Source organism: Salvia miltiorrhiza, chromosome 2 (genome assembly GCF_028751815.1).
Source record: "Salvia miltiorrhiza cultivar Shanhuang (shh) chromosome 2, IMPLAD_Smil_shh, whole genome shotgun sequence".
Classification (NCBI taxonomy): Eukaryota; Viridiplantae; Streptophyta; class Magnoliopsida; order Lamiales; family Lamiaceae; genus Salvia; species Salvia miltiorrhiza.
The window spans coordinates 64,752,100-64,821,096 of record NC_080388.1 but is presented as its reverse complement, the minus strand read 5'-3'; the positions used below and the strand labels follow the sequence as shown (position 1 = coordinate 64,821,096).

The 68,997-nt window shown below is 34.0% G+C and overlaps 3 protein-coding genes, 3 non-coding genes and 1 pseudogene across 8 annotated transcripts; 1 reads left to right on the top strand and 6 right to left on the bottom strand.

Annotated features, from left to right (window-relative positions):
• Positions 1–4,989: 4,989 nt before the first annotated feature.
• TRNAR-CCU (transfer RNA arginine (anticodon CCU)) lies at positions 4,990–5,062 on the bottom strand. The gene has a single exon. It is a non-coding gene; the product is annotated as a tRNA-Arg (tRNA).
• Positions 5,063–15,869: 10,807 nt separating this feature from the next.
• On the top strand, positions 15,870–17,669 carry LOC131012994 (tetrahydroberberine oxidase-like). Its single transcript, XM_057940993.1, has one exon. The coding sequence runs from the start codon at positions 15,930–15,932 to the stop codon at positions 17,523–17,525; it is 1,596 nt and encodes a 531-aa protein (XP_057796976.1). The 5' UTR covers positions 15,870–15,929; the 3' UTR covers positions 17,526–17,669.
• Positions 17,670–22,434: 4,765 nt separating this feature from the next.
• On the bottom strand, positions 22,435–24,769 carry LOC131012991 (sabinene synthase 1, chloroplastic-like). 2 transcript variants are annotated; one of them, XM_057940990.1, is made up of 7 exons: positions 24,575–24,769; positions 24,221–24,500; positions 23,743–24,130; positions 23,440–23,658; positions 23,231–23,369; positions 22,888–23,139; positions 22,435–22,818 (listed from the first exon to the last, which is right to left on the bottom strand). In XM_057940990.1, exons 1-7 carry the CDS (start codon positions 24,719–24,721, stop codon positions 22,552–22,554), a joined length of 1,692 nt encoding a protein of 563 aa, XP_057796973.1. In that variant the 5' UTR covers positions 24,722–24,769; the 3' UTR covers positions 22,435–22,551. The 2 variants fall into 2 exon arrangements, with proteins under 2 accessions (XP_057796973.1, XP_057796974.1); XM_057940991.1 differs by lacking the exon at positions 24,575–24,769 and having other exon boundaries at positions 24,208–24,340.
• A 13,108-nt stretch (positions 24,770–37,877) lies between these two features.
• On the bottom strand, positions 37,878–37,950 carry TRNAA-AGC (transfer RNA alanine (anticodon AGC)). Its single transcript has one exon. It is a non-coding gene; the product is annotated as a tRNA-Ala (tRNA).
• Positions 37,951–39,075: 1,125 nt separating this feature from the next.
• LOC131012992 (sabinene synthase 1, chloroplastic-like) lies at positions 39,076–41,568 on the bottom strand (annotated as a pseudogene).
• An 18,856-nt stretch (positions 41,569–60,424) lies between these two features.
• On the bottom strand, positions 60,425–60,497 carry TRNAA-AGC (transfer RNA alanine (anticodon AGC)). Its single transcript has one exon. It is a non-coding gene; the product is annotated as a tRNA-Ala (tRNA).
• Positions 60,498–61,771: 1,274 nt separating this feature from the next.
• Positions 61,772–67,302, bottom strand: LOC131012986 (uncharacterized). 2 transcript variants are annotated; one of them, XM_057940978.1, is made up of 12 exons: positions 66,937–67,302; positions 66,551–66,770; positions 66,252–66,452; positions 66,041–66,111; positions 65,615–65,777; positions 64,488–65,081; positions 63,653–64,033; positions 63,493–63,568; positions 63,343–63,406; positions 62,776–62,911; positions 62,231–62,344; positions 61,772–62,146 (listed from the first exon to the last, which is right to left on the bottom strand). In XM_057940978.1, exons 1-12 carry the CDS (start codon positions 67,242–67,244, stop codon positions 62,081–62,083), a joined length of 2,394 nt encoding a protein of 797 aa, XP_057796961.1. In that variant the 5' UTR covers positions 67,245–67,302; the 3' UTR covers positions 61,772–62,080. The 2 variants fall into 2 exon arrangements, with proteins under 2 accessions (XP_057796961.1, XP_057796960.1); XM_057940977.1 differs by lacking the exons at positions 61,772–62,146; positions 62,231–62,344 and having other exon boundaries at positions 62,388–62,911; positions 66,937–67,301.
• Between the last annotated feature and the right edge of the window lie 1,695 nt (positions 67,303–68,997).

Below are 68,997 nucleotides of genomic sequence, written 5' to 3'. Positions count from 1 at the left end.
TTTTAATAAAATTGGTGATTAGTGGAGAAAGAGTCACTATTATTTGAAATGAGTGGTTGAAATCTAACTAAAGCTGGTTTTTTTGTAAATAAGGGTATTGATAATGATAAAATATAAGGAAAAGTGGCGGAGCCATGTCTTAAAAGGGGAAGTGCCCCATGTTTTGTGGACACCAAATATAATAATTGAGCCTCATTTTTGGTGGACGGAGGGAGTATTCTTTTCGTCTCAGCAAATTGATCAACTTCTTTTCGACATGAGATTTAGAAGGTGTTTGGCTGAGCTTATAAGCTCTTTAAAATAATTTATAAGTTGTTTAAGAGCTTATTAGCTCATTCAAAGTGTTTGACAAAATAAGTTGTTAAAGAGCTTATAAGCTCTACAAACTTATAAGTTCCCCAAAAATAAGTTCTTGTATCCCAACTTATTTTCTTATCATCTTATAAGCAACACTCTTTTAACAAAAATAACTCAACTATAATTTTTTATTTTCATCATATATCATTCTAATTTTATTTTTTTTCAATTTTCTCTCTCTAATAAAGATTTTATTTCACTAACTAAAATTTCTCTCTCTAATTTATAAACTCAATTATCCAAACACTTTGACAACTTATAGGCTCTTATTAAACTACTCCCTCCGACCCACTCCAGTAGGCTCATTTTTCTTTTTGGGATGTCTCACTCCAATATGCTCATTTTCCTTTTTAGATAAAAAAGTTGTACTTAATTGGTGTGGAGCACACCACTTTACTACTATTTTTCTATTAAAAAGTAAGTTTTCTTAATATACGTGCCCAAAAGAAGTGAGCCTATTGGAGTGAGACGGAGGGAATACATCTTAGGAGGTGATTGGTATGGTGGAATGGAATGAGGGTGGGAAATGAATGACAAACCTTAGGTGATTTCTATGCTTGGTATGCACAAGGATATACCAAATGAATGGAATTGTGATTCTTTGTTTAATTCAATTTCTATAATGGGTAGCTAGAAATAAAGTTTAGGAATGAAATGAAATTATTTTATTTTATTAATTTTAATCCATGCATATGATTGTGTAATGTGTTGCATCAATTTTAATCCATATATTAGATTATTGCTTATATAAAGTTGATAATATTTAATTTTTTCTAAAAATATTTTTTATTAAAAAAAACATTTTATATTTTAAGTAATAATAATAATAATAATATACATGTCAAAACTTAAATTTAGAAGGATTAAGAATGAAATAGAATGACTAATACAATGGTATGTGGAAGGAATGGTGATTTGCATAAATGGAGGAATGATGATTCCTACTAAAAAAATATACCCAGCAAAAGAATGGAATGAAGGTAGGAATCACCATTCCATACTCTCCTCCATTCCATCATACCAATCACTTCCTTATAAGCTTTTGAAACATCTTATAAGCTCTTTAAAATAAATTTAGCCAAACATCCTTTAAATAAACTAGTGTTTTAAATGTGTTTGGTAATAAAATGAATAAGTAATTAGATGTTTTCTTCCCTATATTTATTCCATATAAAGAAATTGATCAACTTAGTTGGAACGGCCCAAAAAGAAATATTGATTAAATTAGTTGGGACGAAGAAAGTACTAAATTAGGGAATGAGCTAAAATGAAAACATAGATAATAAATAGTTGGGCGGGACGAGTATTATTGAAATAGTATCGACCCGAATCCAGAATTACAGTTCAAGATATTATTTAAATTTTGGAGTCCCAAAATCTTGAGGCATTGGGCCGTCGCCTAAACCCGCCGATGTTGAGGCCGACCCTGATTAAATTTTGAAAAGAAATATACTTCATTCGTCCACGATATTGTTTCCACTTTTATCATTTTGATCAGTCCACAATATCATTTTTACTTCTATTTATAGTAGTAGGGTCTACAAACTACACTTAAAATAATAGTGGAACTCAAATTACACTTACAATAATATTCACTACTATAACCTATTATCCACCACTTTTTTAAAATTTGTGTGCCGTTCACAAAGTGAAAATGATATCGTGAACGGAGAAAATATACACTTGCATGCACGTAGAAATATAGATAATAAAAGTGGGACGGGACTAGTACTATTGAAATAGTATCGGCTCGAACTCAGAACTGTAGTTAAAGATATTATTTAAATGGTAATTTTATCCATAGCCTTCATTTTACTCATTATAACCCATCATTCTAAATAATAGTAATATAATATAATTATAAATTTATTATTTTACCCTTATAATTCATAGCCTCAAATTGAATACTTAATAAAAGATTCATTTTATATTTCGTAGCTCCTTTATTGCTTTATTTATTGTATAACCGTGACAAGCTTTTTGGAAAACAAATTTGCAATGATGAAAATTATTTCGTAGCCCCATTTCCATTAACAAATCCATTTTCTTCTGCAAATCATCATCACCATTGCTAAACAGCCACTAAAAAACTAAAACAAGAGAGAAAGACAATGACAAGACAAAAATATATAATCATCAACAAATAAAAATGGACGTTCATCTGAATCTGAAGTCCACGTACCTACTACCTATTGTTTGAAAAACAAATTTTCTCACAAACAACATATTAGCTCTAGTCCGATCTGAAATCCACGTACGAATTCCATTTTCATTTTCCATTGATCGTTATGATGTGTGAAGAATCACGAAAATAATTTTCTGTCGTTCTCATAAAAATGCAAACATAGTATCCAACTATAAAATGCATTTTTTTTTTCAAGTTTCGGCTAGAGCCGATTGGAGGCTACAGAAAATAACTTCTGCAGCAGCAGAAAAGGCTGCGACCGCAATCTCTAATCCTCCCTTCAAACGGCATCATAACATACACAATGATCATCAAACATCTATCTATGTTCTACTCCCTCCGTCCACAATTTAATGCCCTACTTGCCTTTAAAAATTTGTCCACAATTTAATGCCCTATTGTGCTTTTTGTACACTTTTACTCTTCTTCTTTTCCTATATTTACTACCATTTGCCACTAATGGACCCACCTTAAAACATCTTTATCATTTTTATATTTTATATTTATTACACTTTATCACTAGTGGACTCACTCACAACACCTTTATCACTTTAGTCAACTTTATCATTAGGGCATTAAATCATGGACGGAGGGAGTAATATTTTTTCCTCATACTTGCCTTAATCATCTCGACAACAGGGCTAGATCTTGTAACGGACTATCAAATTTTGATCCTTCCTCAATTAAGAGTATGAGTCGTCGCAACAACGAGGGAGATATTTCATTTTCCATAAATTCTAAATTATTGGGGGCTATGAGTTATAAGGATAAAATAATAAATTTATTATTATTATTATTATTATTATTATTATTATTATTATTATTATTATTATTATTATTATTATTATAAGCTATAGTGAGTAAAATAGGGGTTATGAATAGAATCCTCCTTATTTAAATTTTGGACCCTAAAATCTTGGGGCTTTTTAGGCTGTCGCCTAGACCCACCCATAACATCAACCTTTCGCGAGGTCGCCGTCGATGAGTTATAAGGATAAAATAATAAATTTATTATTATTATTATTATTATAGGCTATAGTGAGTAAAATAGGAGCTATGAATAGAATCTCGTGGATGGACAAAAGAAGGGAAGTTACAGGTGACTCTCGACTCCGTCAGCTTCTCCACCTCGCCACACCGTTTGCCGCCATCATAACATCAACCTTTCGCGAGGTCCCCGCCGCCAGAACAACCACCTTGCCACCAGAGCTTCACCTTTCTCCGTCAATGGCTGCACCATTCGCTAGAGGTTCACCTTTCGTTCGCCATCAAAACCTCCACCGCCAACCGAATGTCGATGTACACCATCGGATGCTCTCGCCACCAGGAAATTTATTTTAACAACACTAGATCCATGGATCTGGACCCGTGGACCTGCAGATCTGATTGATCTAAATTTGGATCACAAATTTTCAGATTTGTCGGATGTGAGGCGGATCTAGATCTGGTAAAACAAAACGGATCTAAATTTGGTATTGATGAGATCCAGTCCAGATCCGACTCGTTGCCATCCCTAGCAGTGATTAACTGTTGAAACTACGAAAAGAAATTTATACTCACATGCACGTACGGATGGATTTATGAGGGCCTTTTGGTTTTTGTTGATTGATTGATTTTTTTATATACGAAAAGTATAAAAAACAAATATACACTCGTATGCACGTAAGAGGAATTTTGGGGGCCTTCTGTTTTCTTTTGAGTGGTCTACATTATCAGACATCTACATAAATGTGTTCGTGCGTGCGAAAATCACCAAAGAAATGCAAGAATGTTTTTGTATACTCCAATCAATTTTCTAACTGTCATTATTCACAACTACTATATTTTTGAAATGGCATTTACATCTTACTGAAGTTTATAGTTTTATGATGTAAAAAAAAAAAAAAAAAAACGGCATTTGAAGTCATCACAACTTGTAACATGATTTGATTTTTAAACAGAAAAATTAATTGAAAATTTCACAAGCACGATAATATAAACATAAATCACGCTTTGACATTTCACAAGTCATGCGAACTTCTGTTTGCAAACTGAGAGTGTATAAATTTCTTTTTGTAGTTCAAATTTCACTGCTTTCTCTCCCTCAAGTCCAAAATAAAAAACAACTTGTAACATGATTTGATTTTTAAACAGAAAAATTAATTGAAAATTTCACAAGCACGATAATATAAACATAAATCACGCTTTGATATTTCACAAGTCATGCGAACTTCTGTTTGCAAACTGAGAGTGTATAAATTTCTTTTTGTAGTTCAAATTTCACTGCTTTCTCTCCCTCAAGTCCAAAATAAAAAACATAAATCTCTACATTACTTCAAATAAACGCTTTGCGTGAGTGTATGAATTTCTTTTCGTAGTTCAAAGTTCAAACCCCACCAGCCACCGCTTCCCCTCCCTCAGTCCAAAAAAATAAAAAGCATAAGCCTCTACATATATCTTTAAATGAACGCGCCAGGTAGGGGTCGAACCTACGACTTTCTGCTTAGGAAACAGACGCTCTATCCACTGAGCTACAGGCGCTTCATGTTGAGATTATATATATAAAAATATATCTTAAATTCAAAAATCAACCTCCACTCTTCGGCTTCTGTTTTCAAAAAAATTGTTAGCTAGGTTTTGGTCTTCTTTTGTTCAAGTGATTTTATTTGCCTTCGTTTGATTTTCAAGAAATCTAGCTAATTTGGAAAACAATCTAATTCTTTATATTCAAATTTTCATCTTTTATTTGATTTTCCCAAAGATGAACTTTAAACAAGAAATGAAATTATGGCTAAAAGTAACATGAACTTTTGGTCATCATACAAACTAGTACTCCCTCCGTCCACGAAAAAGTGCCCCATTTGGGTGCTGGCACGGGTTTAAAGAAAGCTGAAAAAGATGGTGTAAAAGACTAAAAGGGTAGTGTTAATGTATTGTGGTTATTTTTACTAATCTTGCACTAACTATTTGACATTATTTTATTAGGTGAATTAAATGAAAGCATTTAAATGAGAAAACATTAAACAAAAGTGCCGATTCAATAAATAAATGAACTTGAAATTCAGAAAATAAATAAATAAATACATAAAAAAATGGAAAATAAATAAATTGGAAATAAAATTTTCAGAAAATAAATAAATTGAAAATTCGAAAATAAATAAATAAATAAACTGAAAATTGAGAAAATAAATAAATAAACTGGAAATAAATAAATAAATAAATAAGTAAATAAACTGGAAAATAAATAAACTGAAAATTCAAAAATAAATAAATAACTAAACTTGAAATTCAGAAAATAAATAAATAAAATGGAAATAAATAAATAAATAAACTGGAAATAAATTAACTGAAAATTCAGAAAATAAATAAATAAATAAATAAACTGGAAAATAAATAAACTGAAAATTCGAAAATAAATAAACTTGAAATTCAGAAAATAAATAAATAAATAAACTGAAAATTCAGAAAATAAATAAACTGGAAATAAATAAATAAATAAGTAAATAAACTGGAAAATAAATAAACTGGAAAGAAATAAATAAATAAGTAAATAAACTGGAAATAAATAAACTGGAAAATAAATAAACTGAAAATTCAAAAATAAATAAATAAATAAACTTGAAATTCAGAAAATAAATAAATAAATAAACTGAAAATTCAGAAAATAAATATATAAATAAGATGGAAAATAAATAAACTGGAAATAAATAAATAAATAAATAAACTGAAAATTCAGAAAATAAATAAATAAACTGGAAATAAATAAATAAACTGGAAACAAATAAACTAAAAATTCAAAAATAAATAAATAAATAAATAAACTTGAAATTCAGAAAATAAATAAATAAATAAACTGAAAATTCAGAAAATAAATATATAAATAAAATGGAAAATAAATAAACTGTAAATAAATAAATAAACTGAAAATTCAGAAAATAAATAAATAAACTGGAAATAAATAAACTAAAAATTCAAAAATAAATAAATAAATAAACTTGAAATTCAGAATATAAATAAATAAATAAAGTGAAAATTAAGAAAATAAATAAATAAATGGGATTGATTAGGCGTGGGGGAGTTGGTTTCGTAGTTTTAATTAGTGAGTTAATTGTGTGGGTTAATTGCATAGATTAAATTAAAGTGTGGATTTATTAATGACATAAGTTGTAAATAAATTGAAAAGTAAAGGGTATGAATGTACAAAAAGGTAAACAGGGCACTTTTTCGTGGACAAAAAAAAGGGGTAAGTAGGGCACTTTTTCGTGGACAGAGGGAGTATATCTTTTATCATCATACTTGAAAAGGATAATTGAGATTTCCAAGATTCATTTATACGGTCCAATCAATTCATACATCTCTATCATAACTCATAAGAGAAATTGCAAGTTTTATTTGAAACTAATCAATAATATCTTCAAGACAGGATCCCTACCCAGGGCCGGTCCTGAGGGTGGGCGGGCATGGGCGACGGCTCAGGGTCCCACAAATTTGAGGGCCCAAAATTTTTAATATATCCTATTAATTATAGATCTTATGTATACTAACAAAATAGTTCATCTATTGATTTTGGGCCCAACATAATTTATTGTCAAATTTATATTTATACTATATTAAAAAGAGAGTTTTCAATTTGAAATCAATTTCAAATTAATTTCAAAATTGAGTGATAATTTTGTAGTTATAATAAAATTGAAGGTTTATGTTTAAACTATATATATTTCTTTTTATTTTCATTTTTATTTTCTTTAACTTCTTATTTGTTGTTACATTTCTTTCCAAAATTGTGAAATTCAATTAATTATAAAATATTTAATTTGCATATCAAATTAAAGATCATGATAAGAGCTTTAATATGATACTATATTTTATGAAAATATTTGATTTAAAATGTAAAATTTATGCATGTTTAAATATTAAAGTTTTATAAATTTCTCTATCCTCTCTCATCTTTTTAAATAAATATATTTTTAATTCTTTTAAATTATGAGTATTTTATTTTTAATTTTTTTAACTTATTTTTTTATTTTTTATTTTTAATATCAAATTTTATAATTGTGAATTCTTTTTTATTTTTTTAAGATTCAATTCAAATATATTCAATTAAATTTAATTTTTTATTATATTTATAAGTATAATAATTAAATTAGTATTAATTTTACACAAATAGTAAAAACAAAAAATATTTTCAGTGCATTGCACGAGATGCAAATGCTAGTTGCATTTAAAAGTTAAAGTTCAATTTAAAATGCAAATGCTAGTTGCACCTCGCCGCCGGTAATATATTTAAGTATATAAATTAATTAATATTAACAATACCGGCGGCAGCGCCGTCGGTGATCACCGGAGGCATCCTTGCCACTTGTATTTCCACCGCTATTTTGAAAAACACGGTCGTCCCCTCCATTGTCGGTGGGCCGCCGGTAATTTTGGTCGCAAATTATACATTTTTTTGTAGTGGTAGTATGATATTATATTAGGGCCCCATTTTTTAATTTCGCCCAGGGCCTCAGTTTTGTAAGGACCGGCCCTGTCCCTACCAAAGATAACTTGCTCAAAAGAAATATTGTAATTGGCGCCGATAATTCATCATGCGTCTTTTGCTCAGGTTGCCCTGAAACAGCCCTTCACTTGATGCTTGAGTGACGAGTTGCCTCTCAAATTTGAAAATTGTTGTGTACATGGTTGGGTTGTGACCTAATCATTTCCCCAGATTTGTGCAACCATTTTGCCTACTTCACTTTAAAAGGACATGGCAAAATGGAGAAAAAGGTATTCAACTTAATTGGGCAAATGCACTGTTTGGAGGATTTGGAAGGCGAGAAACGAGTTTATTTTCAAGCAAGTTAATTCGGATATTAACAAGATAGTGGGTGGTGTGAAGATTAATTCTTGGAGGTGGCTTTGTGCAAACTTTTCGTGCTCCTTTTGCTACTCAGTTTCAGATTGGTGTCTCTACCCGAAAACTTGTTTCTCGTCTATTTTGTACTCCCTCCGTCCCACTCTAATAGGCTCGTTTTCCATTTTGAGTAAAAAATGTGTACTTAATTGGTATGGACCACACCACTTTTCTACCACTTTCTTACTAAAAAATAAGTTTTTTTTAAATCTTCGTGCCCAAAAGAAATGAGCCTATTGGAGTGGGACGGAGGGAGTAATTTTTAGTTTTTGCTTCGTGTAAGGGATGAGTACTCATTGTACTCTTTCATTTAAATAAAGATCTTCCAAAAAAAAAAAAAGGAATCTTGACTATTGAGCCTTTATTCGAACCTTTTCTTTTCCTGCCCTGTTACCATGGACTTTTGGAAAGAAATCCTATCATGGATTGGAGTTCAGACGGCACGGCAAAAGAGAATTTTATGGCCTTCTCCAGCCTTGGGGACAAGGCATGGTGTGGATTATTTGGAAAGCAAGGAATGACTGCATTTTAAACCAAGTTTGATGGAGCAAAGTTAAAAATTGGTCACCGAGATCAAGACAAGATTGTGGAGCTGGACAAGCAGGTATCTCAGCCTATGGATTTCAAATCTTGGCTGATTAAGCCAAAGGACATGGAGTGAGATTTTTTCGAAGTCTGGATGAGTTACTTGTTTTAATTGTTTCTTGTTCTGGAGTGCAGCTCCCTCTGTTTTTCCTTGTATTTCTTTTCTTGTGTTATTTCTTTGGTACCATGACTTTCTTTCTTTATTTTATAAGAAGTTCTCCTTTTCTGATCAAAAAAAAAAGTACTCCCTCCGTCCCACTAGATTTGGCACTTTTGAGTTGGGCACGGAGATTAAGAATAAAAGGTTAAGAGTGTAAAGTAGGTAGGGTCCACTTATTTTATGTGAGTAGAGAAAGTAGGGACCACATACTATTTTAGGAAAGTGTCAATTCTAGTGGGACAAACAAAAAAGGCAAGTGTGCCAAGTCTAGTGGGACGAAGGGAGTAGTATTTATTTATATATAAGTCGACTATATTAATTTGGGCGTGTCAGTTTATACGTGACATCGCTTTGCTGGGCATAATTTATCTTTGTTTCATTGATTTTAGTCAGATGATTTTTTGATTTAAGCTTAGAATTAGGAGTGAGCAAAACCCGGTTAAATCCGAAAAGTAGAATCGAATCTAACCGAAATACTAATTCGGTTCGATTAATTTGATTTTTAGTTCGGTTTTGGTTTTGAATTTAATTTTTTTTGATTTTTTGGTTCGGTTATGGTTTGTAACAAAAAATATTTGGTTAATCGAAATAATAATTAATTTAATAATTTATATATAGTATATAAAAATTAAAATGATAATTATTACTACTATTCAACAAAATATATATGGTTTGGTTTTGTGGATTTCAAATATTGAATATTGAATGTTAATTAGTTATTTAAAATTTAGAAAATATATTGCGTATTTATTTCGGTTATTTGGTTTTAATCGAAACCGAACCAAAATATTTCGGTTCGATTTTGTTCAATTTTAGGCATGTTCGATTCGGATTTGGTCATTAGTTATATAATTTGGTTTTAGTTCGATTTTTGCTATTCCATTCGGTTCGATTCAGTAATCAGATAACCGAATGCTCACCCCTACTTAGAATTAGTGTTGCTCGCCTGCTTCGCACGACTAAGGCTAACACTGTTTGTTTTGTTTTATAGATTTTTTGTTGAAAATTAATAAGGAGGATTTCAACAGTTGAGTATTTAATAAATAAATAAAATAAAAATAGAAAAGCTTTTTTCCATGAATCTTCCTTATAATAGACACAAATCTAATTCTACTATGTCGACATAGAAAAAGTACAAAAAAATATATGTGTAATATAAAACTTGTTAAGCTCTATTTCTTGCAAGTTCATTAATTAGTTTTCGATCTAGTCATGTTACTGTTGAAAAACCTTCATCACTTACAAAGTTACATTGGGAATCTCTCGATGGGCTTGAACCATTTAGTTTGCCTGTCGTGAAGCAATTTTGAGATTTCATTTAAGATGATAAGTTTTTTTTTTCTTTCTCCTTGATTTGGGGAAGAGGGAACGGTGAGGTTTTAATTCTAGACCTCACTGTTCACAGACAGAAGTTAGCACCGTTTGGTATTCCCTTTCAGATGATAAGTTTAAATATCACCAACTAACACGACACATACTTGGAAGGTATGTGAATTTCCTTTTAATTACCAAATATAGCATAGATGGTAAATCAAACAAAAAAAATAAAAAAAATCTATAACTTGTGCGAATAAGAAATGCAACAATAATTTATGTAGCAAATAAAAAATGCAAGAAAAACTCAGTTTCTGTAGCAAATAAAAAATACAAGAACTCAAGAAGAATGCCGATTCAATGAAAAGATAATGTCTTTGAATTATAGTAAATTGCATAAACATTGGGAATACATCAAGAGAATTCGAAGAGACAACTGAGGATATATCAGAAGAAAACAAAGAGAAAAATTGAAGAGGCAGAATGAGAATACGATAAATAGAATTGGAAGAGACATTGAAGAAGTTGAAGAGACATAGAGTTTAGGCGGGAAATTTTGGCTTCACAACTTTGTTATAGTATAATAGATAGATTTAGGATATTGTTAAGAATATTAAACATGTACAAAAAACCAATCGGTATCATCGTTATTGTTATAAAAAGGTTGCGTGATAAATGTTTTACAAAATTTGTATGCATGAGATTGTGTCGTAACGCAAGGTAATTATAGACTCAAGCTCCACCTAGTCCACGAGACTATATTAATTCTTTTTATCTCAGAAATTTGTTTAACTATAAGCAGACATGCAAAGAACACGTGTTTTTCAGCTGTCTTTGTAGAGGTTGGTTGGTGTTGAAATTTATGTTTGCGGATTGTTGTGTCTCACTTCTCAACACGACATCATGCCTTTTGATTTCGTTTATTTATTCTCATCCTCAATTTATTATTATTATTATTATTATTATTATTATTATTATTATTATTATTATTATTATTATTATTATTATTATTATTATTATTATTATTATTTTTATTTTTATTTATTTTTTTATCAAAAAAGGAAGATTTCATTCAAAAAAAAAAAAAAAAAAAACAAGGCACCAGAAGTGCCGAAAGGATTAAAGTACATCGGCGATCAGCCTACTCGACATCCAAGATGAGAAGCTAGAATCGACGTCACACAGTTTGAAAATCTTAATCCAACATCAAAGTCTAACCTTAACACCACGGATAAAATTATGGATATCCCACTGCTTTCCATCAAACCGACTTTCATTTCGGTTCTTCCAAATATAAAATTATTATTATTATTATTATTATTATTATTATTATTATTATTATTATTATTATTATTATTATTATTATTATTATTATTATTATTATTATTATTATTACTCCCTCCACCCGCAAAAAATATAAAATTTTGTTATTTTTAGTGTTCAATAAAAGTATGACACTTTCTATTGAATAATAAAATGTATGATTACATCGGGTGAGCATCGGGTGAACCATCAACATTTATATATGTTTAATTGGTTTTGTAATTAACATATTTGAATACATTTGTTTTGCCTAACCTTTAGCCTAATGCTAGTGGTGTCAATATCAAATTACATTTAAGAAAAAGGAAGCTATAGAATCTTTTGAAAAAAAATAAAAAATAAAAAATAAAATGTATGAGCTTTAATTGATCAGTCCCTTATTCACCCATCTCCACACTATGCTCTTACCACTTGCTAACTTTCTCACTGTTGATCTTTTGAAAAGAATCATATTTTGAATAAGTTCGATATTAATATGAACTATTTTCCTCGTTGGAGCATTTGGTTAATTTACCATTTTGCAAGAAAATAACTTTACCTTTTGCTTGTTGTCGCAGCTCCCCACAACTGATTGGTAGTTCTTCTCGTGACCTTGAATTTGGTAGTTGCCTCTTCAATCTTGTCCCTTTGGAATTTCCATTCTTCAAGTAAGCAAAAAAAAATAAAAATTGGACGATGTTATTTCTCTCATGTGTATTTAGATCTTTGCGCAAAAACAAAATTTGGACGATATTATTTCTCTCATGTAGTCATGTGTATTTAGATCTTTGCGCATCATATTTTGTGAGATGTTGGTAGTGTGAATTTGTAAGTTTTGTGCAATTTCAGTAAGATATTTGAGCTAATTGTTAAAATAGGACCGTAATATTTTCAGAAAGATGATTATATGTTACGAAATTTAAAAATGAGAACTATATATTACGAAATTTGAAAATGAGGACTATAGCTTCCAATTTTTACATTTACACTCCTATTTCAAATCGTGATGAAAGCTATAGTCCTTATTTTGATGTGTTAATATATGAGTATAAATGTAAAAAATGGAAGCTATAATCCTCATTTTAAAATTTCATAACACATTTTTTTTAAGGGAAACGAGAGACAAGTTTATTGATCACATGAACATGGAATGTGGAAATGACCCACCACAAGAAGGAGGTTCATTCCAAACATGAAGTGAAGAAAAATCTCTCGCAACTTTCGCCAAACCATGGGCGATAACATTTTGATCACGACGAACATGTCTAAGACGGAAACCCGGGAGAGTCGAGAACTCATCACGGCAGAAGTTAGCAAGAAGACCAAACTCGGAGATATTCCTACTGCTCGAAGCAATCGCATCACAAGCACGTTTACTATCTGATTCCACAACACTCCGCTCATAACCCAGCTGTTTGATCCAGGAAAGCACCTCTTTGATGCCCAAAACCTCACCCTCCTCCACACTGCATCTGCCCGGAACCTTGATGGAGACCCCAGAGAGAAAGTTTCCTCCATGGTCGCGGATAATAAACCCAATATATAGTTCTCTTTTCAAAAAATATTAAAAATATTGAAAATCATTTATATTTTATACACTTAAGAGTGTTTTTATTCTAGCCCTCCCCTATATACATATATATATGCATGGGACAGCTAAAATAAAAACACTTCTTAAAATATAAAATATAAACAATTTTTAGCCCTTCAATCATCAAGATCTACGGTTGATTCGTAACCCTGTTGGATGAATTCGTGGTCCTGAGTTCGAATCCCAAAGGTAGCAAAAATTTATTTTTCACAATTCGTAACCCTGTTGGATGAATTCAGACGTGTTCTACATAAAATTCGTATATTGAAAAACATTTTTATTTTTATTTTAAAAAGTGTTTTCACGGTAAAAACTACAAACCAGCAAAAATGTATGAATTTTATGTAGAATACATATGAATTTAGTGTATAAAGGTATGAATTGCGAAAAATAATTTATTTACTACCTATGAGATTCGAACTCCGGACCATAAATTCATCCAACAAGGTGATGAATCAACCATAGATCTTGATAATCTAAGGGCTGAAAATGATTCCTATTTTATACAATAAAATATGTTTTTCTTATAGCCCTCCCCTATATATATATATGAGAGGGCTAAAATAAGTACACTTCTTAAGATATAAAATAAGAATCATTTTCAATCCTTAGATCATCAACATCTACGGTTGATTCATCATCCTGTTGGATGAATTCATGGTCCTGGTTCAAATCTCAAAAGTAGCAAAAATTTATTTTTCGCAATTCATACCTTTATACAACGAATTCATACATGTTCTACATAAAATTCATATATTTTTCCTACTTCTTATTTCTTATTTTAAGATGTGCTCTTACGGTAGTCCTACCCTATATATCATTTACTCGTAAGCATAGTATCATTTGTCATGAATGAAGTATAGTATCATTTATTAAGATAAATAGTGTCATTTACATATATGAAAAGTGTCATTTAAATATAAATATAGTAGTATCATTTATTAATGTAAATAGTATCATTTATATATATTAAAAGTATCATTTAAATATAAAAATAGTAAATGACACTTACATTATTACCATGATAAATGATACTATATCGAAAGTGTCATTTACGCTTTCATTTACATATAAAAAAATGATACTCCTATTCATTTACTAAATCGAAATTGTCAATTACATATAAAAATAATTTACTAATGCAAATCGTGTCATTTACATATAAAAAAATATCATTTACTAAATTGAAAGTGTCATTTACATATTAGAATAATATTAGTTACATATATTAATAGTACTCCATCTATCTACAAAGAGTGTGTGGTGGAGTGGAGGACACATATTTTAATAAAAAAGTTGGAAGATGTGATTTTATTGTTAAATGGTAGTATGAGGCCCACGTAAAAATAAAGGGTGGATATTGTGTAAATATTGAGTGTGAGGTTTAAAGTATAAATGAGGTTTCCAAAAAAGAAAAATACATTAATCTTTGTGGATGGACGAAAATAGTAATAAACACACAATTTTTGTGGACGAATGGAGTATCATTTACCATAAATGAAGCATAATATCATTTGTGAACATTAAAAGTGTCATTTAGCTGAAAAGAGCTTGAAAAAAAATCGATGAATTATAAAAAAAATAGTGCTCGATCCGACAAAAGAGGCTTGGCCGGCAAGAAGGCCCAGAAGGCTATAAAAATAAAGGTGCATGAGGTAGGATTCGGAACTCTTGACCTCCGCCACAACAAATGGGATCCTCTGTCCCAAAATATAGTGTGTACCACGTGTACCACTCTTCATTTCTTTATATTTTTAAATTATTTTTTATTCAATTTTAATTTATTATGCTTTTATATAATATAAATATAATTAATAAGGGTTCACTTATCCATTTAGGGTTTATAATTATTTTTTTTATTTATTTGAATTAATAATAGATTATTTGGGTTCATTAATTCAAAGTTAGGGTATATAATTTTTTAAATTTTAATTTTTCAATGATAAATACTAATTAGAGTTTATAATATAATAATAATTTTTATTTTCATAAAAAATAATTTATAAAATAAAGAAATGAAGAGTGGTACACGTGGTACACACAATATTCTGAAACAGAGGATCCCATCTGCCGCCACAATGGGATAGTGCCCAATCAACTGGAACTAACAAGAACTAATCAATTGGTATTGCTTAAATATATAAGCTAACTAAAAGTGCTAAGGTGGAGCACACAATGCGTCAAGCGCACACAAGTTTTTGTGATAAATTATATTTAACCTTTTACTATATATAACCACAATAAATTTCCTAATTTTGTTAATCTAATTATGATTATAAATTATAATTATAATATAATTAATTTGAAATCCGTAGCTCTTCCAGTCAATCCTCCTGATTGCAACTGTAAATGAAAGCTGCAGCGATCTTATGGTTCATGTTGACGTATACGAAATCATTATTAATTTTTTCTCCAAGAATCGTGTACGAAATTGTGATTAACCCTTTGATAAACCTAATTCCTTCCAAAATTCTAGCACTATAAATATATATGCAAAACAATTAATAAAAATGAATCATCGACCCTCACTAAAAAGAAAAAAGAAAAAGAAAAAGAGAAAATGAAGACATCTGGGCTGCTCCTGAAAATCAGCCTAATTTGTTCATTATCATGCACAGTTGTTGTTACTCAGAGCGATGAGAAATTTGTCCAATGCCTCGAATCCCATCACAACTCATCATCAAACCCCATTTCCGAAGTCGTTTACACCCAAAAAAACTCGTCCTACACATCTACACTGCTTTTCTCCATACAAAACATACGTTTCGTGTCGCCTTGGATGCCCAAGCCAGCATTCATCGTCACCCCTTTCACCGAGTCTCACATCCAAGCCGCAGTTGTGTGCTCCAAGGCCCATGCGCTGCAGCTACGAGTTCGCTGCGGCGGCCACGACTACGAGGGTCTTTCCTACTCTTCCAACCTCCCATTTGTAATAATCGACTTGAAAAACCTCACTTCCATAGATATCGATGCACAAAATAGGGTTGCATGGGTCGGGGGAGGTGTCCTTTTAGGCAATCTTTCTTACGAAATCGCGAAAGTCAGTCCGAATTTCGCCTTCCCCAACGGGCTCTGCCCCACCGTTGGGGTGGGCGGCCACTTCAGCGGCGGAGGCTACGGCACCCTGCTGAGAAAGTACGGCCTCGCAGCTGATAACGTGGTGGATGCGAGAATAGTCAATGCTCGCGGACAAGTTCTTGATAGAAAATCAATGGGCGAAGATCTGTTCTGGGCTATTAGAGGCGGAGGCGGCGCGAGCTTTGGCATCATCACGGCGTGGAAAATCACGCTCGTCCAAGTTCCTGACGCCGTCACCGTTTTCACTGTGAACAGAAGTTTGGAACAGAGGGCAATCGACCTCGTTCATCGATGGCAGTACGTTGCTCCCAAATTCGATCGTGATTTGTTTGTTAGGATCGTTGTATCACGAGGAGGAGGGAGTGAAACGACGGTGCAGGCTGCGTTTAACTCGGTTTTTCTTGGGAAGATAGATAGGGCGGTGGAGCTGATGAAGGAGGGTTTCCCTGAGCTGGGATTGAGGAAGGAAGACTGCACAGAGATGAGCTGGATCGAAGCGGTCCTCTACTTCTCGGATCTTCCAGAAGGATCTGTTCTGGAAGATCTGACGAGGAGAAACCCTAATCCGAGGACTTTTTACAAGGCAAAATCGGATTATGTGGAGACTCCCATTCCCAGACGCGCCTTACAAGGGCTGCTGGAGTTTTTCTATGAGGAGGAAGCTGAGGCTGCGCAGCTCATTCTCGCGCCTTATGGCGGGAAAATGGCTGAGATTTCGGCGTCCGAAATTGCGTTTCCTCATAGGGGTGGAAACATATATGAAATTCAACATTTGGTGTATTGGGATGAAGAGGGAAATTATGAGAGTGGGAGATACATTGATTGGGTTAGAAGAGTTTATGAATATGTGACACCCTTTGTTTCAAGGAACCCTAGAGCTGCTTATTTGAATTATAGGGATCTGGATTTGGGAGTCAACAACATTAAAGGTGACACAAGCTATGGCGAAGCTAGTGTTTGGGGGATTAGCTATTTTAAGAATAATTTCAAGAGGTTAGTTCGAGTGAAGTCCATGGTTGATCCGGATAATTTTTTTAGACATCAGCAGAGTATTCCAATAATTGGAACTAATATATAGTGTTTGTTTGTTTGTTTTTTCTTTTAAGGGAAAATATAGTAGTTTGGTAATAGTCAATTAATTACGAAATTGGCTTGCATGCTTGGTGACAATAATACTGTAATAATTTAATAGTATACTTACCAAGAAATAATTTGATCGACAGTACGTAATAGTATATATATATATATACTCTAATTAGATTTTTTTTATGTTGGTGACAAGATCTTCGAATACACATTTTCATAATAGTAATAATTTCATATCTATTTTTGGACTATACACATTACTTATAAATATCTCATTTACTAGTATTATTTTTCACATTTTCACCATTTCTAATACACTCAACGACGTTTTCTCCATTTCCAATACACTCAATAAATCTTTTTCTTAAAATTCCTGTCACTTCTTTTTATGAAGTTTTTTCGTGGATGGAGAAAGTATTGAAATGTAGATGATCAAATATTTGCAATCTAAGAATATATATCACTGCGACTTCCCCTTCTCTTCCTCTACAAATAAATTTTTAAAAAAAGATTTTGTTTTGAGCCCCAATCCTTCTGACACTTAGGAGGTGATTGGTATGATGAAATGGAAGTAGGAATGAAATTAAGATGGAAATGGAATGATAAATTTCTATGCTTGGTATGTATAAGGAATACCAAATGAATGGAATGATGATTATTTGTTCGATTCAATTCTTATGCTTCATAGCTAGAAATAAAGTTTATAAATGAAATGGAATTACTTTATTTTACTAATTTACCTTTTACATCACTTTGAAAGTATAAAAATTATAAAGAAACAATAGGGCCGGATGGCCCTATTGGTGATTGAAACTTAAATTTTGTCCACAAAATTTAAAATATCAATATTTGGCCATCTTTTATGTGCTCTACCTAATCTACCCTTTAACCCAATAGATCCAACAACTTCCTTTGACCCGGATCCAGATTTAGGGATTAACCCATGCCTTGTCTACCCCCCAGACCACCGACCCCACCCACCCCCCCACCAAGCCAATTTTTTTTTTTTTTTACTTCCCCTGCTTGTCTACCCCCCAGACCCCCGACCCCACCCACCACCCACCCCCAAGCCAATTTTTTTTTTTTACTTCCCCTGCCTTGTCTACCCCCAGACCCCAGACCCCCGACCCCACCCACCCCCCACCACCCACCCCCAAGCCAATTTTTTTTTTTTTTTTACTTCCCCTGCCTTGTCTACCCCCCAGACCCCCGACCCCACCCACCACCCACCCCCAAGCCAATTTTTTTTTTTTACTTCCCCTACCTTGTCTACCCCCAGACCCCCGACCCCACCCACCCCCCACCACCCACCCCCAAGCCAAATTTTTTTTTTTTACTTCCCCCCTGCCTTGTCTACCCCCCCAGACCCCCGACCCCACCCACCCACCCACCCACCCCAAGCCAATAAATTTTTTTTTTTACTCCCACTGCCCTGCCTACCCCCTGACCCCCGACCCCTACCCCCCCCACCCCCCACCCACCCCCAAGCCAAAAGGAACTTTTTAAACACTTCCCCTAGGGTTTAGATATTCCATTTAGGGTTTAGATTATTCATTTAGGGTTTAGATGTTCCATTTAGGGTTTAGATTATCCATTTAGGGTTTAAATGTTCCATTTAGGGTTTAGATGATGCTGTTGTTTCTATATTTGTTCTGCATGTTTGGCACTTATGGCACTAATAGTGCCATAAGTGCTAAAAAGACCATTTTATTTTATTTTATTTTGGATTTTCGTTGGCACTTATGGCACTATTAGTGCCATAAAATAAAATAATAAAGTAAAATTTTTTGGCTTGGGGGTGGGTGGGGTGGGTGGGGTCTGGGGGTAGACAGGGCAGGGGGAGTAAAAAAAAAAATTCGTTGGCACTTATGGCACTAATAGTGCCTAACCCGACCCGCGTGCCTGATCCTACCCGGCACGCAACCCGCGCTCCTGACCCTACCCAATCCGCCCAATTAAGGGCAAAAACGTCCCAAAGCTATAAAAATGGCCAAAATTTATGTTTTTTCAATGAGTGGCCATAATTTGTGTTTTATGATTCATTTTGGCTATTCCAAAATTTTACTCAATTATAAATATAATTGAGTAGATAAAAATTTTAAGTTTTATTTTTAAAAATATGTATATTTATTCAAAAAAGTACTTTATGTATTTTGAATAATAATAATAATAATAATAATAATAATATGTGTTTCATACAAATATACATGTCAAAACTTAGAATGATTAAGAATGTAATGGAATGGCTAATATCATGATTGGTGGAAGGAATGGTGATTCCCATGGATGTAGGAATGACAATTCCTACAAAGAAAATATACCAAACAAATGAATGAATTAAGTTAGGAATCACCATTCCATTCCCACCTCCATTCCATCATACCAATCACCTCCTTAATTCCTTGGCGCGGTGCGTAAATGATCTAATAATTTTTCAATTAAGCTCAAGCTCAAATCGACTGTTTAAAATTATAAAATCTTTTATAATTGGTGGTCTACATTAATTAAGAAGGCAATTGACGAAGTTGTCGTTTAACTTCGCGTAAATAAATTCGTCATGTGATCACACCTACTTTAATTAGCGGCAAGTTCATGGTCTAATTCACAGGGAACTGATTGTAATTCCTTTGACCATGATGTCATTATAAAAAGGTAGAATTTTGCTATCTGCTATGACTAGGGCTGGTAAACCGGTCGGTTCGGTTTTAACCGAACCGATTTACCGGTTAACCGAAACCGATTAAGGGCCATTTCCCTAACCGATAACCGAACCGATTATTGGACCGGTTAACCGATTAACCGGGCCGGTTAACCGGACCGGTTAATCGGTTAACCGATCAAACCGATTAATCCACGATTTCTCAATTTGTCCGAATTTAACCAGTTAATTCGGTTAATCGGTTAACCGGTTAATCGAATTAACCGATTTTTATTTTAAAAAAAAATCAAATTTGTGGAATGTGTTCAATAGGATTTGAACTCTTAACCTTTGAAAGAAAGAATAAGGTCTTATCCACTGCACCAACTCATAACTTATAATAATTTAGAACAAAATTTTTGTTATAGATACTTGAAATATTAATGTATTATTTAAATTAAAATATTAAAATATAAATTAATTAATTTAATGTAAAATAAACCGGTTAATCGGTTTAACCGGTTAACCGACCGGTTAAACCGATTAACCGATTAGTGATGAACACACTAACCGATAACCGAACCGAACCGGTAAAAACCGATTATCGGTTAACCGAAAACCGGTTTTTTCGGTTCGGTTACGGTGAAAACCGATTAACCGGAACCGTTTTACCACCCCTAGCTATGACTACTCTTGTAAATAAAATATTAAAAAAATTGAACTAAAATAAAAAATACTTCCTCCGTCCCCAAAATAAGTTCCTCTTTGGGGACGGCACGAATTTTAAGGAAAAGTGGTAAAGTGTATTGATAGTGGAGAAAAATATGTCATAATTAGTATTGGGAGTGGTGAAAAAGTGTTATAATTAGTATTGGGAGTGATGAAAAAGTGAAAAGTAAGAATAAATAAAGTATTATTAAGGGGTTTTTGCAAATAAAATCATGAACAATTTCAAATTTGTAATTTTAACGTGACTTTTGAAGTGTGGCGAATTAAATCATAACCTTTTCAATTTTTGCAATTCCGTCTCCTCATTTTTTTCCGGCCATCGGAGTGATGAGTTGGAGCTTATGTGGATATTTTTTTTCCGCGTAATTAATTTCTAACTAAGATTAAATTGCTGACTAAGATTAAAACAAAATCAAAACCTAATTCTTTTATTTTACTTTTTTCGTCTTTTATAAAAATATATTTGATGTGTATCTTAAGTTAAAGATTATGACAAGATCTTCAATTTGATTTAAAATTCAATAAGTATGAATTTGAAATAAATAATTTATTATAATTTAAATTTTAAAGTGATTATTTTTCTCTCTCCTATCTCTTTTACAATATTCTTTTTTTTTCTCTTTCTCCTTATTTTGTTATAATATAATTTCTATTTGTATCTCTTTCTCCTACAAAATTTATATATCTTCTCTTATCTTTTGATTAAAAAAATATAATATTTATTTATTGAATTATTTTATCAAAGCATACATAAAAATATTTAAATTAAAAATATTAATTAAAAAATATAATGCACAATTATCAACAAATATCGAGACAATATTATAAAAGTATTTATTAATTTTAATTTTAATAGAAAATAATAATCAATAACAAAAAAAATTCGGTAAATTTAATTATTATTATACAATACTCATTGAACTTAATATTATACTCCTACTCATTAAGTTGATAAAATTATTACTATACACTATTTAAAATCAAATACTAATATTTTAATTAATATATTTTTTGTTATTAATTAATTTGATTCATAAATAATAGTATTTTTACATAATTTCAAATTTTAAAAATAAATAAATATATCGTGGCCGTGCATCGCACGGGAGGGCGTACTAGTTTAAGGAAAATGGGGGATACTGAAATAAGTTCGACGAAAAAGAAGAAAAATAAAAGAATTAGGTTTTGATTTTATTTTAATCTTAGTCAGAAATTAATTACGTGGAAAAAAAATAATCCACATAAGCTCCAACTCATCACTCCGGTGGCCGAAAAAAATTGAGGGGACGAAATTGCAAAAATTGAAAAGGTTATGATTTAATTCGCCACACTTCAAAAGTCGCGTTAAAATTGCAAATTCAAAATTGTTCGTGATTTTATTTGCAAAAACCCCTATTATTAATGGTGGGGTAGTTGTCCAAAAATGGAAAGAAAGAAAAATGAACTTATTTGGGAGACGTCCCAAAAATGAAAAAGATGAACTTATTTCAGGGACGGAGGGAGTAATTCGATTAAAAAACAAAGAAATTCTAAATTGGACTTGAATCACTCGTGCTCATTGGAGAAGTCAAATTTCTGCCACATGGCATCTCAACCATGGTACAAGAATTAAATATTTAGGGATAGTGGATCGTAATTCAAATTTATTTATTTAGACGTATGGCTCGAACAGCAGGCCTTGCACTCCGTTACCATCTCCCTCCAGATATATAAACAGCCCTGCTCTTCCACTATTAACTGCTGCCTCAACCAAATCAGCTGTAAACGGACAATCGGCGACTGTCGTGGCCGTGTTCAACTCCTTCCACGCATCCCTTATCAAAAACCACACGTGTTCTTTTGCCTCTTTCTCTGAAGCATTTGTGTCCTTCATGTAACACTGGATTGCTTTCGGCACGTCGCCCCTCTTCAGCTCAGACTAGGTTTAAGAAAGAAAATACAAATTATATACTTGTTATCAATTAAAGTTGTTAATTAGGTACCTTACCTGAGTAGTCCCAAGATCATTAGCAAGCCTTAAAATCATTCCTGACAAGTTAAGTATGTTATGGTATTCGTACAAGCTCTCAATGACCGTTTTGTCAGTTTTCGAGTTTGCTAATGTGAAATAAAGTTGGGATATTATTGTAGGAGACGATACTGAAACTTTGGCGTTGTTCAGATATTCTTCCAAGCTTGGTGTGTATCCACTATAGTACCATTGTGCCTCCTTCAAAAATCCTTCAACCAAACTTAACCACTGCCAATAATTTATAAATATATAGGAACAATTTCAATTTCTTTCAATAAGTGATTAGCAACAATTAATGTAGAGGAGGAAATGAAGTTACCGATCTCTGTAAATATGGGATACTGATGAAATGTCGATCTTTCAGAACATCGTAAGCCAACTTAGAAACGGAGTTGTAAAGTGCCAAATAACAAACTTGCATGTAATAAGGAAGTTGGCTTATTGATTCAGTATCCCATCTGAAATTTAATGTTAATCAAATCTTTGAATGGATTCAGCTGATGATTACATATATACGTATTTACTAACCTTCGAATGGTATCAGTAAATAGTTGGAGTTCATCTAATGTACCATACACATCATAAATATCATCAATAACTATTACCATGGTAATCATAATGGCGGCCATTTTTCTGTGATATCCATATTCATGAGGCTCAAACAGTGCAACGGCCCAAATGTAACATTCTACGATTCTATCTCTCACGAATGGGAGTTTTTCAGCCAGGCATGAATCACTCCACCACCTATGTATAACAAAGAAAAAAAAGCAGTTAGATCAAGATGCAAAACATATTATTTAACTAATTCTATTTTTGAGAGTTTCATACTTTGAGACATCTTTCAGTTCTTGTTGATATGTTGCTTGCTTAATATTGAAGTCGAGTTTGGCGAGCTCCAGAATAAGTGGATTCATGTCTGGCCTTCTCTTGTAAGCATCTAAGAACCATCTTGCCTCTAGTCCTTGAACCCTCCAGTGAAGAGGAAGATCCAAAGAGTGGCGAATCCAAGATAACAGATCTTCGTCAATTTCATCACCACCTTCCTCAAGTTTCTTTTGCAAGCATTTTGTGGAAAATATTCTTGCTAGCTCTAATATATCTTCACCTTCTCTTAAAAGGAAAGATGCTTCATAAAGTTGTAACATTGCTTTCGTATCTTGACCAAGGCTTGCCTTGAAATCATTACCCTTCTTGTTCTTGAAACAATCAAACATTTCTGTTATTAAGATAAGAAAATTGAATTTAATTAGATTTAATACTTGAAAAATAAAATGTTAAAAGCATAATCCATACCAAGTTTGAGCACCTGTGGAAACATTAAAACGATGTTGTCTGAGGATTCTGAATCCAAGAGCTGTGAAATACAAATTCCTTTCATCTGCTGCTTCATTATTATTGTGGAAACATTTGTGCTCATTATATAGAGAACCTAACATATGCATAATCTCATCTTGAAAAAAATAAGACAGTCCCAGATATTTCAAGTCATGAATCAACTCCAATTGTTGAAGAGGTTCCATTTTTTCCTTTAGCAACATCTTCACTTGCTCAATCAGCTCTGCTTGCCTATTCATATGCTTCTTCTCCTATATATTGCATAAGCAAGGAATGAATATTATTTAGTTATGTGTGAAGTATATATAGCAACAAAGAATGATACCTTAGAAGGTGTGTTGAGAGACTGAATGTAGATGCAATCCCATAGAGAAGGCTTATAGTTTCCAGAGCGTCGAATTTGGTTAGCTTCTGGTTGTGAGGGTGGAGCAGCAGGTGCAGTGCAAGAGACAAACACGTTAAGAGTAGACATTTTTATGATCAGTTATAGTATTATTTTTTATTGGTTTGTGTTTACTAGTTTTGATATATATATAGGTTTCAAACTTTGATGTGTTTTTATGGGCTCGATGTTATTAGGTTGTAAATACTAAATAGGTACATACCGCTTCCACCATATTTTTCCATGTGGCTTAAAGAAAGAAAAGAAAATTTACATCTTTGCATAGGAGTCATTAAATGCATACAATATGTCATTAATTAAGTGGATCAAACCGGCCAGTGCATTGCATTTGTATAGGAATTATCATCCACACATTGCATTTTTAGTTTACATACATTTTAGGGTAATATCATGAAAACTCCTGAACTATATCCACTTTATTAAAAATACCTTAAAATTTTCGAAATGTTCTCTAAACCCTCAAACTATCAGGTTTTTATCAAATATATCCTGCATCTATTTTTCGGTCACTAGAAACGTGATGTGGCTCGCCAAATGCCACAATATAATTTATATTCTATTTTTTAATAAATGACATGGCAAAAATGACTTCGTTTCGTACCATATTGTATCGTGTTTATCCTCAATTCTAGGTTATTGGAGTAAATTTCAAACACGATAGAAGTGAATTTTAAATTTCAGAGTGAATTTTTTTAGATGATATAGTACGAAACGACGTCGTTTTTCCATTGCATTTAAAAGAAATGGAATATAAATTATGTTGTGGCATCCGGAGAGCCACATCACGTTTTTGGTAACCGAAAAATAGATGCGGGATATATTTGATAAAAACCTGATAGTTTAAGAGTTTAGAGAACATTTTGAAAATTTCAGGATATTTTTTATAAAGCGGATATACTTTAGGGGTTTTCATGATATTTACCCTACATTTTACGACTATAGCTAGGGTGATAAGTTGTGACTAACATGCATTTTTTTAAATTGAATGAAATATCGGCCATATATAAAAGAATAAAACAAAAAACCTAGAACCCTTGAAAGTACAATAAAGCAGACTAAGTGTCGAGTCTCATTAAAGTCTATCTATAGGGAAAATTCAGAGGGAAAACCCCTAAATATATAGGAAAAATAGTGCTCGTCCAAAAAAGTATCCACAACAAAGGAAAGAGAAACAAAACAGGCGGCAGAGCGGATTGATAGGCGGCTTCGGGAGTTCCGGCTTAACCATCAGCCCCAAGCCGATGCATTTTTTGAAATTGATAACATATTTATGATTAATTTACATTAGTTGTATAAATTACATTAACTAATTAAAACTAATTAATTTCTAACAGTGGTAATAATTATTAAACTAACTAATTCATACTATAATTATAATCAATAATGTTTCCATAAATTCGCGTGACTTTCCATATTGAATAAATAAAAATAAAATAGAAAGATATTAACTGTGATTCTGTGAATTGTTTGCAAATTTTCATATTTATTAGAGACAAATTACCAAAATAGTACTAACTTTTAATCAATTCAATTGCAATAATATATTTTTATAAAAAAGTATGATGGAAATTGTTGGGAACTTAATGAAATATCCTAATCCTAGTTTTGATGATGCCAAAATCAATAAGTTTCACTTGTAATAGACTAGAACTGTTCGAACTCAAGTGTTAGAGTTCTTTTTCTAGTTTAGTTGTTGTTCTGGAGACTGAAGACTGAAGCCGGAGGACTGAAGACTGAAGTTGCCGACTGATGTGACGATTAATTCAAAGTCAAATACTAATATTTGACTAACCAGTCCAAGAATCAGTTACGACTGATTACTTAATGCGAGTCACATGGATTCAGCGGACTGATACTAAAGTCAAGTATCAGTTAAACATTATTCCTCGGACTGAAGCTCCAAAGCTTAAAGGAAGCCACGCATTCCAGAAGTACAGCCGCATTAAATGCAAAGATCTCAGGATCGTCCTTTCTCTGCAGAGGCCCTTCCTTTTTGGTGATTACCTTTTCATAGATGTCATATCTCCTGCTCCTCAAAGTAGTCGTTCTCACCAAACAAAGGAACCTCGAAGATTGGAGCCTCAGCCCAAGTTCAAATTACTCTCTAACGGAAGAATTCTTGAAGACCATTTCAGCCAACAGATCTATTCAAGACGTCTCCTATAAATAGAGCTCGAGGATCACTTCAATCTTCACTGATTCAACTACATAAGCTGAAACGCTGCCGAATTCGTCACTCAGCATTCAAACCCATTCCAAAGTTTGAATCGAAGAAGAGAATCACAAAGCCAAAAATCAGTCACTGCTGATTACATACATTCTCTTAGAACTTAGGCAAATATTGTATATCCAAAGCCTAGGTATAACTGATTACAGAGAACCTGTTCTTTGTAATCTAGTTGGCAAGTTTTCGAACCTCTTTTCAACCGACCGAATTGAGAGTTTGAGTTGTAAGGAGTTCAGACCAGTGTTCTGACTCCGAGAGATCTTAGTCTTTGCGGAAATGCATAGTTTTGTCTCAGTGAAGCTAAGAGTGAGAAATCCAACCCAGTGTGTTGGTACTGAAGATAGGATCTTCAGTTGTTTAGGTTTGTTGTGCACCCGTAAGCACATGCCCAGTGAAGTTGTCAGTCTGATCAACTGACCGTGGATGTAGGAAGTATTTTTCGAACCATGTAAAAATCTCTGTGTTGTTTACAACTTTCAGTATTTACCTTCTTACTTGTGCACAAACCTTATTCAGCTGAAAACTGATTAACTGCAAAGAGAAACTTAATTTCTGACAACGTGATTAATCTCACAGGCTATTTCGAAATAAAAGTTTTCCGCTGCGTGTGTTATTAGTCTAACTGATTAATCTTCGGATAGTCAGTAAGATTCATAACATCTCTCTGTTCAACAAACTTGACTGAAGCGTTACGTGTATCTGTTAAAGTCTCAGACTTAACTGATAATTCCTTACTGAAGTGTATTCAGTATCAGTCATCAACCTAAACTTTACTAAACTCTTTTCTCTAAAAAGGTTGTGTCAGTTTGTTTCAAGTTTCATTTTCAAAAATAGCCTATAGGTGTATCCCCCCCCATACACCTATTCGAGACCCTCCGGACCTAACATAAATTATGGAGCTTTTGTGATCATTATCTCTTTATATATACACGGTTCTTCCACCCACATCAAAAGACTTTACAAATTATATTACATATATAGCGTGAACCAAACAATAATTTATGCGCACACAATTTAGAAATAAATTTTAATTGGTTAATTATACAGAAAATAAGAGAATCTGCGACGATATACAGTTAATTGCACTACTAAAAAAACGCTTCTAATGACCAAAATTAACGATCGAAAATTTCGGTCGTTAATTTAGCGGCCCTAACGACCGATTCTGAAATTTCGATTGTTAATTAATTTGGGTTAATTGCATGAAAATACATGAACTATAGTCACTTTTTCATTCTGCACACGAACTTTGAAACTTACATTTTTAATCATGAACTTTGCATTTGTTTCAATTTTTCCATAAAATTAATTTACCTCCAATTTGATGATGATGTGGCGCCTATGTGGCAGCCGGAAGTGTGCCATTTAAACCGCCGTCCGACAAATTAAACGATGTCGTTTTTATAAGTGCAAAACGACGTCGTTTTGCTCCAAAAATGGCTGAAAAAACAAGGTGGAGGTTGTTGACAGGCGGCGATGGTGGCTGTTACTGCTGCTGTCATCGGGCAAGAGGGAGGAGAAGAGGCGACTGGTGGTGTTTGAGGAGAGTCGACTGGTGTTGCTGCTGTACAGTTCAGCGTGAGGAAAAGAGACGACTGGTGGTGTTTGAGGGGAAAAGATTTCTGATTTGGGGCTTTAGGTGGAGGAGAGTCAAGCGAGATGGAGGTGTCTAAGGGATGGCGGCGCCAACAATTTTCGTCGGGTGGTTGTCGTTGGAATTGGGAGAGAGGGTTGTGAGATTGAGGGGGCTAGGGTTTTCAATTTTGGGGTTTTGTTGGGTAGAAGGTCGGAATAGAGAGGGAGAGAAGATGGTGTCGGGTTGAAGAGGTAGCTACACCGGTGACCTGCGCTGCATGTGCAGCGGCGGTTCGCGACCGTGCGCGGCGATGGAGGAGGGTCAGGCGAGAGAGAGGTGTCGAAAGGACGGCGGAGGGAGAAAATAAAGAGTGAGAGAAATAGATAGGGGGCGAGGGACGAAGGCGAGGCACCGCAGCGTGGCTGCCGCCGGAGATGGTGGCGGCGAAGCAAGGAGCAAAAGACCAGTAATAAAATGACGTCGTTTCCGTGCCACGACATTTTAATTAATGACGTGTTACATACACGTGTCATGTTTAATGACACGTCAGCTTTCCGGCTACCGAACTTTAATTTTATGAAAAAATTGGAACAAATGCAAAGTTCATGATTAAAAATGTAAGTTTTAAAGTTCGTGTACAAAATGAAAAAGTGACTATAGTTCGTGTGTTTTCATGCAATTAACCCAATTAATCTTTTAATTTTTTATTATTTATTTTTAAACGACCGTAATTTCAACCATTAACATTTATTTTATTTTATTTTATTTTTTTAATTTTAAATTTGTTTTAACCATCGAATTTCGATCGTGAATATTATTTTTTTTATTTTTTTTAACGATCAAAATTCAGTCGTTAATATTTTAATTTTTTATCATTTTTGTTTATATATATATATATATATATATATATATATATATATATATATGTAGGGAGATGTTCAAATAAGAACCACTAAATAAAATTAGAACAGAGAACCATTTTAAACCATTCGATCATCAAGATCTACGGTGGATGCATCATCTTGGTGGATGAATGCAGATCCTGGGTTCGAATCCTGAAGGGAGCAAAAAATTTATTATTTTCGGATGCATTAAATTTAATAGCGAATGTATTAATTTATATAGTAGATGCATTGATTTTAATGGTTCTTATGTTCTCACGATAAGTGTGGTTCTCAATATAATCGCACCCTATATATATATATATATATATATATTAAACTCTATCTTACGGTGAAAACTAGATCCTATGAACAAGCACATAAAATACGTGAACAAGAGATAGTCAAATCGTAAACAATTAAATGTTCACGTGTATACAAGATTCAATCATCTTTCTTCATGTATTTTATGTATTACAATTGTTCACGACTTGATTATCTCTTGTTCACGTATTTTATGTGTTTGTTCATAGGATCTAGTTTTCACCGTAAGATGGAGTTTACACTTGATCCTTCCATTATATATATATATATATATATATAGGGGAGGGCTAGAATAAAAACACTCTTAAGTGTATAAAATATAAATGATTTTCAGCCCTTAGATCATCAAGATCTACGGTTGATTCGTAACCCTTTTGGATGAATTCGTGGTCCAGGGTTCGAATCCCAAAGGTAACAAAAATTTATTTTTCACAATTCGTAACCATGTTGGATGAATTCGTAACCCTGTTGGATAAAATTCGTACATTAAAAAACGTTTATATTTATATTTTAAGAAGTGTTTTTACTGTAGCCCTCCCCTATATATATATATATATATATATATATATATATATATATATATATATATTAAACGACCGAAAATTCGGTCGTTATTATCAATTTCATAAATATTTCTTAAAATCAGACGTTAATTTGGTCGTTAATATTAGTAATTTTTTTGATATTTTTACAATCGGTCGTTATTTCTGTCGTTAGTATTATTTAAATTATTTTTTTGTTATTTTTTAACTATTTTTCTATTTTATTCTTATTTTTAAATTATTGAGAATTGTTTAAAATTGATTGTTATTTTTCAACAATAACATTTTCTTTTTTAAAATAAAAATTAACGATAATATTAATTTTTATTATTTTTAATTCGATCGTATATTTACCGTCACTCTTTCGTCGGCACCACAAGTCTTATATATTATCTCGACATATATGAATGAATGATATTGTATATTGAAATAGAGTTTAAATTAATTAATAGGTTGCATGTTCTATACTGATGATTATTCGAAAGGAACTTCAAGGTTAATCGTGCTTAATTGAGAGCATCAAGTACAAAACTAGATTGACAAAAAAATTAAAATTATTGTTATCGAAAAAAATATTATTGTTTCTTATTTATTTTTAACGATCGAAAATTGGTCGTTAAACTTAACGATCGAAAAAATCGATCGTTGGTTCCCGGAACAAGGATGCAAACGGTGACCACCGAAAACAGTCGTTAATTTCATCGTTAACACGATTAACGACCATTTTCGGGGGACCAACGATCGAAATTTCGATCGTTAGGACTGCAATTTCTTGTAGTATTAAAAGTTGAGTTTATACTAATAACAATATATTAGATATACAAAATATTATTAAAAACTTGTTTTTAAAAATGGAAAAATATAAATAGGCATAAACTAAAAATATTGTTTTGTTCTTCAAAAAAAAGAAAATATTATTTTTGAAAATCCGTAATTGTAATTATAAAATATAAATTTTATAAATCCATAACGTTTAACGTTTCATTTTCGTCTCAAATTAGTCCGCTGACCCATTTTTTCTTACGCCTGCGCTGGAAATGTCACGGTGGCAGCCGGAATTGACACAGTGACACATTTATGACATGTGGGAAAAAAAATTTAAAAAATAAATAAAAAATCCACATCATCATCTTCCCTAACCTCCCCCACTCCCAAACCCTAATTTCCCCTCCCCCACCAGCTGGTGCCGCCGCCTGCCGCCACCACACGCCGGCGCCCGCCGCCCCGTGCCCTTGTTTGCCGTCCCTCATCAAGCTAAAGAAGTCTTCTGGGACCTCAAAATCGTCAGATTCAACGGCGAAACTGAGCTGATTTCGGATTACTACGTTGTCGTTGTTTTTTACGGCAAAGTTGTTTTGCTGCTCGGAAATTTGAGGAAGGAGGCGTTTAGGAAGACCGGCTGCAAGCCCTCTTTAATCGATTCGATTTTGATTTCGAGGAAAGTGCACATTTTTGGGAAGCTTGCATGAGATATCCATTGAGTGTAAAAACAGAGGCGGCGGCGGCGAAGGCGTGGAGCTAGAGATGGATATTCGGATTGATGGGCATTTTGAGGTCCCAGAAGACGTCGACCGCCTTGCCGTTGACAGCAAAGCGTTTGGAGCCATGCTTCCGTCAGAATTACCAGGGCTTCAGTTCGATTTTGCAGGTGGATTGGGTGTCTCTGTCGACGGAGATGGAGAGGCCGTGAAGCAGCAGATTCTTGGAGGTCGATTTTTTTTTCATATGTAAAAAAATTAAATATCATTTACGGCGCCACTGTGTCATTTCCGACGTCTGTATGGGCAATTGATCGATCAGCGGACAAATTTGAGACAATAATAAAAAATGATAAATTTAGAAGTCAATTTTTCAAATTTAGAGCAAAAATTAATATCGAGAAAACGTTATGAATTTACAGGCAATTACCTCTTTTAAAATTTGATAGAAATATTGAATATTTTATTGTTAGTCGATAATCGATATATAGTTGGATGTATCACGATTTTTAGATTATAACGGTTAACGGATACCCTCAGCCCTAGAGCTAAATCTGAAAGGAACAAATTAGGAGCAATTAATGAATTCGGCGCAAGTAACTTTAGATTATCCTCCCAAATTAGGAGCTAAATCTACACACTATCGTTGTTGACATAGCGGTACTTGATTAATAAATTTTAACCACTCGGGTCCGCTCTACTTCCTTTGAATGCCGCCGATTCACAATTTTCATATTTTTCTCATGCTACCTACGAAACCTATGAATGATTAAATTTTGACTCTTTTATGTACACGTTTCGAGCATCGATTGTTTTATGCTTTAGTGTAAACCGTCCGATCGCTAGGTGCTTTCTTCTTTTTTTTTGGCCGCAACTGCATGTGTGGAGGGTGTTTGGCTGAGCTCATAAGCTCTTCAAAACACCTTATAAGCTGTTTAGGAGTTTATAAGCTCCTTCAAAGTGTTTGGCAAAATAAGCTCCAAAACAACTTATAAGCTCCAAAAATAAGTTCATCTACCACAACTTATTTTTTTTATAATCTCATATGTAACAATCCTTTTATAAATATTTTTCAACTATAATTTATTATTTTCATCATATATCATTCAAGTTCATTTTTCTTCGATTTTCTCTCTCTAGCTTATAAGCTCAATTATCCAAACACTTTGACAACTTATAAGCTCTTAAAAATTACATCATATAAGCTCTTGAAACATTTTATAAGCTCCAAGAGCTTATAAGCTCTTTAAAATAAGCTTAGCCAAACACCCTCTAAAGTTTCTTCCCCGAATCTTGTTCTGTCTGTGGCCTGGTAAGGTTTTTTAAACTACTTTTTATTTATTTATTATTTTTTTTTTTGATCGGTTAAAGTCATGTTAGATGTTAGTAATTAGTTCCCCATCCACTCCAAGAACCACCTTATCTCTCCATTCACCAAATCCACCTTATATCTCCAATCTCCAATTCGCATTCACCAAATCCACCTTATATCTCCAATCTCCAATTCGCTCCCAAGAGGGATCGAACCCGGGTCACTTCACTTAAGTGAGGACCCGGTGGCCAGTGGGCTAAGCCCTCTGGTTTTTAAACTACTTTTTGTATATTTTCTTTTCTTTAAATATTAATGTGGTCGACGAACTGAAGCTTTTCTTCTCAAGTATTGTAGGTTTTTTGTTTAATTATTGTGAAATTGTGAAATGAGTTTGAGCATTGTCGTTATCCGGTGTTCTTTCGGCAATGGCGGTCTCAAGATTTTAACGTGAAGATTGGAAGGTAAAATTATACCTTTGTAGAATGTTTTACCTTTGTGAATGCAAAAAAATTATTCATAGTTTTATTTGTTTAGAATCTCTTCTGCTTTTGTTGATACATATCAATATGACTTTTATTTATACACACGTCAAACAATATCTGTGCTAATCGATCAGAAAGTCGGAAAAAACTATTTTATATTTGGGTAATTGGTGTATAAATACATGAATTTTACTTATTTTTTGATATTTAACATGAACTTTAAAATATAATTATAAATACATGAACTTTAAACTTATTAAATTTTTTACTCGTTTTTCATTTTTTCCCAAATTAAAGCTGACTTAGAATGCTTGAATTTTGACGAGGATAATTTCTCGCTATAAAAATTAATCTTCACCGTTCAAATTTTGATCCATTTTTTAAATTCCGAATTTCTGAATTTGGCTTTCCAAAATCCCCAAATCATAAAGACGAAATTTGTTTTCTGAATTTGTGAAATTTGTAGACAAATTTTTATCGTTCACTTTCATATTTTAGTTTTGGGTTATTTTCCTCAAACAAAAAATGGCGACGCCGTATCTCAGTTCCAAATTGTCCACATTAAGATTCAAGCATTCCAAGCCAGTTTTAATTTGAGAAAAATGAAAAACGTGTCAAAAATTGAATAAGTTTAAAGTTCATGTATTTATAACTATGTTTTAAAGTTGATGTTAAATACCAAAAATGAGTAAAGTTCATGTATTTATAACTAGGATTTAAAGTTCATGTTAAATACCAAAAAGTGAGTAAAATTCATGTGTTTATACACCATTTACCCTTTATGTTTCATCTGTCCATGAAAAAGTGTCATACTTATCTTCTTCCTTCTTCTTCTTCTTTTTTTTTTTTTTTTTTTTTTTTACGAAAAAAGGAGTTTCATTTTACTTTCTGAACTTCACATCATTCCTTCTCTTCTATATTTAACTACAAATTATATTTTTATTCTATTTTTAACTAATAATGTATTTTTATTCTATTTTTTTGTACTAACACTATCTCTATAAATTGTATATTTATTCTACTTATAACAATTTTAATAATTTCATTAAAATTTATATCCACCCTTAAACGATACATTTTTTGGTGGACGGGTGGAGTATTCTGCAGATTTTAAATTTTATTTTCTTGGCATAATTTAGAGTAGGATAGAAACATCCCTAGTAATACGAAATGTCTCTCTCAAAGAAAAAGAAAAAGAAAAAGAAAATGAAATATATATAATGCTTAGAGAAACACGCTATAAAAATCAAGCATACAGTGTATTGGGATCCGAAATTGCATTTCCTCGTATGGGTGGAAACATATATGAAATTCATCATTTCGTGTATTGGGATGAAGAGGGAATTATGAGAGTGAGAGATGTATTGATTCGGTTAAGAGGAGAGTTTATGAATATCACTGCAAACAATTCGCTTAATACCGAGAAGAATTACTGAGGGCACGCTTGCCCTTGGTAATCACCGACAACTCATCGACGGCAATGTTGGAAATTGGTTATAGAATAATCAATATTTGATTAATTTTCGAGTAGCAAAAATATTTAATTTAGCAGAATTAAATGGCACAAGATCGATCTATGTTTTGAGTAGATGATCACAATATATTTATTTACGGGGTTCAAAATTTTAAATACCAATTTTTAAAAGTGATATGTTTTTTAGCCCCTCTTTAAAACTAACTCTTTTGTATACCAAAATGAATTAAAATACTAAAATACCCTTTACGGTCCCACCGCTTTAATTTCCGCGCAACATGACACGTGCCCACGATCGGGGACACGATGGCCACGATCGTGTCCACCAACGTGAGCACGATGGGCAAGATCGTGGGCACATGTAATGTTGCACGAAAATTAAAGCGGTGGGACCGTAAAGGGTATTTTAGTATTTTAATTCATTTTGGTATACAAAAGAGTTAGTTTTAAAGAGGGGCTAAAAAACATATCACTTTTAAGGGTTATTAGCCTCTAAATACACGAACTTTTTATATTTTTTGAAATTTAACATGACTTTTATTTTTAGCCCACAAATACACGAACTTAGCATTTTTTCTTATTTTTGACATCAACATGAAAAAACTCTATTTATTGTTGAGGTGGAGGCCAGAATACATGACATGAATTACAAAATATGCACTTGAATAGAGTAATTTGATTCATTATTTTGATTAGAGAGTGAATGACATGGTATACCGGCCTTCACGTCAATAGTAAATTAGAATTTTTTCTTATCGATGTCAAAAATCAGAAAAAATGTTAAGTTCGTGTATTTGTGGGCTAAAAATAAAAGTCATGTTAAATTTCAGAAAATATAAAAAGTTCGTGTATTTACAGGCTAATAACCCCACTTTTAAAAGTCGGTATTTTTTTATAAGTTTCCTCTTTATTTACTCAAAACCGATTTCAGATGAGTGAGAAACAATTAATTGGCAATTGGCTCTCTGCCCCGTCGCCCGACACATGGCCGTGGACTTGGATCTTGACAATTGGCAATTGGCAATTGGCAATTGGCTCTTTGGGTGGTCTTTGGGCTGGCCTTGGGCCTACCCTTAGCTCCCAACGGACCTTATCTTTTTGGACCAAAGAACGAGGCCCAATCCGTTTGGGCCTACACGTGCACACGGGGCTCGATCCGATGGGAGGACCCGTTGGTCTCCCAGCTAGAAGCTTTCCACACCTCTGTAACTCCCGTTATAATGGGGCCGGGGGGGGGGGGAATTACCCCAGCAGATTTCAAACAGCCCTGTTGTTACGGATGTTACAAGAGGTTGCAGGCTCCTCCTATTGATGTGGTATGTGCCTAAATAGGACAACCTCCATAATATGAGTGTTCTGTACTAGTGACCACTCGAAATGAATTTCATGATTAAGCGTGTTTGACTTAGAGCACAACTAAGATGGTGATCCACTGGGAAGTTCATCTAACGTATGCAATTAAGTTAAAAATATAGTATAAATACGAAAATACTTATGGGGTATAAATAAATAAATAAATAAACAAAAAATATCTTTAAAAAAATACCGACGGTGGCCGCCGTTTATAATGTCAGGCGAGAGGCCACCGCCACCACTGCTATTGCAAAATAGTCTATTATTAGGAAATTGGCTTGCCTGCTTGGTGACAACAATACTGTAATTTAATATTATACTTATCATAAAATAATTTGATCGACAATAATAATATACTCTAATTAATTAAATTTTTCTTCATGTTGGTGACAAGATCTTTTTTTTTTGAAGGAGTTGGTACCATATTTAGCAAGGATGAATGATACCATATACGGAGCTCAATGTAATCGATAATTTGATATTTTTGCATTTTATTTCTTGGTTTTGGTTTTAATTATTTATTCATTTATTGGTTTTGGTTTTAATTATTTATTCATTTATTGGTTTTGGTTTCTATTCACACAGTATAGTAAACTATAATGTGTTTTTATTGCATTAGTTGTTAAACTTCTCTCTTCTAACTCATGGTGAAGCTAGTGGACCAACTTATGTAACATTTACTCTTTAACTAGTAAACTACTAAACTATTCAAGCATCAAAAAATAGATATTGAATATCAAAATTCAAACAAAAGTAGGTTTCTAAAAAATAATATGGCTCAGGTATAACGTATGATGTATTCCTAAAATTAATTAATAATGTGCATATTAAATAATTATATTATTTAATTATATGCACATCAGTTTTGATATTTTAGCAATACATCATACGTATAACGTATATATTATAAATAACAGTATAAAGGAGGAATGAGAAATGAGGAAAAAGAATAAGAGGGAATTTTTTGTTATCACTTTTTTTCTTGTGATAAATTTATTAACCATAAAGAACACACCCTAAGTTTTTCTTCACAACGAAAGTTATTAGCATACTGATGCATTCCGATTTGTTAAACGATAACATCTAAATTCTTCAATGTGATTTAATAGTGTAGTATCTTATTATATTGTGCAAAGGTATATTATAAGGAATATTAAATGGAAACGCAAAAAAAAAATGGTGACGCCATTTTGAATGAAAAATTGTTAATTGTTGATGAAAATGTTTGAAGATCTTACATTTGTATCATCTGCTAGTCCATTGCCAACTGCTCCATAATCAACGTTGAAGACTAGCGTCGAAGCTGCTACGACTGGATAACAAACAAGATAGTAAAAAAAACAAAAGTAGAAATGTAATAACCAGAAGGAGGCCCAAGCGTAACGGCCAAAAATATAAAAAGAAAAAAAAAATCGAAACAAAATGGAGATAGGCCCAAAAATTAGAATGGAATTGGAGATGCGGGGTATCGATCCCTGTAATAACCAGAAGGAGGCCCAAGCGTAACGGCCCAAAAATATAAAAAGATAAAAAAAATCGAAACAAAATGGAGATAGCCCAAAAATTAGAAAGGAATTGGAGATGCGGGGTATCGATCCCCGTACCTCTCGCATGCTAAGCGAGCGCTCTACCATCTGAGCTACATCCCCATTGTGGTTATTTTATCAATTTTTCATTAGTTATATAAATGGTTCATATTCCTCTAATTTTTATTTGATGATTAAGTAATTAATAGACATTTCTAACCAATGTAATATCTGTAGTGGGCAAATTTCGTATAGCCCATTCGAATAAATATTCGCCACCCAAAACGTCAAGCCCAATCCAAAACTGAATTAATTTCAATTAATTCAACTCATAGTATAGGTCATTAAGGCCCATCGACCCAAACCCTAGAAGGGCAGTGACTTGGGGAGAAAGAAAGGAACGAGGTTAGGGATACGATCCCCAAAATATCGGAACGACCAGGGTTTAAAGGGACGTGCCAGCAAAACCCTAGCCGTCAGGCCATCGCGGTATAAATAATAACTTACTAGGTCATTCTAGACACACAATCATTCGCACTCCAACACGTTCTCTCACTCTTCTCTCCCCTCACGCACTATTCTGCCTCCACGCTCTCAGCCTTAGGTTTTCCGGTGATCAGATCAACCGAGACGACCCAACGACCCTCGCTCATTGCTCAATCGTCTTCAACTCCGTCAACCCGATTTAATCTTTCATTTACTTTCAATTGCTTTCAATACGATTTTTATTAATATTGTTTACTAACTTGAGCGTCGGAGGCCCTTCCATCGACACCCCCACCGGTGTTCCAAGAAGGGCTCTAACGTTGTTCGTGTTTCAGGTTGCTAGTGCCCATCGTATCGGACGACCCCGACGTCCTTATCCGTAATTTTTGGATTCATCCCCAACAATATCTAATGAATTAATATATTCTTATAAATATATAATATTTTATTTAAAAAAATATCTTTAATTTAAAATAAAATATAGAGAGTAATAGGTAATCTTGTTTTGTGTCTATGATAAGGCAACCTTGAATTTGTAGGAGTGAATATGATGTTATATAAGTCGTCGTGCTCAATGGAGAAGTCAAGTTTTTGGCAATAGTACATAAGTATATAACTTGGTAATGTTTTATTGAAAATATATAAGATAATATGCTACATGGCATCTTAACCATGGTACTAAATTTGTAGCACGTACGTAGTGGGATCCTCTGTCCCATTTTATAGTCTGTACCACGTGTACCACTCTTTATTTTTTTATATTTATAAATTATTTTTTATTTCATTTTAATTTATTATGCTTTTATATATTATAAAGATAATTAACAAGGGTTCACTCATCCATTTAGGGTTTATAATTATTTTTTTATATTTATTTGAATTAATAATAGATTATTTGGGTTCATTAATTCAAAGTTAGGGTATATAATTTTTTAAATTTTAATTTTTCAATGATAAATACTAATTAGAGTTTATAATAATATAATAATTTTTATTTTTATAAAAAACAATTTATAAAATAAAGAAATGAAGAGTGGTACACGTGGTACACACAATATTGTGGGACAGAGGATCCCATCTGATTTCCGAGTGCTGCACGCCGTGACCATCTCCCTTGAGATACATAAACTGCGCCGCTCTTCCAATGTTAGCTGCAGCCCCAACAAAATCTGCCGGAAACGGACAATCGGCTGCCATGGCTGTGTTCATCTCCTTCCACGCCTCCCGGATCAGAAACCTCACGTGTTCTTGCGCCTCTTTCTCCGAAGCATTTCTCTCCTTCATGTAACACTGGACTGCTTTCGGCACGTCACCTCTCTTCAGCTCGTGCTACATGTAACCAAGAGTAATTAAATCAAATACTAGCTATTTCTTTGGATATTTATTAATTAATTAGGGAGATACATACTTGAGCTGTCCCAAGATCGTCAGCAAGCCTTAAAATCATTCCTGATAAGTAAAGAATGTGATGATATTGGTACAAGAGATGGATGGCCATTTTGTCGGTGGAGTTTGGGAATGTGAAATAGAGTTGGGATATTATGCTAGGAGCTGCTATTGAAGTCTTGGCGTTGCTCAGATATTCTTCCAGGCTTGGTGTATATCCATTGTGGTACCACTTTGCCTCTTGGAAACATGCTCCACTCAAATCTATCCACTGCCAACAATTCAAATTGTCGAAATTCTTTTCTTTCACAAAGTAGAGAGAGTAAAAAAAGTACCGATTTTTGTAGATAGGGGGTACTGATGAAATGATACTCTTTGAGAATATGGTATGCCACCTCGGAAACATAGTTGTTGAGTGCCAAGTAATAAACTTGCATGTAATAAGGAAGTTGGGTTATTGATTCACTATCCCATCTGAAATTTAATTTTAATTAATCAATATAGCTAGACAACATATATATATATATATATATCATGTATGCTGACCTTCGAATGGTGTCTGTAAATAGTTGCAGTTCATCTAATGTACCATACACATCGTATACATCATCTACAACTGTTGCCAACATAATAAGTATGGCGGCCATTTTTCTCTGATATCCATACTGATAAGGCTCAAACATCCCAACGCCCCAAAAGAAGCATTCCACAATCCTATCCCTTGCAAATGGGAGTTTTTCAGCGACCCCACTATTAGTCCACCACCTATATATAACATCGCCCAACAAAAAGGTCGATTACACATGCATAAATTATTGTATTTTGGAGGACTTTTCCGAGTGTGATACCTTGAGACATCTTTCAGTTCTTCTTGATAGGTTGCTTGCATAATATTGAAATCGAGTTTGGCGAGCTCCAGAATAAGTGGATTCATGTCTTGCCTCCTCGCGTAAGCATCTAAGAACCATCTTGCCTCTAGTCTTTGAATCCTCCAATGAAGAGGAAGATCCAAAGAGTGGCGTATCCACGATGATAGATTATCGTCAATTTCATCACCACCTTCCTCAAGCTTTTTTTGCAGGCATCTTGTGGAAAATTGTCTTGCAAGTTCAAGTGCATCTTCGCCTTCTCTCAAAAGTTTGGCGACCAAGGCTTGCCTTGAAATCACTACCCTCGTCGTTCTTGAAACAATCAAATACTTCTGCGATTAATAAGATTAAAAATTGAATTTAAATTCAATAGTCAAAGAAATAAATAAGTATGTTAGAAGCACAATCTATAACAAGTTTGACTGTTTCAGAACCTTGGGAAACATTAAAACCATGTTGTCTGAGGAGTCTGAATCCAAGATCGAGCTGTGAAATACAAATCCCTTACATCTGCTGCTTCATCATTATTGTGGAAACATTTGTGCTCATTGTATAGAGAACCTAACATATGCATAATCTCATCTTGAAAAAAATAAGACAGTCCCAGATATTTCAAGTCATGAATCAACTCCAATTGTTGAAGATGCTCCATTTTTTCCTTGAGCAACATCTTCACTTGCACAATCAGCTCTGCTTTCCTATTCGTGTGCCTCTCCTCCTATACACATATATATATCAACTAGCGATAAAAAAATTCATTTACGAAGAATGAATGATATATATACCTTATAGGGAGTGTTGAGAGAGTGAATGTAATTGAAATCCCAAAGGGAAGGCTGTGGTAGCTTCCAGAGCGTCGAATTTGAGGAACTTCTGCAGCTTGTGAGGAGCTGCGGAGGCAAGCAGAAGCAGTACACGCTTTTGAACTTCTCCTCTCCAACTTGTGGACAGAATTTAGTGGCTTGCTAAGGATAGTTACGTGCATGCTAATGCTACACATTGTTGTGATCACTTGTAATTAAATAATGTTTTTGCTTTGTATTTCTTGCTTTTGGTTTCTCTTCACATATAGTATATATAGAGAGAGACAGATCTTAAATTTTAATACGTTTTAGTGAACTAGATGTTTAGACATGGCATTAGTTGGTAAATTTCTCTCCTACCCCATGTGTGAAATTAACTAGCTAGTGGACCAACTTACGTAAGATTTATTTTAAGTAAAATAGTAAACTATTTAAGCTTCAAAAAAAAATATATATTGAATTCTCAAAATTCAAACTCATTTTCTCAAAAATAACACGGCTAGCTCGTTTATTGCTCAGGTGTAATTTATCCCTAAAATATTAAAATTTGTGTAATTGTACAAAATAATCTAGTGTGTAGGGGTGAGCATCGGTTCGCTTCGGTGCAAAACCCACAACCAGAATCTGGCCGGACACCGACGGAATATTCCGTCGGTAACCATCAAAATTCCATCGGTAAATGGAGATACCGACGGATTTCACCTGTCGTTGAAACGCTTGTCGGTAACCGACGAATTTTTTCTATTCGTCGGTGGGTACCGGCGCATTACCGACGGATATATCCGTCGGTAAGTTTCCGATGCCGGCGTTGGCCGTGGTAGGTGGCGCGATTACCGACGGAAAATTCATTATTATTTTTAATTATTAATTTTCGAAATATATATATATATATATGGGAGGGCTACGGTAAAAACACTTCTTAAAATATAAATATAAACGTTTTCTAATATACGAATTTTATCCAACAGGGTTACGAATTCATCAAACATAGTTACGAATTATGAAAAATAATTTTTTGCTACCTTTGGGATTCGAACCCTGGACCACGAATTCATCCAACAGGGTTACGAATCAACCGTAGATCTTGATGATCTAAGGGCTGAAAATCATTTATATTTTATACACTTAAGAGTGTTTTTATTCTAGCCCTCTCCTATATATATATATATATATATATATATATATATATATATATATATATAGTGGGGCTATAATAAAAACACATCTTTTTATAAAAACTAAAAACGGCTGAATTCTATGTAGAACACGTATGAATTAGCTGTGTAACTGTATGAATTGCGAAAGGTCGTGAGTTCGACTGAATTCTATGTAGAACACGTATGAATTTCGCAATTCATACAGTTACACAGCTAATTCATACGTGTTCTACATAGAATTCAGCCGTTTTTAGTTTTTACAAAAAATATGTGTTTTCACCCTAGCCCAACCCTATATATATATATATATATATATATATATATATATATATATATATATATATATTTATTTATTTATCAACCTATCTTCGTATTCTTCGTATCCTACAAGTATTTCGTATTTCTAATGTATTTTGAAATTAATTGCATACGATTTGACCAACTTCCCAGTGGGTCACCCATCTTACTAGAGCTCTGAGTCAAGCACGCTTAACCTTGAAGTTTCTTTCGAGTGGTCGCCAGTAGAGAACACACGTATTATTGATATAACTAGCACCTATTAATTCATTTAAACTCTATTTCAATATACAATATCATTTATTCATAACCATAGAATATGTCGAGATGATATCTAAGACTTGTGGTGCCGACGAAAAAATGACGGTAAATATATATTCGAATTTGAGATAATAAAAAAAATTAATATTATCATTTATTAAAAAGAGAAAATATTATTGCTAAAAATAACTATCAATTTTAAAATATTTTCAATAATTTAAAAATAATAATAATATAGAAAATTAATTAAAAATAATTTAAAATAATAAAATAAATAATAAAAAATAAAAATACAAATAATAATATTTATCGAATTTACCGATGGAATATTCCGTCGATAAATAATAAAAATAATTATTAAATTCGAAATTACCCAATTTTTCGACGGAATTTGATCCGTCGGTAGAGATTCCGTCGGTAAAAAATAAAAATAATTATTAAAATAAAAAATACCGAATTTACCAACGGATATTGTCCGTCGGTAACGATTCCGTCGGTATTTTCATCGGAAATAGATGCCGGCTCCGGCGATGTTGCCGGATGACGGTCCGTCGGTGATCCGTCGGTATCTACCGACGGAAAATAGTCCGTCGGTGATATCCGTCGGTGTTCGACCAGTTTTCTTGTAGTGACCGAACCAAAAATTTAAAATCGAAAACCGAACCGATGGTTAAAATTGAAACCGAACCGCACCAATTGGGGTCCGGAACCGAACCGATAAAACCATCGGTACCGAACCGAACAATGCAATTTTTTTAATTTTATTTTTTTCAAAAATACCAATTAAAAATTATAAAATAATGTAAAATACACAAATTTCAAATGTCAAATCCCCACAACATAAACATGATAAATAATTATATATTATAATTTTGAATTAGGGTTTTAGTTTTAGGTTAAAAAATTAGAAAAATAATTATATATTATAAAATATTAATATGTATCTGTTCGGTTCGGTTTAAAATCAAACCAAAAAATAAAAACCGACACCAAATCGAAAATTTTCGATTTTTACTTTTCAAAATCGAACCGAAAATCGAACCAATAGAATTGGAACCGAACCGCACCAATCCAGTTCGATTCGATTCGATTTTCAGTGTCGGTTCGATTTCTGCTCACCCCTACTAGTGTGCAACAATAATCTATTAATCTCATTATTTTGATCTTAGTATTTAGAAAAGAAAATTGACTCCAAGTCATCATCTTATCCTCTCACAACTTAATTGATCAAAGTTTCCCCAAATCCTGCACCCAAAGTTGATGTCTTATAATATTTCATGTTGTGATAATGAAAACAAGTATAGCATTGTTGTACTATAAATTTTATTAAAAATAATTAAAAGACCAAATTTTTATCACAAAAACTTGTGTGACACTGTATATGGGCTAAAATCTCTAAGACATGTCACGATCTAGATTCGAATTTGTATCAAACAACATATTTAAATCTTTTTTATATTTGATTGTATCTAGACGTGAATCTTGACTCATCTTATTTGAATGGTTTTCTATGAGCATAATTTGATATTGGTGTATGAAACTGAAAAAAAAAAAAATCGTCAGTTTATTTTTCCTGAAAATCATACTCCCTTCATCCCATAAAAATATGTATAATTTTCTTTTTTTCGTCTATCCCATAAACATACATACATCATTTATAATGATAATTCTCTCACTAAATATCGCAATCCTTTCTCCACTCACACGACCTAATGGTAAAAATAGGACCGTAACTTTCAGGATTTTTAGAAAAAGGACTATAAGTTACGGATTTTGAAAATAAGGACTATAATTTTTTTTTTAACATTTACACTCCTGTTTCGGGCCCAAAATTAATTATTCGGGCTTTTGATGCCACGTAGAGCCTGTTGCTGACGTGGACTGCCATGTCAACTTTTTTGCAAAAAAATTTTTTGTTTCTTTTTTGTATTCTCGTTTTAACAATTAACAGTTATATTTTTTTTTTAGGAAATTTAACAATTATATTTGTTTTATCTTAATTAATTTAACAACTATTTAAACAATACTTTAGACCAACCATTTCGCATATTTTAACCAAAAAGAAAGAAAATTTTCTTACTATATTTTGGTGGAGGTTGACGTAGGTTTCTTTTCTCTCTAAGTTGCACCATTCTCTTGCTTTACTTTCACAGCCTTCGTCGCTTGGAGTTGGAATTGAGGGTCGTCGGAGTGTCGGGATTGGATCAGAGTTGGAGCTCTAAAATTGGGGATCTATATAAAGTTAGGGTATATCGAGTGAAAATTGGGGATTAGAATCGTTGCTTCTTTTTCTCTTTTAAGCTTAAATGTGCTTAAAATAATGATAATACAAAAAAGAAACAAAAAAAAATTGCAAAAAAGTTGACATGGCAGTCCACGTCAGCAACGGGCTCTACGTGGCATCAAAAGCCCGAATAATTAATTTTGGGCCCGAAACAGGAGTGTAAATGTTAAAAAAAAATTATAGTCCTTATTTTCAAAATCCGTAACTTATAGTCATTTTTCTAAAAATCCTGAAAGTTACGGTCCTATTTTTACCATTAGGTCCCACTCACACTATACTTTACAGTATTTCTTAAAATTCCGTATCATCTCATACTATATATACATATTTTTACGAGACGAAAAGAGTTTCATATTTAGTAACGATCATGGAGAGATTCCTAAAAGTTTAATTAAATCTATACCTGTGCCTAGAAAAAAAAACTTAATACATTGCTATATTAGTGTTACACTAAAAGTTTAATTGAATGTATATGTTTAGGGCTCGTTTAATATATGGTATGTGATAAGGTGTGATATATTTGATTGAGATGTCATTTATTATATTTTATTGATATCATGTTTGATAGAATGTATTAAAATATGCGTAAAATAATATATTGTTTGATATGATGAATTAAGATTATATATAAAAATTTAATTCCTAAATTGTCCTTATAATTAAACTATTTAACAATGTTACTTTAATTGACATTAGGGCAATTTACTTAATAATAAATTAATATTTGTTATAGTTAAGATTAATTAGTATTACATATACTGCCTCTGAGGTGGTATGTATATCATACAAATTTGTACAATTTCATCGGCTTCGCGGCCTGTTCTCCGGCTCCGGCAGTCCGGCGATCGTCGGCGCAAGGCCCGCTGCCGTCCTCTGCAAGAAGGCTGCGAAGGATCTCGACGGCCGCTTGACGCTCTGAAATGATCTGAGCCTTGAATGTGAGCTGCCAGCGACTGCCCGCCGTCCGCGGCAGCCCAGCCGGCCAGCGCCCTTCCCGGCTCCCCCTTCCGGCGCGTCCCGTACCAGCAAGCCCCGGTCCCCCACTTCCGGCGTGGAACAACCAGATCCGGCCTAACCATTGAAAGGGGATCTTGTGCTGATTTTCTTCTCAAAAAGCCGCAAGCCACCAGCCCGGCGTTGACTACCGATCTTGGCGCTGGCGTCGCCCGATAGATGAGCGAAAATCCTTTGCAACCGTCGGACGCTTTCGCCGGCAGCCAGTCCTCGCCGGTCATGGATCCACAGACGACTATCGTGAAGGCGGCCCTTGATTCGGATTCTCACTCGGTCTCGGAGGCGGCCCTTTCTTCGGCTTCTCGCAAAGAGCCACAGAATGGTTCCGGCACTCCCTCGCCGGTCACGGACAGATCCGGCCTGAATCTGCCGAAGGTCTCCAATAATTTCATAGCTTCGAGTATTTCTAGTTCTGGGAAAGCGGCTGTGACTGCGGGCGTCCTCACGCAGAAGTCCTTGTTGCCGCCGGGTAAGCTTGGTGCTGGTCCGGCTGACAGGCAGCGGACAGACGTCGTTGGGCAGTCACTTGTCTCTTGCGCAAAGGGAGGATCGATGGAAAATTCAGGGAATGATATACAGGCCTCTGGCGAAAAAGGAGAATTTATCCCGAAAAACATTTTTGTGAGTAATGGTGTTCAGCGTGGCTCTTATGCGGGGGTTGTTGCCCCTCAAGTTTTACGACGTCCGGACGTCTTCACTCATAAATTCACGGCGCTTCAAGCCCAAGAATCTGGTCAGGGCTTCACTCTTACCTTGCCTTCTGAATTTTGCAAGGAACGATTTGAGGAATTTCAATTCTCGATTATTGGAAGATTGCTTTTGAAGAAAGGTGATAAGCCTCGTTCGACAGCTGATCTTAAGCAGGAACTTCAATCACTTTGGAAACTTTCTTCGACATGGAAGCTGATTCCTATGTGCAAAGGTTTTTTTATCTTAAAATTTCAAACAATGGAGGAGAAAAATCTTGTGAAAGCACGATCTTTATGGGAGTTATCTAAGGGCTCTCTCCGTATAAGAGATTGGGTGAAAGGTTTTAATCCTTATAAGGAAGTGTCCTCGCTTAGCCAAATTTGGGTTAGAATATATTGCCTCCCGGTGGAGTTTTGGCACCCGGAAGTTATCACGGCCATTGGCAACGTGATAGGCACTTCTATTAAGATTGATGGGGCGTCTGCCCATGCAGACGTTGGGCATTTTGTTAGACTGCTCGTTGAAGTTGATTTATCCCTTCCGCTTCAAGAGTCGATGCACGTTCAAGGTGAAGATACTTCCTATCACGTTGATTTTTATTATGAGAAGTTGCCTCTTTATTGTACCCACTGTAGGATCACTGGGCATAGTGTTGATAAATGTAATAAGGTCAAGAAACAGCCTCGGGATGAGGCTGAGAAGCTGGAATCAAATGATGTTACTCATCCTGGAGTTTCTGTGTCGAAAAAACCATCATGGCAGGCCAAGGCTAGGGACAATAATGTTGTTAGCATGGACGATGATGCTAACAGATTTCGAGTTTCGGAGGACAATGAGGTTGGGGAAATTGTGGTGGAAGGGCCTGAGATAGATGATGATTTTACTCGAGGGACCGGTGATGTTAGGCACCGTAATTCTTCAGCGCCAAGATCTGCGTCTTGGTCAAAGGGTACTGAACAGGCGGTTAAAAAACATATTGCTGTTCCGGTTATTGAGAAAGAAGCTGTTGAGACGCGGAACGCATTTCAAGCTCTTGACTTGGAGAATAATGCTGAGACTGTTTTGGATATGGGTGTTGATCCTATTTCTGGAACGTCTTTCGGGGTTCATTTATCTTGGCCGAATTTGTTGGAAAAAATCTTGGTTCCGGTTCAGGGGGATAAAGATGTGATTATTAAAGATAGTGACTTGGTCATTAACGAGGAGGACTCGGATGTGGAGGAAACTTTGGAAATGGAGGCTCCGGATGGCGCGGGTTTGAAGAGCCAGATTATTGACGACACAGTTGTTGCTCTCGAACGTGACCCAACTTTGGACAAAAGAGGGGGTGTTTCGCATGAAGGTAACAAGGATTTGACCGCCCTTGGCCCGGACAATATTGCTAGTCGCATTAGTCAGTTAGAAGAGCAGATGCTCTCGGACAAGACGAGCAAGCGGGGACGTGGCCGCCCAAAGGGCACGGGAAAGGGCATGGAAAGGGAGCCGATGCAAGCGGCTCCGGAAGGTAGCATTAAAGGTCGTCTCAGGAATGCGGGGGAAATGGGCTACAAGCCGGGGGACTTTGTGGTTGATTGTAGCAATAGTGATAGCATGAGGGCAATGAATAATATAGTACATAGACGTTGGTCAGATGAGATGGACGACTTTCCTGATTTATGGGATTGCTAGTGTATTCAGGTTTCTTAACTTAACGATCTCCTTTCGAGTTTCGTGCCCTTAGTCTGCGTTTTGTGCTCTCAAGGGATTTTTATCTTTTTCTTTTATAATAAACCTCAATTTAATAAAGGACTATGCTTCGTACTATTTGTACCAAACGAGCTCTTAGTTGTGTATCAAGAAAAACAACTTTTACACTGGAACCACTAATACTATTATATATCTAAATGCATTTTCTTTGATACTTATATCTATTTATATATACATATAATTCAAATTCAACAAAATATCATGAGATTAGAGATTTTTTTTTTCCTGAAAACCTCCAAATAATGGTAATCTATTCATTTCAAATTAGTTGTTTATAATTTTTACTTTAAATTAAGAATCTTTGTAATATTGAATTTAATGAAAATATTAAATATTTTATTATTGGTCAATAATTGGGTATATCACGATTTTTATAAAGAAATGAATGAAAGGATAAGAAGAGAAAAGGAAAACAAAAATTGTGTTGCGGGAAGCAGGGTGGGCCTCGAGACAGAATAAAGCTACAAATAGTAAGATACCCTCACCTCAGCCTCTATACATAAATCTGGAAATACTCTTTTGCTATACTTAAAAGTTTCAATTTTGACAACAAATTAGGAACAATTAATGATGAATTCGGCAGGCATATAGAAAATTAAGTGTTCGTTCGGCGCCGTACTAGGAAGTAATTAAAAGAGTAATTAAACATAAGCAGAAGAAAGTCGGAATTGAGTGTCGAGAGTTCCATAAGAATGGAGGTTTTGTTTTTTTCCATTAAGAATGGAGATTTAAGTAGAAACAATATTGTTGCTCAAGAGGCCGAAATGAATTCTCTGGCAGACTTCATAACTATATATTTTAATGAATGAAATTTGCTAGAAAGCTAATGATGCTAAAAATCCTCTCGCTTCTTGTTGTCGGCTTGGCTTGTTTACCAACTCCATTTCCTATAAATAGGTTTTAGGCCACTTAATTTGTGCATGTGTGTGCCAATAGAGGTCTATCCTCAAGTCTTGTGTTTTAATAATAAATATTAAATGCTATTTTTAATAAGTGCACGACAAATTATTAATTTGTGGTACTACTATCATCATTTTTATCATCCTCGCAAATTATATTTTTTAGTTAATTACAATCTCAAGCTCTTGATATAGCAACATACAAGTAGTATAATAAAATAATTATAACAAAACATAAGATATGGCAAAAAAAAAATATGCAATTTAAATTTATAATATGGATTAAAAAAAATCTAATATGTGCCAAAATATATGTTTCCACCATTTATTTTATATTTATATTTCAAGGTGATTAGACATATTTTATACGCATATTCCAAGTGTTTTTTATGGATTTAAATGCTTAGTTCATGCTAAATATTATCTTTTGGACTTAATTGCATAACTAATAGAATTTTTGATGGCTCTTGATAGATTATGGAGAAGGATGCTCAATTTTAGAAGTTACTATGAAAACATGAGTGTGAGAAGAAAGAAATCTGTGATGCGTGAAGGTTGAACGGTATGCCCATACCGCATGAAATGTCCAAAATTGAAGCTGACATGAAAAATGATTTATTATTCGCGTAGTTACTTATTCTGTTGTGGGCTTTAAACACTTATTTTGAGGCTTAGAGGATATTTACTTAGAGAAAGGTTTTAATCTCTTTTATATAAGACATTTACGCACAACATATTAGATACTCTCTCTGTCCCACTAAAAATGGCTTGTATTCCATTTTGACCGTCCCATTATAAGTGACATGTTTCCATAAATGAAAAAATTTAATTCTTAAAAAAGTGTATGTCTTATCACTTTTAATCAATTTACATATTCTCCTTAATTCTCGTGCTGAAAAGTTTTGAGCCACTTATAATGAGATGGAGAGAATAATAAGTTTTAGAACGTGAATCTTTTGTATCACCAATCAAGTTTTTACTTATATATCCTTCGTCTCTCTTCTTTCTATTTATTTCTTATTTTCTTGCATTTATTTTATTATGAATTCTAATTAATTTCTTTATTCCGACAAAGATTAAGAAAATATTAGCATGTTTATCATGTGAGATCTAATATGTTCATTATACTTTATTTTATGCTCGCATTCGTGATTCTATGTGTTTAATGTTATTAATTGTTTCAATCTGCTATATAGTTGCAAATATTTAATGATTTTGTATCGGCCATATGTAATCGTAGTTTAGATTTGATTAGTAATAAATTGACACATCATGGTCAATGAAAAATCAAACTTAATTCAATAAGTCAATGTCGGGATTTATTTATTTTGAATCTAAGTTTCTCTAGAATTTAATGTTGTTGACTCATTAAACCTATATAAGAATTTAATATTGGCGACTCATTAAACTTATATAACGTCAATTACGATTGTCACGATTAGTGAAATCACTGAAATAGTTAGTGAAGCGTCTTCCTAATTATCAATCAATTATAAGGAGAAATAAGATCATGTCCCAACCATCTTCAATGATTATAACTAATAATTGTTTGCATAAATAAGATCATGTCACGATTAGTGTGTGTGTGTGTGTCACAGCCCGCCCTAACTAGGGATAGTTAGGCCGAGTGATCCACGACTTGGGATGGGGTTAAAGAAGAAGGGGAAGAAAAGGGGCGTCATTTATAGCCGTAAAACTTACTCATCTTAATAAAACTCGTCATTTTTATTCATTAATACTCAATTGAAAACAGTCTATGAAAGACAGCATAAAACTTAATTAATATTATTAATCAAGTTATACATCATATAAAACCATTCTCTTAAGACTCAAAGTATGACATAACATACTATAACATCAACAACATCTTGCAGCGGAAAGTAGCTAGACATATGTATGAAGACATATTCTAGACAGGTTAACTATTTATTAACAACCCTGGAGACTCCGCTCATTGCAGCACCATCATCACATCAGTTCAACCTACACATTTAGAAAACATATGCAGGGCTGAGTACAAAAGCACTCAGTGGGCACGTATGCCCAGGTATAAAAATACATGCTTCAAAATTGTAAATTGTCATGTCATCATAAACAGTACAGCAAGGGAGTTTTTCGCTAAAAAGGCCCAAGCTTACTAAGTTCATTTGTGATTCTTAAAGTTCGTCTGCAGACTAAGTTCTCATAATCCATCATATCTGAAACTATGTGCCGGAGAGGTGGCCACCTCTCACGGTCACTTGACCGGCCAACCCGCTAGATGACTCACGGTCACTGGTGTACACTAGCCCTAGCAGGATAGCTATCAACTGCTCAGGACCCGAATTCGATTGCATCATTGGCAAAGCCAAAGCAGATAGATATCATGCTAAAATTGAAACATTTTATGGCAAGACAATACTTGAAATAACTTTAACTCAAAGATTTTATCATGAAATAACTTGCTTGAACGTAACATTTAAACTCATTTGATATATATGAAAGTAATGCCCACCTGATAGCAACTCTTGCTGTGGTGTAGCGGCTCTTAATCTAGTTATTGCTCTCGTGCTTGACCTTTATTGCGAGAAATTTAAATAAGATATTTGCTCGAGCAGAATGCGAAAATAAATATGCATGACTCTCTTATGCATGATTCTTTATTCCGACTTATTAGTCCGGGAAATTTTACTATTAATCCTAACTCTCGGATTAAATAAATTAAATAACTTAAATAAGGCTCGTCGCATGAGGTCGGATAATAACTATAATGAATCCGCTTATCTTAGGATTTGCTAACCCGCTTATTAATCTCATAATCTCGTTTTAAATTAAATCCACAATTAGAAATGACTGAGTCTAATTAACGAATTAATAAATCTAGAGTCGATTCTACTTGGGCTCAACAAATAATAAGAAAATCTGATTATCAATTGGGAGCAACATAAGACAACCCAATTAAAATAAAAGAAATTGGGCCCAATCAATTAAATCTGCAGCCCACATAATAAAATAAATAAAGCCCAAAGAATTGGCCCAACTCAATTAAAATAGGAGCCCATCCTCTATCTAACACTCGGTTCTCTCTCTCTCCAAGCAGAACACGCTCTGCTATCTCTCTCAATTCAAAATCCGAATCTCTCTCTTCTTTTTCTCAAGGCCGACGCTCGGCCTCTTCTTCTCCGGCCAGCCAGCTGTCGCCTGCCATCACCGGCGTTGGCTATTGAAGCGTCTAACACCGGCGCTGTCCTCTACCTTCATCGCATAGCCCAAAATTGAGTTCTAGACTAATCTGGTAGGTCGCCGCTGCTGTCACGCCTTTGCCTGGAATCCGGCGAGAGATCGCCGCCTGGGAGCGGCGCCGTTCATCTCCCTCTCTCTCTCCCTCACAATTTCAGAAAAGGGGAGAATCGCCACAGTCAAGCGACCGCCGCCGCTGCAACTGGAAGGCCGGGAGATTCGCCGCGCCGCTGCTTCGATCCGCCACCGCCGCGGAACCGGTGAGCGGCGCCGCTGCTGCTGTGCGATTTCCGGCGAGCAGGGGAGGGTCCGCCGTTGCTGCTATCTCCGGGGTCGAAGGTTCGAGCCACGCCACGCTGCCGCTGCTGCCGTTTTGGCTTCGATCGGGCAGCATGAGTTCGTCCTCACCGATTTCCTAGGGCCCGACTGGACAGAGCAGTCAGCCCTTCTCCTATAAGCTAAGTTCCACTTTCCTCTTCTTTTCTAGTTTCTAGTAGTTGTTAAGGATGGAGGTTCTTAAGTTGGTTGTTCTATAGTGCAGTAGGATGTAAAGCATAAATCTTTCTATGGTTATACATATTATGCCCATTTGATACAGTGGTGAAATGTGATTATGCCTCTGATATGAATGCGAACTGAATGGTTATTTGATATAGCAAAATACCTCGCTTGTGTTCAACTGATTGGTTGTTGCTGGAGTTGAGTGAAGTGTGAAATAACTGAAATGAACGATGGTTCTCTTTTAATGCAGGTGAACTAATCAAAGAGAATGAAGTTATTGAAGCCAAGTCTTACCTTGAGAACTTGGCTGAACGAACTGGAGGCTTCTATGCCCTTTGGAGAGAGTTCTTGGTGGCAGCAAAGTGATAGAAAATGTGGTGTTGTTTGGCTGATGATTTAAAAGATGGAGTTGTTGGCTGATACTACAAGGAAGTCAAAATGTGTCTGCCTCTTTAGAGAAGGTGTAGTCATAGGTTGCGGCTGAGGTGGTTGGATGTGGTATGCACGCTTGAGTGTGCTTAGTCAAAAGGTGCAAAATAGGCGGTGGAGCAGGAGGAAAGAGTGCAGTGGTGACTGCCTTTGCAGCCCACTTTTCCTTTTCCCTTTTCTTATTCTGTTATTTCCTTTTGGTACTTAGTGTTGGTGTAATTTAGAAGATAGAAATGGAGGTTGATTGTGGTGAATAAATGAGATATATTCGTATATCTCGGTGCTTTTGTAATTGTAATATGAATCACGTGCTCGTATCTGCTTTGATACTGTCTAACTTTTTAAATAAATCATGTGTTTCGACATATGATTTCCCGCCTTGCTAGAATTGACAGGTTGTAAAATGAATCTAAATTAAATCCGTAGATTTAATTCATTCGCTGTTCTGATGTCTAAATTAAATCCGCAGATTTAATTAACTCATGAGTCGGAAATAATCCACAACTTAAGTAATTATAAATAATATAATCGATAGTCTCATCTCGCTCAATAAATAACATGACTTCGCTAAGCCAGTTATAACTTTTGAAAAACATCACTGACTGCTTCAATAATATAAATTCAGGATCATAAGCTGAATTCATATCCGGATAATAATCGGTTCCATTCACTGATGAAAAATAATAAACACAAAATACTGGATTTAATATATATAAAAGAGCGGGTCACTACATACTACCCATCTTAACAAAAATTTCGTCCCGAAATTTGCATATCTCTACTAAAACAACTCGGGGTATTTTTCTTTCATCTTGTTTTCAAGCTCTCTTTCCACTTCTTTCTAACTATCATATCTCCATTGGACCTTATCCAATGCAATCGACTTATTACTCAATTGCCGAATTTTATGATCTAGCATCATCTGAGGTCTCTCTTCATAACTCAAGTCTGTTTCTAAGATCATTTCTTCTTAGTAAACCACATGGTTTGGGTCGAAAATATATATCCTCTCAATTGTGACACGTGAAACACGTTATGCACATTTCCAAAGCTAGGTGACAAAGCCAACCTATACGCTATTGGACCTATCTTTTGCAATATCTCGTAAGGACTTATAACTCTGGGTCTAAGTTGTCCTTTAACTCCAAATCTATTCATCCCCTTTGAGGGTGAAACCTTCAAGAAAACTTTGTCTCCTATCTCGAAACTTTGTCTCACATCTTATAGGCAAACTCAATTAGTGGCAACACATTCTCCCGATTTACTCCTCTATCAATGATAGTAGTTTCTATCATATCTTCTATCGTCTGCTATGCTAAAATTCATCCTTGTACCCAACTCTTTCTGTAACTCATCCAAAAACGTGATGTAATATATATATATATATATATATATATATATTTTTTTTTTTTTTTGAGGTGATCTACACCGGTACTCAATGCAATCTTATAATGTCACGAACATACAATTGTGCTAACTTATCTGGTCCATACGCGATTAGGATCGGTATGAAATGTGCAGATTTTGTTAGTCGATCTACAATCACCCAAATTGTTGTATTTCCTCTTTGACTTTTCGGTAAAGCTATCACAAAATCCATCGCTATGTGATCCCATTTCCACTCGGGAATCTCCAACGGTTTTAACTTCCCATAGGGTCGTTGGTGTAATGCTTTCACTTGCTGACAAGCTAAGCATCGCTCTACAAACGAAGCTATGTCTCATTTCATTTCGTCCCACAAAAATCTATTTTTCACAACCTGATACATCTTTGTGCCTCCTGGGTGGGCGGTGTAAGGTGTGTCATGAGTCTCACTCATGATCGTATTCTTAAGTTCATCATCGCGGGGAATGCATATTCTCTCCTCAAATAAGATAGCATTGTCTGATGCTTTTTGTTCATTAGTATTATATGTCTTATTCATTGTACTCATGTTACACAAAAAATAGGGGGTCTCACTGGAGCGCGTCCCTATATATATATATATATATATATATATATATATATATATATATATATATATAGGGTTGGATTTCGGTAGTATCCAAACTTATAATAGATCCGTAGATCTAAATCTAGACCACACATTTATGACATGTGGCGCATCAAGATGGTGACACGTGGCAAGAAGCTTCCAAGCATTTCAAGGCAAAATCTGGAGAGGGGTAAAATTAGAATGTAATTTTCGGATTTAATAATTAAAAAAATTTAGATTTTCTCAAAATAGATATATTTTAGATGCATAAAGTTTAATACGAAAATGCATGAAAGTTCATATAAAAATGCATAAAGTTTCATATAAAAATGCATAAGATTTCACCCCACCCCACCCCCTCACACCCCTGAACCCCACCCCACCCCACCCCACCCCCAATTTTTTTTTTTTCAAAAACTAATTTTCTGATTGCTGATCCACCCCCACCCACCCACCCCCCCCCACAATTTTTTTTTTTCAAAAACTGATTTTCTTATTGCTGACCCACCCCCACCCACCCCACCCAAAAAGAATTGTTTTTTTTTTTTTTCAAAAACTGATTTTCGAGCACTGAAAAAAAAATTGGGGGGGGGGGTGGGGGGGTCAGCAATCAGAAAATCAGTTTTTGAAAAAAAAAATTGGGGGGGGTGTGGGGTGGGGGGTGGGGGTGGGTGGGGCAGGGGTGGGGTGGCGAAACTACCAGATTTATTAAAATGAAATGCATTTTTTGTATAATTTAATGCATTTTTATGTGAAAACTTTATGCATTTTTGTTTGATTTTATATGCATGTGAAACATGCCCATTTTTGGGGGGTGGTAATGGGGAGGGTTGGGGGGTGGTGTGGGGTGGACTGGGGGTGGTATGGGGTGGGGTGGTGAAAATACCAAAATTGTAAAAATCAAATGCATTTTTCTGTTCAAAGTCATGCATTTCATATGAAAACTTTATGCATCTTCGTGTGAGACTTTATGCATCTAAAATATATCTATTTTGAGAAAATCTAAAAAAAATTATATTTTTTTACTTTTAATTCCGAAAATTACATTCCAATTTTACCACTCCAGATTTTGCCTTGGAATGCTTGGAAGTTCCTTGCCACGTGTCACCATCTTGATGCGCCATATGTCATAAATGTGTGGTCAAGATTTTGACCTGCGGATCTATTATAAGCATTGGATACTACATGATCTCATTCCTATCTATATATATATATGTGTGTGTTTAGGCGGAAGACGAGTATTTATTCATGCAAATCAGTAGCGGTAACAGATACAAGCCAATCCGAAAAAATAGTAGTCCAACACTTTGGTTGGCCAAGAGTACGACTAAATTGAGCGAGACAGTGAGCAGCTCGATTAGCCGACCTATATGTATGAAACACCCCCTGCAGAAAGCAATCTCTAGCACTCTCAATATTCTCCTTAACATCATCCGGAAGCAAGACATCAGCTTCCTACCGGTTCGCCATCACCCGGGCCGCAAGCATAGAGTCCGTAAAAATCGTCGTCGGCCAAAGCTTAAGCTCGATACAAACCATAACACCGCGTGCACCACCGCCATCACTTCGGCGGGCATAACGTTTGAATATGGTAGCAGTGGCTTCGTCACTGCTGCTCTCATGCGTCCTCTATCATCACGAACAATGACACCCACACTAAAAGCATTCGTTGTTAGATCGAAAAGAGCATCAACATTCACCTTGTAGTGTCCATGTCAACAGACAACAGATTGTTTGAATATATTCCTTAAAGAGAACCTCAGCATATCCCTCCCACCTTTAATTGAATGCACAGTTGGGTAGGCAGACAGCGAGGAACGGAATCCCACTTGAATTTATGGTCGCGATAACGTCCATTTTTTATGGATGTGGTTGGCTGAAGCATTCCAGTTCTTCAGCTCCTCGTCTACCACAAAGCCTTCCTCCTTTCAAGGATGTCCTATCATTCGATTTCGTACAAGCTTTGTTATAAGATTAAGATAAGGTCCATTGTTACAGTCGGTAGAAGAAAATGCGAATAGAGAACAACACATGATAAGGAGGAGTTTGTGAGTCATAGAGAGGGTGAGTCTTTCCATTTGTAAATGGAGTGTAGTCTCTTAGTACAAAAACCGACCTCGTAGGGTCCTCAACTAACAGAAAATGGTAAGGCAAGACGAATAGCGAAACCCAGGAAGCAGATACTCATCTTACTTAAATTGTAGAGCTACGCCACCCGATTCAACGAGTGATTAGCAACAACCGATTCGACCATTGAAAGAACTCTGGCTCCTAGGCTACAGACGCACCTAGTGAGGAACTCTAGGATGTTCGACCCTCATTTTAATAAGTCTGATCCGTTCTCTGCCATAGGGTTCATTATAGATAACATTCGCTATTTTAAAATTAAAAGAACGCCACATTTGTAATTTTCGTGTTTAATCCGAGTTTTAAATTTGTGTACCAAACACAATTCTAGTGCACCATTCATCACTATCTATATTTTATATCTAACCTACCAAACACAATTCTAGTGCACCAATCAACCTTTCTTATTTTTACAAATCTTGATTTAAGCTATCTTGTCATATCCTAACATACAAATATACAATCATGCCCTAATTAGTAAACTATTAAACTATTCAAGAATAAAAATATATATATTGCCGATGAGGCCGTGCTCTAGTGGCAAAGTTGAGGCACCCAAAGACTCTCCTTTGTGAGAGGTCTTGGCTGCGTGCGAATTGCATAATTGATTGTATTCAGATACCTCTTATAACTTCAAAAAAAAATCAAAAAATATATATTGAATTATCAAAATTCAAACAAAAGTAGGTTTCTCAAAAATAATATGGCTCGTTGAATTCTCAAGTATAACGTACATATTAGAAATAACTTTATACGCCAATGCAAAGGAGGACTGAGAAATGACGGGGGAAAATAAGATGAAGAATTTTTTGTTATTCCTCTTTTTTCCGTGATAAATTTAACAACTAGAGAGAACACACGCATAGTGATGCAATCAAATCGATAACATCTCAATTCTTCAATGTGATTTAAAAGTGTAGTATCTTATTATATTTATAAGGAATAATAAAAATTATGCATCTAGCAGACGTCACACTATTAATGGTGACGCCATTTTGAATGAAAAATAGGTAATTGTTGAAGAAAATGTTTGAAAATCTTAATTACATTTGTATCATCTGCTAGTCCATTGCCAACTGCTCCATAATCAACAACGTTGAAGACTAGTGTCGAAGCTGTTACGACTGGATAACAAACAACAGCAAAAGTTGACAATTTAAATGAATTTCTCATGGTTACGGTTTAGGAGTGGAAGAAAATCAAGAAAGAATTGGCATACAAATGAATACTATCAGACGTGATATCTTTTCATTTTGATGCAGAATTCTAATTGCTCTGCAATTCTTATGTAACTATACCACCTCTAGATAACAGCAAAAGAGTTAAAAATAAGGGTTAATTGCCCATAAAATACTGAACTTTCATCCAATTCTGGTTTTGCACATAAACTTTGAACTGTGGCGTGATAATTACTAAACTTTTGATTTTATCTGATTTTGCTACTAATCCAAATTCCGGTCAAATAGCAAGCTAATAAATAATGTGGTGTGCCAATTTTGACGTCACGTATTTATTATTGCGTGACAATTAATTGATAAAATAATGTTTTTTATTTAATTTCTTATAAATAAAAAAAGAACACAAAGCAAATAACTCAAATTGTCAATAATTTAATATATCAAATCAAATAATAGTAGTATTTTTTAGTTGAATTAATTAATTGAATAAATTCGATATTAGTAAGGGGATTCTTCGAATTTAGGTGCGTCAACCAAAGAACATTTTAATTATCAATCACTTAATATATAAAAAATTTATTTAGCTAAGTAATAAAGCTTATTAAATTTTCATTATCTAAAGATTAATTTTTTTTTATAAACTATATATATTTATACTATTTAAATGACTTCTATTTATATATTAGAGTAATCAGTTGTGTAATAGTGAACTAGAAAAAATTGATTTAAACTTGAGAATTAAAAAAAGAATACTATTATTTGATTTGATATATTAAGTTATTGACAATTTGGGTTATTTGCTTTGTGTTCTTTTTTTTATTATTAATAAGAAATTAACAATAGACACGTCATGTCAAATATTTGCACGTCATATTAGCTTGGTATTTGGCCGGAATTTGGATTAATAGCAAAATCAGATAAAATCTAAAGTTTAGTAATTTTCACGCTACATTTCAAAGTTTGTGTGCAAAATCAGAATTGGAAAAAAGTTCAATATTTTATGGGCACTTAACCCTAAAAATAATCTAAACTAGATCGTATCTTAATACGCATCCTGCTCTCATTTAAAATGGTATTGGTTTTCTATTGGTGTTATTTTAAAAATAAAAATAAAGATCATAGACATGGTTTCATCTCATGATATGTCATTTACATAATTTGAACTGCGTTAATAAAATGTTTTTAAGAAGTTTTATATTTCTTGAGGATTAGCAACAATGGCCCAAGCGTAACGGCCCAGAAACAAAAATAAAAAGGGGTAAAAAAGTTAGAAATATGGAGATGCGGGGTATCGATCCCCGTACCTCTCGCATGCTAAGCGAGCGCTCTACCATCTGAGCTACATCCCCTTATGACTATTTTGTTAATTTTGATTTACTTATACACTTTTATTTAATGGCGCATATTTCTCCAATTTTTATATTTGCAGGTACAAGTCCCTCAACATACCCTTCTATCCACGAATTTAAAACGCGGTTGACAAATATTTTGTTCTCTCATTTTTTTCATTCCTAAAATCCTTAATTCCTAAAAGCGTGTTTATGTTTTTTGCATTGCACCTTCTCCCTATATTAAGTAGATGTCGAAGGGTGTATTTTTAAGCACAACACTTACAATATTGTACTTAGAGCCCATCTATACAAAAACAACAAATACAGTAATTTTATACGTCTGTGCAGTGGTCTTAATTTTAAATTGCAATAACTATGACCTAGTGTTAAGTAATATTGAATTGTATAATTAACTTAATGCATGAATTTTAGACTTATTTATTTTTTCTTATTAGTATATTAGAAGAATACATCTATTTATTCATGTAGCATATGTAGCATGGAAAATGAATCGTGCATCTACCTAATAAGATCATGCACGCATGAAATTTTGAACTCTAGCAAGAATCTCCCAGATTAGTATAAATGGTTATGTAATGTTGAGATGGAGTTTAAGTCATTTGCAATCTAAGAAATGTATATTATTGACTTCCTTTTCTCTTCTCGTGTAAAAATATTCTTTATTTTGAGCTCACAACCTTCTTACACTTAATTTTTAGATGGGGGCGTAAATGAGTTATAATTTTTAATTCATCCTCGAGCTTAAGTTCATGTCAATTGTTTATAATTTTAAAATCTTTTATAATCGATACGATGGAAGCTAGCTAGGGTGGCGCCACGAGCTACATCGACAAGCTAAAAGTATACTCCATAGTTTACTCCCTTTCTCTTAATTTTAAGCTCCTTTTGTCATTTTAGTTTGTCCTCCAATTTTATGCCACTTTTGATTTACAGTAAAAAAAAAATCAGATAATCCCATAAACGGTAAACCCTTACTTCACTTTAATATTCTCATAAATATGAGACACTTGTTTTACTCACAACATACTCAATCATTTTACAAAAATCTGTGTCATTATATTCTCGAAGGGGCATAAAATTGGAATGGGAGTATAAATTTATAAAAAGATATTAATTTATTAAATATTATACTAAATCTGTTTGATATATGCAAATATTCAATGCATCACTAGGGTAGATAATTTGATGATAATAAAACGCACGAGCATGAGTGCGAAAACTAGTGTAAAAGTGAATTATATCAGTAAATAAAGAAATTCAAAGACTACGGGTGTAAAAGTAAATTATATAAATAAATAAATAAATTCAAAGACTGCGGGACGGAGGACTCGAACCCTGAACCTCAGGTTTTAAACATTAACCTCTTTTGGCTAGGTCAACACACGCACACAGTAATCACTTTTTTGTCCACGGCAAAAAAGTAACAAGGAAACATTTATCTGGAACGAAGACCAAACAAAGAAAAATATTGCTTGTCTCAACACTATAAATGCAAAGATGGAAATCATCTGTCCATTCAAAAGAAGCAGAATAGTAAGGCTTAAAATGTGATTCTGCACCTACCATCAAATTGGTTTTGTCTAGTCTATCCATGTTGCATTGACCACCTTCGCCATGAATGCATATCTATCCGCAGCTTCATCAATCTAAGAGTCCGATTATTCCGATTAGGCACATCATCAACTTGGATGTACAAGTAATGTGAATAATATTTCTGGCATGGTACTTACAATTTTCTGAGTTGGCATTCCAGCTCCATGCCCAGCCTTCTGTTCTATCCGCCCGATAATTGGGTTCGTTTGAGGGCTCTTCTGTATGCTTGTGCATAGTTCATGTTGCATTGTCTGTAAGGAACATGAAAAAAAGTAACAAGTGAAACTATAACAGTATCACAACAGATTGGTTTTATTTCAGAATCCACCGCAGCAGCATTGAAACTTAGACATGGCATTTCTATTTAGCAAGAGGTTCACACAACAGCAATTTGGTAGCAGACGCGAAGTATTCTTTTGAGTAAATATTAATGTCTTCCTCAAATTCCTCCAACGTGCAGCTTCCATCAAAATTATAATTCTATTACCTTTGGCAGTCTTGACCATAAACCAAGATGATAATTCCGACTATACAAATAGTTATACAAGGTGAGTTTAGCATAAAAGAAAATCATGAAAGCGTTTTTTGCAAAAAGAAATCCCCACCCACCAAAAGGCAAATAAAGCTCCATTAACAAAAACATGACAATCAATGAAACTACTTTAATTGGTAAAACACCAACCGCCAATAACTTCAGTGAGTGCAGAGGGACAACACGATCATCATGGTCAGCCGTCAACAACATAGTGGATGGATACTGAATGACCTTATCAGATGGCTTATCCCAAGGTCTCCTTACATTGTGCAGGGGTGAGTACCTAAAGTAAAAGAAAAGAACAAAGAAATTCAAATTAGTGCATTCATTTGAGGTATGGCATAAAAATTATAACAATTATTATTATTATTAGTATTAATCAAACACTACTATGTTACATATTGTTATATGCTTAAATTATAAAAATCACATTCACATACCTTTTGAATTCATTTGATTTTTCTAAATAACTATATCTCAAAAATATTAAAGCATAACATTTATAAAAGTTAATTATTAATATAATTTCGATATAATTAGCTATCTAATAACAAAACCCAATACCAATACATTTATATCTCATTAAACAAAATGAGATTTCAAAAGATAACTTGTAAACTAAGAAATATATTGCTGCACAAAAATAGAAGACCATAAATTTTAAGTCAAATGGCACAACAAGATTTCATTATCTAAAGAAGTAAAATAGCTCACTTGATTTGCCATTGGAACTCGTCCTCCTTATCTGAACAGCCATAATCTGACGTCCACGCATGGCCTGGTTGGCAGGAACGAATATTAAAATTTCGTATCATACAAAGAGTCTAATAGAATAAAGATCATCTCCTAGAAAATGTCCCTCACCAATAGTAAACTTGTGGAACCTCAACATGTCCATAACACCAACATGAGCAAGAGCACAGCCAAAAAGATCAGGTCTCTGCAATCAGAAGATTCTAGACTCTTTACTTGTGGATCATTTTGAACCAAATAGTTTTATAGTAGAAATGGAAGGAAGTGCTACTTGATTAATACAAGCCCCAACAAGAAGTCCTCCATTGCTTCCACCTTCAATGCATAACTTGTTGGGCTGTGTGTAACCAGCAGAGACAAGATACTCAGCAGCAGTTATGAAGTCATCAAAGCAGTTCTGCTTCTTTGCAAGGGAACCAGCTTTATGCCATTCTTCTCCATACTCTCCTCCTCCCCGTATGTTCGCAATGCAGAAGACTAGGTCTAAATGCTTTGCAATCACAATACGGCTGGCGGAAAAGTACGGGGTAATACTGATATTAAATCCACCGTATCCATAAAGTAAACAGGGATGTGACCCGTCCAGGCGAAGACCCTTTCTAGCCACTATAAAGATTGGGATTTTAGTGCCATCTTTACTGATCACAAAAACCTGAAAGGAATACATTGATCAAGGAAGGTACAAAAAGGAAAAATGATGATGCAGGACCAAAAGGTCAAGTCTCTTTCTGCCCAATACCCTTGGAAATTTGCAGAGTGTCTTCCCTTTTATCTGACACAACTGATCACCAAGTTTTTACAAAACCATAAGGAAATCTGTGAAAGCTAACCTTAATTAGATTCTTCATCCTTGGGAATTATGAATACCAATACTTGAATTTAGTCTTAGAAGTCAAATGTGCACTGTACTACTAAAGCTAACACTCATTCAGCTCCATTAATTAGACTCTAAGGACAGAGGCCAAGAGATATTATCTGCAAAATTGTTTATTTTATGGGGGATGGGGAGAAAGAATTCAGGATGTGGGTTCCAGAATACATAAGCAAGTTGTTTCCACATCATTCATCACAAGACCTAACTGTATTTTTGTTAAACAACTAATTACCTGATTGGCTTCAAATTCAGTCCTGTCAAAGCCAGGGACCACTATTTCTCGGAAGATTCTCATGTCTGGTACATCACTGTCCAATTTGCACATATATATAATTCCGGGGACCAGGAAGCTTGTAAACCCGATAAATATTATACTGTCTTTGCGTCGAGCAGAAATCTCGGATACAGATCCAATGTCAAGTTGTAAATGGTGCAACAGGTCACCCGTTCTCAAGTCCCTTATTTGCAGAACATTTTTCACATCACTCAAATAATTCACCACTATCCGATTGCCACTTACAGCTGAAGCAGATTCAAGCACATCCTTTTCATCTTCTTTAAGTACTTCAGTCCAGGAATTAGGTTCTTTTAGATCAACTCGGACAAGTTTGTATCTTGGAGCATCTTTATTTGTGAGGAAGGTGAAAACCGCCTCGTCATTTGCAACATAGTGATAGGAAGCATCAAAGTTATCAACAAGCTTCACGAAAGGTAGCAATTCCTTTGTCCTCCTACAATCTTCAAGTCCTCTGGGGAGCAATGACAGGTCACAGTAATAAATCTTGTTGACTGGGTCACAACTTTCTCCAATGTACAAAAGAACATACTGCAAATTCCGTATGAAAATCCAGAAGCCAGTTTAAAAAGTAGATCATGGGAAAATTATTCCACTTAAACAAGACTCTTCAAGAAAGAAAGAAAAATTATGATCTAAAACTATGATATAACAGGAAAACTCTTTTTCGTTACAAGAATACATCAACCACGGATTCTAGAAGAACAAACATCATTTGGGTTCATATTTATGCCTTGATCTTGCTTCATTGTATTAGTAGCTAATATATTTTACCTAGAATCGTGAATCAAAGTCAGATTTAAACTAAGAATCTTACATTATAAATTTGGTGCTCTAGCAAAAGATCATAATTTACAAGTGTCTTTGATGGCCAAACCAAACCACAATTTTAGTTGTTATCTTCGTTTTTCCTTTTTACAGAGCTATTGATAATCCGTACTTTCAAGATGGCCATATTTTCCTTGTACTTTAACATCACAACGTGAAGAACATAAAAACATTGCATCAGTTATTTGAACAACAGTGAATTCCTCCCGAATGCTGTCTGGACAAAGTTTCAGTACCTTCCCATCTTCTGTGACTGAAGCAGAATGTGAATGTTTGGGATTATCTGGATCCCTCCAACATAAGATATCTTCCGACTGATCAGTACCCAAAAAATGATAATACACTTCTTGATTTAGATTGGAATGGGTCTCCGTGCCTGCATCTAAATTCTCTCCATCCCTTCAAAAACAAACCATTCAACATCAAGATCAGAAGTAACCGTTTCAAATACACGCGAACACTCTGAAACATAAATTATAAACAGCAGTTCTGAAGCAACGATTTAGACCAAATTATCTCTAACGAGAAATAGCTCTGAATTGTAAACAATTGAGAGGTACATCCTTTATGCTAAAAAAAGGATCATCTGCCATCAGAAAACAAACCAGAACATCCAATTCAAGGAAATTTCATAATGATCTTTGACATATATTATCACTTACTTAGGAGCTGGATAGCGGCTGTAGAAAAAGCCCTTGCTATCATGCGTCCAACTGATACCTGAAAATTTAACCTGATACCAAAAAATACGCATCAGGCTTTGCCAACGCATTAAGTCACATTTATGTCACCATATATCTAAAATAACTCCAGTCTGGATTAATTGTGAAAGAAAAATACATAGCAAATATTACAACAATTCCTAAACTTTACCCATGAAATGACATCAGGTTCGGTGCTCTTATCATCAATCCGGATCACTTTAATGGTCACCCAATCACTTCCACTTGAACTAGTGCCATAGGCCAAGTACTTTGCATCCTCACTAACTGCATACTCACTCAGTGCCACAGTTCCATCATCGCTTAACATGTTTGGATCCAGCAAAACCTCAGGTTCCCCTTCCAAACTATCCTGCAATGCCAAAATCCTTGAATTTCAAAATTCAACATCCATGAAATACCGAACACAAGTTTGAGAAGCCAAGAAAGCTAAAATCTTGACAAACAGACCTGGACATAGAGGACCGTTTGCGGCTGTAAACCGGTATTATGGAAGTAAAAGTACTTATCGCCAACTCTGAAGGGAGCATTATACTTGGGGAAATCATACAATTTAGTAAGCTTTTCACGAAGCTTTTCTCTTGTTTCGCATGTTTTGAGCACGGAATCGGTCAAGTTCATCTGCTTTTCAACAAACTCTCTCGTCTCGGCCGAATCAGGATCTTCAAGCCTGATCAAATTTAATCCAAATACGTCATAAAAGTGTCTTCTGTAACAGGATAATCAAAACAACCACCCTAAGACTTTCTACAATACCAAATCTGAAATTAACTTGAATTCGCTATTACCAAGAGTCAATAGATGGTTTAACCATAAAAAGCTTCAATTAGTATTACCAGCGGTAGGGGTCAGGGACCTCAACGCCGTGGTGATTATCAACGACGGAGTCGTCGCGACGAGCGACGGGGTATTGCAGAATGCCGTCGAAGGCGGAGAGCGATCCCATTGGCAAAGATGTTGACGGAGAAGTAGAATTACAGGATAACCTTTTTCGTGATGTACCGTGTTCGAGTAAATGTCTCTTAGAAGAAGAGACAGAAACAGTGAGAAGGCGGAAATATCTTAGGCGGCGCGTGAATTGGACAGGATATAGTAGAGATGACGACGACAGAATTGTGAGCGCGTGGCGAGTGCAAATCAACATCGTAAAGAAATGTGTGATACGTCAGTTTTAGTTTTTTCGGGAAATATAAAATTTCAACTACGTACTTTCTATGTCACCTTAATTTATTGATTTATAATGCTGAATAAATTAAAAAATGTATAGTATAAATAATTTTACAATTTAATAATAATAATAATAATAATAATAATAATAATAACAGTAATAATAATATTATATAAAACATTATGTAAAATTGTCTCACATGAATAAAATTCATAAGACCGGTCAATATATTAATACAAACTCGTACTCAGTCACATATTTGTGATTTACTATGATTTTATTGATATTTAATTATACTTAATTCTAAATCTTGACTCTTGACTCTGTCTTTAGTCTTATAGAGTTTAACTTATAGGTCGTCTCTAACAAGACTCCCCTTTGTTACTATGATTATTATTTTTATATATTTGTTGTTTCTTAATTTTGCATGCCTACTCCCTCGTTAGGCTTGCGGGCCTCGGCCCGACGGTTCCGGGCCGTCAAAAATAAGATATCCTATTCCTATAATGTAGAATATGACTATCTAATTAGATAAATTAAAAATAATATAATAACAATTAAATTAATAATTAGAAAATATATGGCCTCAAAAAAAAATTAGAATATATATATAGTATTTCACCTCAAGATTACGTATACGCTTTACCTTAGTAATAGCAGAAAGCATAGCTTTTCCTCGCAGAAAGATGTTGAACAAAATAAATGAACACTTTCACCAAATATCGGAGGTCAAAAAGGTCTAAAAGTAAAAGAGAACTAAATCAGAAAGAATAATTACAAAGAAAAAGTCGTAAATAGTTATCATATGTTGATTAATTGTAAATTAAGAATTTCAGAGTTTTCTCACTTAGTTTTATTTTTTATTTTTTGAGGAAAGTTTTCTCACTTAGTTGAGAATATTGTAAATCGAATTCGAAAGTAATACTCTTACTGAATATAGGATCATTTAGAACAATGAACATGCAATACTTAACCAATTCCGACTAGATATATATTTAGATTGTGTTTCTCAGTCATCAATATATAGACAAGAATCCATATACACACTACACTTATATATGGCACATATTAATATTATTATTAATATTCATCAATATTAATATATAGGTTTGGATCCTCGTCCTACTAGTGTCTAACGATTAAGTATATTTAAATAATATATAAAAATAAAAATTATTAAAGTATATTGAATAATATTTATTACTAAAAATTAAAACATAAAATATTATATACTCTAATTATGTAATAACCAAACCTATTAAATTATAAAAGAAGTTCTAAATTCTAATTAATATTCATAAAATTAAACTTAAATATAAAATATTAAAAATGGAGAAAATTTTGAAAAAGGTGATGCTAAACAACCACATTATGGCTACCCACAAACTAGTTACATTGGGAGGAAATGATTTATTAAATTTATTTTTTAAATAAAAAATGAATTTAGTAATTTCATTGTATTTTTTACATTGTAGTTATTTTTTTATAATTTTTTATTTGAATAAAAATAAAAAAAAATACCAAGAAAAATACTTCTATAATGTACAAAATACAGTAACAGAATTAATTTTTTTATTTAATAAATTAATTAAATAATTTTTTTTCTATTTAACTAACTTGTGGACAGTAGCTGCATAGATTTATTGTTTTGAAAAAATATTGATAGTAGGATGGAGGACCCCAAATGAATATAATCACATCAAAATGAGAGGCAGTCCAGACTTCGTAA

Coding starts and splice junctions, on each gene's coding strand:
- LOC131012994 (XM_057940993.1), top strand. CDS start 15,930: ATGAAGACATCTGGGCTGCTCCTGAAAATCAGCCTAATTTGTTCATTA.
- LOC131012991 (XM_057940990.1), bottom strand. CDS start 24,721: ATGTCTACTCTTAACGTGTTTGTCTCTTGCACTGCACCTGCTGCTCCA. Junction 23,659..23,742: donor GAACTGAAAGATGTCTCAAA/GTATGAAACTCT, acceptor TGTTATACATAG/GTGGTGGAGTGATTCATGCC. Junction 22,819..22,887: donor ATGATCTTGGGACTACTCAG/GTAAGGTACCTA, acceptor TCTTAAACCTAG/TCTGAGCTGAAGAGGGGCGA.
- LOC131012986 (XM_057940977.1), bottom strand. CDS start 67,244: ATGTTGATTTGCACTCGCCACGCGCTCACAATTCTGTCGTCGTCATCT. Junction 64,034..64,487: donor CTGAATTTGAAGCCAATCAG/GTAATTAGTTGT, acceptor TATTCCTTTCAG/GTTTTTGTGATCAGTAAAGA. Junction 63,569..63,652: donor TTGGGGCTTGTATTAATCAA/GTAGCACTTCCT, acceptor TTCTGATTGCAG/AGACCTGATCTTTTTGGCTG.